The sequence below is a fragment of the Quercus lobata genome, chromosome 1, assembly GCF_001633185.2.
Source record: "Quercus lobata isolate SW786 chromosome 1, ValleyOak3.0 Primary Assembly, whole genome shotgun sequence".
Classification (NCBI taxonomy): domain Eukaryota; kingdom Viridiplantae; phylum Streptophyta; class Magnoliopsida; order Fagales; family Fagaceae; genus Quercus; species Quercus lobata.
In genome coordinates, this window is record NC_044904.1 from 9,091,529 (window position 1) to 9,161,969 (window position 70,441).

Consider the following 70,441-nt stretch of genomic DNA (forward strand, 5'->3'; position numbering starts at 1 on the left):
GTATGAATATGATTGTTTGAATGTATGATTACTGATTACTGTGTAATGGCCTTTAGTGATTACTGATTTGATTACCAAAGAAAAGAAAAAAGTAGTGGCCTTTAGCCCATGTTGTGGGATATGGTGGCCTACTAATTTAACTTTAATTTGGCTTCTGTAGGAGAAATGGAGATTCCTTACTTTGTTTTGAAGTCACGGGATGTGGGTGAAATATCTATCTAGCTCATTTCAACTTCAACAACCCTTGTTCATCTTCATTTCCTCGTTTAAATTCACAAATTACTCATCATGCTCATACTTATATAAAAATACATAAATTACTGCCCATTGATCTGCAAAATTCCTACTATCAACTGAGGTGGTACAATTTGTGGACCACCCCTTAGGTCCATATCCAAATCTCAATCACAATCAGCCCCTTCTATACCTGCATGCCATGTTCTATAGGGCTACAAACAAACTATTTGTCATGTCATCAAATTCTATTTAAATATAAAAGTTAACTTTTGTTATAATGGGACGACATTGAGATATTAATATTAACTATGGGATATAATTCAAAACATGTTATTAGTACCAAATTAAAATATAAAAGATTTAAAGCATGATTTCCGCCTACACCAAAAACTAATTAGTGTCTTGATTTAATGATAAAAAACAATTATCAAGAGATAGTCATAAGTTAAAAATATCTTTCCAAAAAAAAAATAATGAATTTTTTTTCCACTCTTGTTCGTTATGAATGGTCTTTTAGCGACGCAAATGTACAAGTTAACTTATGTTACAATTTCCCCCTAAAAAAAAAAAAACTTATGTTACAATTTAAGTCCATAATTGTCAAAAGATTATTTTGGAGGGCCACCCAATATATTTTGGAGGGGCCAACTACTGTTTTAGCCCATAGTTATTCTTCTATTGACAAAAGTTCATTACATTTTTCTTTTTCTTTTTCTTTTTAATATAAAATTGTGGATCTTTATGTTTTCATAAACCGTGTAATTAACTAATTATATTCAACTTGTTTAAGAACCATTTTATTTTTCGTTTCATAAAATAATCGGGGGACTATGTTATCACCTAGGCTATTCACCCAAAATAACCGAGTGAATTTGTTATCACCTAGGCTATTCGTCTCAACAAATGTGATATTTTCTATTTCACCAACCAAACTATTTAAAACTTCCCTAGTTCCCTAGTCGTTGGTTTGTGATCTTTTTTTATAAATAAATAATACTTCATTAATTGAAAAAGAAAGTTACACAAAAAGCAAAGCACGCAATCAGTGTTCTAAAAGTAGGTTTTGACCATGATCTAGCCTGCCATTTTTTCTTTTTCCTTTTTGTTTAATACTTCTTTGCACCTTCCTCCCTTCTTTTTCTTAGACCTTAAAATCTCAAAACAGTTTCATTTAACCCTGATATTGGGAGAGTAAATGAGTTTAAGCCCGGTTAAATTCCAAAGATTATTAATGAAAGCAAATCATGTACTACTAAAACTTATTATTAAAGTCTTTTTTTTTTTAATGTTTGGTCAACAAAGAATCAGATTCTGCCGACGAGATTGAATCTGAACAAGAGAGGGATAAACACTGAAGCGAAATGCCCATTATGTGAGAAAGCATTAGAAAGCACTAGTCATGCCCTTCTATACTGTGATAGACTTTGGGATGTTTGGTGGAATTGGCATGCTTGCCCGATAAGCCCTATTGGCAGAGAAAAAAAAACTTTGTGGATGTTGCATTGCAGATTTTGGATGCAGGCACCCATCATGATCTTGAAACACTCTTTGCCACGGCTTGGTCCATCTGGTATAACAGAAATCAAGTGATCCAAAATGACTACAAAGGAGCTATGATGGTAATCCAGCTTAGACAGCAGCCTCCTGAAGTTGGTTGGATAGCACCACCTCCAGGTTTTTACAAGATAAATGTTGATGAAGCAACCGATGGGAGTAGAAGTCTGTCCAGTGTAGGTGTGGTAATCCGTGACTGCAGAGGCATGGTAGTGGCAGCTAGGAGCAAGGTGATGAATGGAATGTATGAGGCAGAAACTACTGAAGCTATTGCAGTCGAAGAAGGTGTCCTCCTAGCCCGTGAAAGAGAACTTATTCAAGTTATCATCGAGTCGGACTCTCTCTCAGTAGTTCACGCTGTCAATACAAGCTCAAACATTGGAGAACTGGGATCAATTATTCAAGGAATCACAGGCTTGCTAAGGGCTTTTGGAAGCTGGAAAATGAAGCATCTGAAAAGGGAATACAACAGGGTTGCACATGAATTAGCACAGATAGCAAAAGCTGCTGGGGCTACTCAGACCTGGGAAGGAATAGACCCACCAATGCTGCAAATTCTCCCCCTTATTGATAGGGCTAAATGTTAATAATCTGTTATGTCTTTTATGTTCCTTCTATCCTCTGTTGTATTTCAATTTAAGTTTCAGTTAATGAAATTTGAGTTTTCCTCTCAAAAAAAAAAACAACAACAACAACAAAGGATCAGATTCATTCAAACAGCAGAACAACCCACAGAAACATAGCGTTCTTACTAACATTATCAGAAATAATTATGCGTGCGTACAGCAGAACATAATATATAACAAGTTCCTCAATAACCCATTTGATCAGGCGTTAAAACTTCATTACTACTCTTCTTTCTCATCTTCATTTTTTCCCTCCTTACCAGCAAACTTAGGATGCGCTAACACTTCATTCAAAGTGTCGTACCTGTTCTGCCAAAAATGAGAGAAATCATTCAACATCCAAGGGGGTCAACATGGGAACCAAATCGGTGCCAAATTCTGGGAACTGGTTTCCACCGAGCATACTCTCCACTTCAAGCGGTGTGGACGTGTGCTAGGTGTAGCAAATTGTGGAAGACTTGTGTCTCGTGCCAATTTTGATGGACTTGGAGCCAGGGACCATGGATAGTGTCAAGTCTGGTCCATATGGCACTATCTTCAGGCCAGACAGACAACTTGATCTTAGGCCAGTTTTCAAAAACTGCTGATGTTGCTATGTAATACCCGTGTCCGTGCCCATGTTTTCTAGCAATAGACAGAAGTTGCATCTTCATACTGCTGATACTCTGCAACCAGATCATTCATGTTGCTCTCTGCCTCAGTAGAACTCCATCTCATCCATCCCTTCCTCAGTATATACCACTGCAAAAAAAAAAAAAAAAAAAAACCTTCCTCTTAAACATGGTCGTATAGATGGAATTTACTGATCATATCCATATTTCATATTTCAAATTAAATAACGTATACCTTGTGTACTTGTAGGCATTCACAATATTCCAAAGATCAAGTTGTCTGTCTGGCCGAAGATCGTGCCATATGGACCAGACTTGACGCTATCCATAGTCCCGGGCTTCAATTCCATCAAAATTGGCAGAGGCACAAGTCTTCCACAGTTTGCTTCATCCAGTACACGTCCACACTCTCAGCTTGAAGTGGAGAGTATGCTCGGTGGAAACCCTTTTTCAGAACTTGGCACCGATTTGGTTCCCAAGTTGACCTCCTTGGATGTGAATGATTTCTCTCATATCGTTCTGCCAAAAATGAGAGAAGTCATTCAACATCCAAGGAGGCCAACTTTCAAGTCTCTACTTTCTGAGATAAAAAGAAAATGAGGGATTGAAGGGTATTTATAGTGGATGAGATCAATTCACATATTCACAGTTTCATAAAAGACAAAACATTACATTATCTATTTCTGAATGGTAGATGAACGCTATTGAGAGAGACGGGTTGTTATTGGGTGAAGTATATATGCTATGAAATGAAAGCTTAAAGCTTAAACTTAAAGAATGGTATGAAATGAAAGCTTCAAATTGAAGTAATGCTATGAAAGCTTAGTTAATTAACAGCTCGATCAACTTGAAATTCATACTGTCCCAACTTTTCTTATATTGTTAAAGAATCTATCTTTAGTTTCACACGACTGTTACAGAAGTTGTATTCATTCATCCACCGAATTAAGCTGGAATGCAAGAGCGTCTTCATCACTTGGGATGGGAGCAAGTGCTTTAGGACAGTAGGGTGGCATTTATGGTCTGTCTAATAAATAAGGCATTGTATAAGCAAGTAAGCAACCATGATTGATACTATTATGTTCTTCCAAATATAAATGGAGATTGGGGAACCATTGGACATTTTGCATCTTTTCATTGGGTTCACACAGCCTGTTATATTCTACTTTCTGAATTTTCATAAACTGGCATCATCACTGATTCACGTGGGATGTTGGCGAAAGATCTAGGTAATTTCAACTTCAAAAATCATTAAAATTCATGCCATGCCCACTACTGATCGTGGTCATACTTTGTGGTATAAAAATACATAATTGGTCATATATACTTATTGTTATTGATATAAAAATACATAAATTACTGCCCACTGATCTGCAAAATTCCTACTATCACCAGCGGTGGTAGTGTGGTACAATTTGTGGACCACCCCTTAGGTCCATATACAAATCTCAATCAGCCCCTTCTATACCTGCATGCCACACTATGTTCTATTGGCTACAAACAAACTATTTGTCATGTCATCAAATTCTATTTAAACATAAAAATTAACTTTTGTTACAATGGGGTGACATTGAGATATTAATATTCAGAACATGTCAAATATTAGTACCAAAATAATTAATAAGAAATTTGGGGGTTTGGTCCATTCAGTCCACTTTGATCTATTCGGTCCAATTTAGTCCATAGAGTCAACTTAGATCTATTTGATCTAATTTGGTCTATTTAGTTCACTTAGGTCTATGCAGTCCAATTTGGTTTATTCAGTCCACTTCAGTCTATTTGGTCCGTTTGGTCCATTTCAGTTCACTTCGGTCCAATTTGGTGTACTTACTTAAGAATGGCAAAATACAGGTTTAAGTTGAGAGTATTATTAATTATTTGAGTAATATCAATTGTAATTATATGATAAGTTTTGGTTATCATAATAATCTCCTAAAGAGAATGAGAATTTGAATAATAACTTTGAAACTTAAAAAATTTTATTGTACCAAAAGAAATTAGAAAAGTATAATGCATAAAAATAGTTAGAAGAATGTAGACCATTTCATAAAAGAATAATATCAATCAAAAACATCAAAAATGATAAAATTATATATTTGTAAACATAGAGTGATGGAAATTACTTTTTGAAATTGTTTAATTTTTAGGGAGAACAAATTATCTACAATAAAATTTTAGATAATAAATTATACATATTCAATATAAGTTTTTTATGAGTTTTGATTATCATAATAATCTCTTTTAAGAGAATGAATAATTTGAATAATTTACTTAAATAAAAATCTCACACACACACACATACACACACACACACATTTATTTATTTATTTATTTTGCTTGAAAGTATAATCAACCTCATGCAATTTATTTAAAAGTAATGATATTAAAACAAATGAGTATCTGCCCTAAAGTTTGGATTTGTATATTCATAGCCTTAGGGCCCATTTGGATTAGAAGGGAGGGAAGGGGAGTGGAGGAGAATAGAGTAGAGTTGGCTAATTTTAGGCACATTTTACTCTACCCTACTCTACTCCCCCTCCCTCCCCCTCAATCCAAACAAAGTGTTAGATTTAGAAATTCTTTCACTTAAATTTAGCAGGACCAAAGTGGATTGAAATACTACATTAATGTGGCTCAACAAAAGTGTAGCATTAATAAGTACCATATTTATGATTTTAGATATCACGATTTTGAAATTTAGTTTTATATATATATATATATATATATATATATATATAATAAATTTGAATTTAGAATAGGCATTCTCAACACAAGCATGTCTTTTCCCTATATGTAAGTGCAAAAAAATGAACTGAAGTAGATACAAATGGACCGAAGTGGACCAAATGGGTAGAATATGACCAAATGGGAACAAGGTGGACCGAATAGGACCGAAATGGACTGAATAGAACAGTGACAGAATAAGATTGAAGGGGACCGAAGTGGACCGAATAAGAACGAATTGACAGATTAGGACCAAAGTGGACATAATGGACCAAATAGAACAAATTGAACCGAATAGGACTAAATTAGACCATATTAGACTGAATAGGACTGAAGTGAACAGAATGGACAGAATAGGACCAATGTGAACCGAATAGAACTGAGGTAGATAGAATAGGACCAATGTGACCAAAGTGGACCAAATATAACCAAAGCCAACCGAAGTGGACTGAATAGAAATTTTGAATATTTATCATTTTTAGGGCTCCTATTTCTAATTTATAATGTTTATTTTTTTTAACTCAAAACTAAATTTTAGCCAAATATAATAAAATTTCATACTTTTCAACCCAAAAATTAAGAAAAAAATGAATTTTTTGAGTTAAACTTGAAAAAGCAACTCACAAAAAGAATCAATTTAAGGCCCAGTTAGTCCAAAATGGACTGAAGGGACCGAAATTGACCAAGTGGATCAAATTGGACTAAATGGGACCAAAGTGAATTGAAGTAGACCTAATTGGACCGAATAGCAATTGTTTAATTTTTAGGAAGAAAAAAATTAACTTCAACAAATTTTAGAGAACAAATTATACATTATATTATAATTATAAAATAATTATTTATTTTAATGCATCATGTGGATCTGCGACTATTTCTATTTAAATATAAAAATTAACTTTTGTTACAATGGGGTGACATAGAGATATTAATATTAACTACAGGGTATAATTCAAAACATGTGAAATATTAGTACCAAAATAATCAATAAGAAATTTGGAATTTGATCTCCGCCTATACCAAAAATCAAATTGATCTCTTGGTTTAATGATAAAAAGCAATCATCAAAAGCGAATATTATAGGTTGAAATTACCTTTGAAAAAAAAAAATTAAGGAATATGCTCTTTTTTTGAGAGAGAGTCTCAATCTATTGCGTCTGCTTCTTATGATGACTCTTTATCATCAGACCAAAACACCAATCAGTTTTTGGTGTAAGTGGGGATTGAACCCCAGATCTCTTATACAACCATCAAAGACTTTACCAATTGAGTTAACTGGAACCCACTGGTACTCTTCTTTGTTAAATGGACTATCTTTCAAAAAAATAATTGAGGAATATGCTTTTTTTTTTATTTTTTTTTGGGTACTCTTGTTTATTAAATGGATTGTCTTTTAGCTATGCAAATGTACAAGTTAGCTTTTGTAACAACTATGTAGTTAACTCAACTGGTAAAACTTTTTATTTTCGAATAAGAGATTTGTGACTCAAACTTTGACTACACCTTAAAACCGATTGCTATCATAGACTTGTAATAAATAATAATCATTATAGAATAGACATCATAAATTAAAATTTTCAAAAATGGCTATTTAGGAAAAAAAAAAATCACTAAATAGTCATCTTCCCCCACATATTTTAATCTAGATTAGATATCATTACAAGTTACATCAACCAAATTTTAATCCCAAAATCTTGGGAATTGATATTTAGAGGATAAATGTTTTGCACTCTTCCATGCTTCCAATCAGGGGCTGATCAAAACGTTAATACAAAAAAACAAATAATGTCTCCTATCATATAAAATTGGGGTAATTACACTAAACCTACCTGTGATTTGGCCCGAAATCACTTTACTTACCCGTGATTTAAAAAGTGTCAATTTACCCACCTGAGGTATGTTTTGTTTATTTTCCGTAACTCATCTCTGTTAAAATTAGGGGTAAATAGGTATTTTTACTCAAATTTTATATCTCTCTCTTCCCAAAACAAAAAAATAGCACAAAAATGCAAGAGAAACAAGATCAAAAGGGAGAGTTTTGTGAAAATTAATATTTGGACCTATATTCAAAACTCCTAATTTCACCTCTCCCTGTATTCAAAACTCTTATATTTGGGTGTTTTCACCTCTCCCTTCACAGACATGTCCCCACAAAGAACAACCTCCATCTTCTTCTTGCAGGAACAAAAGCTATTTTTAGCACCAGGTTAGCTTGTTTTGAGTAAGTGGCCTTATGGAGCACTGTGTATTTGTGTATTGTTAGTTCATGCAACGCATGGTCCTCAAGACCATTACACATATTTATCACTTCCTGCACTTCTTCGTTCAGTAGAGCTCAGCACAGCTTTCCATTTGATTTATGAATTTCATCAACATCATTTTCAGTACAAGATCTCCTTCAGCGATCTAAGTTGCACTAAACCCACAAATAAGATGAGAAAATCATGTATATATAACATATTTGATTGAGTCAGGTCATAGTGTTTTGTTTGGTTGATTGAAGGGCAACATTGTACTGTTCGGTTATTTGGGTAGGTTGATCTGGGTTTTATTTTTTTGGGTATGTTTTTCACGTTCAGGATTTATGTGAATTGAGAGAGAGACCAATACCACTTCTTGATCTTGTTTCTCTTGCATTTTTGTGCTATTTTTTGTTTTAGAAGAAAAGAGATAAAATTTGAGCAAAAATACCTATTTACTCCTGATTTTTACAAAGGTAGGTTGCAAAAAACAAACGGAACATACCTTAGGTGGATAAAGTGACACTTTTTAAAACACAAGTAGGCAAAGTGATTTCGGGTCAAACCACAGGTGAGTTTAGTATAATTACCCAATTTACCCCAATAAAATTAATAAAACTGCATTAAAAAAAAAAATGAAAAAACAAGAGTATCAGGTATGCCACTTCCTCGCTTTATTGTGGAAAACAAAAACTGAATTTGACTATATAAATATATTTACATACAACAAGTTATTGATAGCCAAAAAGACAAGGAAAGTAGAAAAAATACTGGTTGCACTCCTCTCTTTGATATCTGTATAATATTATGATCAAACAGCCTGACTCATGACGAACAAGAAAGCATGCAAACACCAGGCCTATAGGCCCAAGCAGGGGGCAAGCGAGCATATTTTTCCATTCCCGGTTGCTCGTCATATGGTCGTTCCATCAATTTAAGCAGCCTTCGGACTTCTCCAAAATCACCAGATTCAGCTACGTCGATGGCACTCTGACATAGGTAGTTCCTGAGTACATATTTAGGGTTCACTGCATCCATTGAGACCTTCCGCTCCTCATCTGAGATTCCACTAGCAGCCAGCTGCGAAAATAGAAGAGTTCAGTGAAAAAAATAACTAGTATATATAGCTCTATATATTACACTTCCCTGTCCATGCTGTTTTGACAGGACTACTATATAGGAATATGAGATAAAGATTTAAATTGCTAGAATTGATTATAAAATTATTAACGTGACTGAGGTAATGGGAAGCGCATGGCAAGCTAGTTTCCTAAAAACTACACCCTTTTTATGTAAATTATAATTCTAATTGTGTTTTCCAAGAATATGGAGGTAATGATTGAAATTGGAATGGTTATGATAGTAGCATGTTCTTTCACCTTCATGGCTAACCCTACAGTTACAAAGATCATGCTTTTGTTCATCTTGGTAAATCATTGATACTGGAGTTAACCAAACATTTCAAACCAAATACTTCAAGCACTGCTAATTATCATCTTACAGTGTGTTTTCAATGGGGCACATACTTATAAGTGATGAATGACATCACGAGCAGGTAGTGATAATGTCCACAAGAAATGAGAAATCGTAAAAAAAAAATAAAAAATAAAAAAAACAAAAAAAAAGGGAAAAGACAAGGCATGCATGCATGAGAGAGAGAGAGAGATTCAAGACTCAAAGAGGGCTTCTCGTTAAATCTCTCTTTAATCTCCCCTTCTTTTGTTAGTACTCTTTGATCATCTTTAATGCAGTTAACACCATTCAGGTCTCTTCTTTTCATTTCCATTGTCTTAGCAAATTTGTAAATATTCTCTTCTGCATCATTTGTCCCCAACTTGCTATATATTTCACCATAAGCCCTACATTGCTTATTCGACAAACTTCTTTACTTGCCTCTTCGCCACTTTATAATTTTCATATGCAGCGTTGTCTCTACATCTAGTTAGGCTTCTATAGCTCTCTCTTTAATCTAATTGTTGCTTGAACTTCCTTTATTCCACTGCCAAGTCCCCTTAGTTGGCCGCTCGCATCTCTTAGATTATCCAAGCACGTCTTTAGCCAATCTTTTAATACTGCCATTTCATTCCACATCCAATCAACATCTTCATCAAGATGCCACTTGCCTTCTTTATTCATTTAATCTTTAAACACGTTTTGTTTCTCTCCCTTCAAACCCCATCACCTAATTCTTGGGTTTGTCTATCTAATATCTCTAATTTTTCATCTTCTAATACTACTATCTAGTAGTACCAGCCTCTGTTGAGTGGTTATACTCACTCATAGTATCACCTTACAATCTTTACATCGACTAAAATCTATTTGACTAATGTTTCTTTTTGAAAAGTTTGTCCTCCATCTTCTTAAACCAAGTGTTTGTTAATATCAAATTATACATTGTTACAAAGTCTAAAATAGCATCTCCTGATTCGATCCTTACTTCCCCTGGCCTCCATGAACTTTTTAAAACCCCCACTATCTTTTTCAATATGACCATTTAGGTCTCACTTGCTAAAAATCTTTTCCCATTTGGTATCCCTTGAATCAATTCATCCAAAACTTTTTAATGATAAATTACTCATACACATGGTGAGTTTTAAACTCATGACCTAATCCTCCACCTATTCATATGAGAGAGTGAAGTTCCATTTGAGTCAAACTTCATCGGAAGAACAACCTAATTGTGTGAAAGTTCTCAATGTAGAGGAACTTAACCACTATCTCTTAGAAATTATTTATACTTTAGGAAGTCAAACACCTATTTTGGTGGTTCAGACCAGGCAGTCCAGGAAACTACGTTAATAGGGGGTATTGTATGGTGCAGCTTGTCAGGCATAAGTGTGCATGTTTGATAATGAGAATACCAGCTGCTTCATTCAAGCTCTCTTGGCAGGACAAGGACTAGATAATGGCCCTTAAGCTTTAGGTCAAAAAAACTTTATGAGGAGAACCTAAGCTCCACAATGGTCTGCCCTCCTCAACAACAACCTGTTAAGCTGATCTAGTGCTGAAATTTTAATTGCAATTAGAATTCTAGAGGTAACATTGGGAGGCATACATATTTTGAGATCTCCAACTGACTGCTGTGTCATCATGCTAAATCACAAAAGAAAATGACATATACAGTCGCAGAAATGAAAAAAAGAGCCCAAGAACAGGGCACATGTGTATGCGTGTACCACACAGAACTAAGGAAATGAATGCAATTTTATGGAAAATGGATATTCAGACCACCCAAAAAAAAAATCATCTTTTTTGAGAAGGTGGTTGATGAGTGTCAAAAAAATCATCGTACCTCCTCTATGTAGACTTTAACCCAGGTGATCCATGCCTCCTTGCGCTCCTTGCCAATATCTAACAAAACAGCCTTCAGTGGGACCAACAACTCCTCTTCGGGAATGCTGGGATCTGCTTTGATATTTGAAAGCAACCGAAAGAAATTTGTGTAATCTACTTTGTCAACAGCCAAATTATTTAGAAGTTTACTGATCAACTGTTTATTATACTTTGGAAGCCCGAGTTTCTTGGTCATTATAGCTTGATACTCATCCATAAATTTGGTTCCATATCTGTAACAAGTCAATACAAAAAATCTTCCATAAACCACCATATACATTTTAATTTCTTTTAGAAGAAGTTTAAGGGATAAAAACTACCTTTCCATGGCATAGTTTGCCTCTTTCTCATTTATCAACTCAGCAGAAGATAGAGTTGACGTGAACTGAGCAATATTCCATAAGCCAATATCAGGCTGATTTGCAAAACAGTATCTTCTCCCAGGAAGATCAGTTGTATTGGGTGTGTAACTTGGATCAAAAGCATCCAGAAATCCAAAAGGACCATAATCAATGGTGAGACCCAAAATGCTCATATTGTCGGTATTCAGCACACCGTGAGTAAACCCAACACCCTGCCAGCGTGCAACCAAGGAAGCAGTACGCTCAGCAATTTCCACTATCCAAGCTGATTAAAACCACCATTGGACACAAAAAGGGAAACAAATAGTTAGAATCATTGTCCATGATAATTTAATTTTTCTTCAACTGTGAATGTACATACCATCGACTACACAAGGAAAAGAAAAGTCAGAATAGATCAAAGGCCCCTCTGAGAGTTGCCTTCTTTGTATGGATTGCAGCTTTGGGTAAAATTTTGACAATTGACAACTTAAGGAAGAGAAAGATAAGGATTACAAATTGGTGCTATATGTGCAAATGCAATGGTGAATTTTCCAAGCACAATTTATAAAGCTACAATACCGCAATGCTATTCGTAGGGTCAACTAAGCTGGTCCAGCTGAGTACCCTGTAGCATTCTCCAACACCATCAACCAAGTATCCCAAACAAGTATCCAAATCAAAAACAAAACAACATCAATGTCGTAGCACATGGTCAAGTCAACTCATGCTTTTATAGCTGTCAGATAAGGCCACAGGAGTTCAATAAATCAGAAAATTATGATTTGCAAACCCTGCAGTTCTCATGTGTGCTAAATTTATCATCTATGCCACTTGCAACAATAACATTATTCTCAAAATGAAAATTCAGTACCTGCATATTTGTTTGAAGTTAGATCCACAACTGAATGATCTTCATTGCCTGTGTCAAAAGATAAACTCTCACTTCTGCTCATGTTCTCTATATGAGGAAAGTGGTGCCTGATGGCATAGTCTGCCAAAGCACGAACAATTCCAAAGTCCTCTTTCCCTCTAAAGGCATGTATTTGGTATGATCCAAACCGCAGGAAGGATTGGGAAACTCTACAAACAATTGCACCAGGCTCGTCCTTTGGATTGCCACTTCAAATGAAAACGTAAATTAGTATCCACGTGATTAACCATGTCTATGTAGTATAACCAAGAGTAACTAATACAAGACTAAGTGCTACCACTTTAAATCATAATCCAGGTAAATTTTATAATAAACCCTAGAATTTGCCTATCCCAGAGGATTAACTAGAACTAGTTAAATGTAGTGCGGGTCCAAACTAAAAGTACTGAAATTCTGAAAATCCAAAGAAAATAAAAGGAACAAAGGGAAAAAAAAAGAGAGCAAAATTTTTATTCTACTCAAAAACTTGAACTTACTCATTTGTTTCAGTAAATAAGTTACTCGTTTAAATTCTGAATCCTTAAGATCTCACATGGCAAAAGAATTCTATGTCCCAGTCTATCCCTAAAGAGAATTATGCATTAAAATACAAGAAACAGGAATATGGGAACAAGGTGTGAAACAGATGAAGGTATACATGAGCCAGATATTCATCATAAATAAAATTCTATGAACTTACTCATAAAACATGTCTCGAGACACATTTTTTCCTGTTGTGACAAGACAAAGTGCACGAGTTGTTGGAATTCCCAGACTATGCATTGCTTCACTGCAAAGGAACTCTCGGATGCTACTACGGAGCACAGCAAGGCCATCTGCAAACCGGCTGTAAGGAGTCTTCCCAGCACCTTTAAGCTGCAGTTCCCACCTTTCAGACTTAGAATTAATTATCTCTCCAAGAGTTATTGCCCGACCATCACCCAACTGTCCAGCCCACATCCCAAACTGATGCCCGCCATAGCACTGAGCATAGGGCAAGCTGTACAGATGAAGATCAATCAGGGTTGGATGAAAAGTTATCAAGGGCTAGATTATGATTCTTGTAACAAAAACTTAAGTGAAAACACTTACGCTCCTGCCAAAGGTTCTGCCCCAGAAAATAAAAGAGGGAAATCTGGCCTTTCAAATCTGAAATTCCAGAACAAGATTCCATTGTTAGTCCAAATGGATTATGATATAGCTACTGCAGACAGCAAAGACGTAGACCTCGGCATAATCCATGAAAATGGTGAAAAGAACTCATGAAATTGATAAATGATCAAGGATTTTTTTTTTCTTTAGTTGGTAAGTTACACACACACCCCATAAGACTTGAACCCACAACCCCACCCTCCATCCCATTACCATGGAACGAAGGAATTCCATTTGAGCTAGAACTCATTGACTTAATAAAGGATGGATTGTAGCAAACTAAAGCTCATATGGCAAGCTGCTAAAGTCCACATGGATGCATCAGACATTCTAATAGCTAACCACAAAGGCATCCACAGGCAATAATCAAAACCTAGGATAATCTGTATCGCATCACAAAGTAGAACTAACAACACCGTGTTTACCATATGACTTTAAAGTACACTTAATGGTGATAACCGATAACTTTTCCAAAAGTACCATTCTCTATATGCATGAAATGGTCATTTTAAAAATAAACATAACTCATTAACTTTGAAATGGACATATAAGCCAGTCTTCCTAAAAAATTTCTTCCAAATACATTCTTAGATTCAATTATAAATAGTCTCAAGAACACATCAACACACGCTCCGACATGCCAGGGCACAAAAGAAACAAGAAAACTCACTCTTGAGGATCCAACTCAAGCAACTCTGCAACCGATTCTGACCATGCAACAAGCTGAGGGTTCTCCACTTCAGCCGATGGCAACACTTTCGTATAACAAGCGTGCAAAACCTAAAAAACAAAAGCACACAACCATTGAATCAACAAGTTCATTGAATCACAGCCATCAGATCAATATGCACAAAACATAGCACCAATCTCTGGCCCAAGATTACAAACTCCTATTACCTGCTCTTCCCTCATTCATTCCTAAATTTAAAAATAAAATAAAACACTAGCAATTAGGTCATTTCTTAGTTCAAAATCTTAACATATTGTTCTTTATTCGATAGCACTATAATACAAAAATACTAAATCACTATAGCACAAATTCAGATTCTAAATACTCAAATCTTTTCTTAATCCAAAAATCACTATAAACCACCTCATTTCACTTCAATTTAGAAATTTACAAACCCTAAATCATTGCTCTTCATTCAGTGTTTGTATAAAAGGAAAAAGCAAGACAAAATCCAGTCTTTCTTTAATTTTTGATAATTAGATAGCTAGGGTTGGGTGGATTTGAACCCTAGATATCTCCATTGGTAACATCAGGAGGTGCCAACCAGTTGAGCTACAAGTCTCTTAGCAGCAACAACAACAAAAATACATATAAAGGAAAATATAAACAAAATTTTTGCCTTACAAGCATAATATAAAAATTCCATGATTTTCAATTACTCAATCATTCCTTCTTTCTTTCTTTTATTTTTATTATTATAATTTACTAGCAATCATTTCATTTCAAATTACATATATCCTAAATTATTATTCTACATGAGCTAGCTGCATAAAGCATAAGAAAATCCAGTTTTAAAAAAAAGCATAATAAAAAAACTTTCATGATTTTCTTCTCTTTTTCTTTTCTTTTCTCAGCAACCGAACAAAGCCTAACGCAAGATACTTTCAAAAAATAAATAGAGCTAGAGTTGACCTCTCGGGGAATAGTATCGGTTCTGCGATCACCAGGCAATGCAGTGACGAAGGAATGGTCCCAACACAGATCTTCCAGACTCTTCTTCTTCTTCTTATCGTTGCTGTTCAACAAAGTAGGTCCCGCTTCTTCTACCTTATCATCATCAAGGCTCTGATTCTTCAAATCACGAGCCACGGAGTCGACGGCGGACTCGGCGAGGTCCGGTGACGGCGGCGAGTCCATCGGAAAACCCCTAGTACTGACGTGGCATGCAAAGGAAAAGGCGGAAGTTTGTGGAGGAGGAGGATGGCAAGGTCGAGATTTTAGGGAATGAAAAGGGTAAAAACGGAAAAGGGGTTTTGAAGAAGAAGAAGAAGAAGGGACGCGAAAGGCGGTGAAGGATAGAGATGAAGAAGAGAAGAAGGGTATAGAAGAAATAGGAAAAGGAGGAGAGAGTGAAGACAGTGAAAATGGCTTAAGCTGCGAGATATGTGAAAGCAGCATTTTTTTTCTTTTTATTTTGAAATGTTGACTAAAAACTATATCATAGTTGTTGTTATGTTGAGTGTGTGTGCTTGGTCTGACTCTGAACGGGTGGAAAAATCATATGTGACTATTGAAGTTTGTAACGGCCTGTACAGTGTACACACGAATGTACATTACAAGACTAAATCACAACCACAAACCTAGAAATTAGACAAAGACCCAACTATGTGGATTCTATAATTAGCACAAGTTATGTGATGTACATCGAGTCCTGTTCAGACTGAAATTTATACAATTTTGATTCTTATATTTTTAACTTATAATTAATTTAATCTATGTTATTTTAAGACTTACCGTTAATTTAGTTCTTATTATCAACTAAATACAAACTAAGCTCGGACCTTTGGGAAAATATAACTTTAGCAAACTAAGACAACCAAAAGCCACAAACCAGAGAAACCATATATAGAATTCCTTAAAGACCACCCTGCTAATTCATGGGCAAGCCATAATCAAAAGGACAAACAGATTGAAGAGGTTTAAAAACAAAATGAACCAATCTCCAAGGGATCCTTTCCTTTGGAGCCTTCAAAGCATCAATGCATAACCAAGAGTCACTTGTAATAGTCACAATCCTTACACCAGCTCTGCTTGCCAAATTTAGTGCCAACGATATAACTTCAGCTTCTAATTGGACAGACCAAAAAGAAATTTATCAATGGCTTGTCTCATCATGAAAGATTGAAGTCCTATTTGATTTCAATAATTTCAGCTACTAAAGTCTTTTTTTTAAAAGTTAAAAAAATATATATATATTCTCTCTGTCTAATCTCCTAAAATTTTGCATGATTAGCTCTAACACCTAATATACCTCCTAGATTCACATTCTCAACATATGCATATTATATTGCTTAAAATGTTGAAGGGATTCAAAGGGACTGCAATATATTCGCCTAATACCCTGACTCAACTTTCCAGCAAGAGCCATTAGTGATTAATTTCCTACCGTTTAAAATGGACTTTAAAACCCAAGAGCCATTAGCTTTAGATGGAATGTTCTTAAAATCTTTATAACATACTTGGCTCTAAGTTGTTTGATCCATGCCTTATCATCTTTGATTAGGATGCTTCACCTTGACTTGGCCAAATAGTGCATGATTGATGTTGATGATGCACAAGATCTTCATGAGCCACTTGTCCAAGCAAAGCAATGGAAGGTCTGCAATACACAGTGAATAGGGAATACTCAATTGAAGTAGCACTAGTAATGATGAAGCTGAAAATTCGACAGTCATGCTTTCGTTGATACGGAAAGCAACCTCAAAGAAAGAACTTAAAACAAAGTAGGACACTGGTGTGGTGTCGGCCAAAAACTCTCTGATGACTAAATTACATCAAACTAGAGAGTTATTCAATTACTCAAATCGAAGAGTATTCACTTGGTAGTTGTAAAGCTAAAAATTGTGTGTACCTTTTTCTTTCTCTCTATCTTCCTTTTATAGGCTTCATCCTCCATTTTCGGGGATTAATGCGTTTTTATTGTTTTTAGTTCTATTGGCAATAAATGACAATCTTAATGATATTTGTCCGTTGGTCCATCCGTTACGCCTATGTATAGTTGGCTCGTCTTACATTACGACCTGCGAAAATCAGGCCATATGTCATTAAATGCTTCTTCATTCATCAATGCAATGGACGACCATATTTATTTATGTCCTCATCAAGGGTGGTGCCGAATAAAATCACTCCACTACTTAAGTCAGACTCACAATCCAGAATATCAAATGTTTAACAAAGTGTTTTGGAGTTTTCCTCTCATACCTGTGGCCTAGTGTTTATATAGCTGTCTGATATGGTCATCAACTCTACAATTTGCTCCATTTTACATAAGGAGGGCGTGGAGGATGTAATGGCTTCATTCATGGGCAAGAATTTCGGGATTCATGCACATGTTTGGCCATTATGGATGAACAGGGTGAGGATCTTGCTCTCATGCCTGCAAATCATGTTCTTTCCAACTTATGAGTTCTTTGTCTATTGTCCTCATCCACTTTTAGGGTGGACGACAATTTTTGGGACGTGTGAGGAGATTTAGAAGAGTGTAGGAAGACTACCATTAGTTGACTTGCTTGCATATGGTAAGTTTTTAGTTGATTGTATGTTCACTTTGATGAATGAGGAAAATTTTAGAATGATCAATTACATGGTTTTATTTTATATGATATGATCTAATAATCTAATGGAAGTTTGTTACTCTTGATTTTGATTAAAAAGTGAAGGCTTGATAAACATTAAAATGAAAAAGGGAAGTAAATGGTAAAGATCTAGATGCAGCATCCTATATTTTTCTCTTTTTCTTTTTTTTTTTCTTTAATATCTTGTGTAATAATCTAGGCAAAAATACATTTTTGGTCCCTATATTTAGGATATGTTTTCAATTTGGTCCTCAAATTTTTATAACTTCATTTTGGTCCTCAAAATTTTAAACTTCCCGTCATCTCACTTACAGAGAAAATTGGACCCTTGAAAAACAGTATTGTCTTTCTTGCAGCTCATGAAGCTTAAAATTGTTTATAAACTAAAACATTCAGAGTCAGACATTACAGCCACATTTGATATGGCAACTCAAACACATGTTTTCAGTTTTTAAACAACATTACACTTATTTTCACACATTTTTTCACTCACACGTATTTCCACACATGTTTTCAAACAACAAAACACATGTTTTTAAGTGCACGTACCAAACACCCTCTACATTTCAGAAATTGAATCAACCATCACTATGATACCAGGTCAGGTTTCTAAATGAGGGGACAAAAACAATTGCACTAAGAACGGGAATCAGAGAGTTTCAGACATTCACTCTGGCATCTCCTTAAGCAAACGTCATTCCAATTAGGCACTTGATGTTGGTTAACGCAAACAGTGCGAGCACAGGCATCAGCACATGCATCGAGCTCAGATACACCACAGACAGTAACACAGGTATCACGAATTGGGTCCTTTGAGAATGAACCAACCTTTTTCAACATTCTCTTTGATGTACATACCCTTTCGCAAACAAAAATGTCATCAGAGCTCTTCTCCCTCCCCCTGGCACTCTTTAGCCTCTGCTCTTCAGCATTCTTTTTCTTCATTCTAAAAGCTTGCCCTGCTATAACTGCTGGGATAGCAGCCCCGAATAGGGACCACCACACTTCCACCATCACCGAAGCAGAGGTCAAGCTCCTCTCTTCTTCTAATCTTCTGCACTTATTTAACAAATGAGCACAAAAGTTACAAACTTTGATGTGCACCTTAGTCTCTATTTTCAATGTCAGTGCATAGATTAATATAAGAAACTTCACAAAATGGAAATCATGAAATTCATGTCATGGCTTTAACTCTAATGAAAGCAGCAATATTGTCAAATTAACAGAATCATACTGTTTGCAGCAAATAGAAATTCTACAAGAAATGAAATCAAGAAACGATATCAACATGAAGTTCAATGTCCACACCTATCATAGAAATGGAAAATCGTTATATATACTATACTTTCATATATTAATAATAATTTTTTTTTTTAAATCTGGATTATCATATTATGATATAACATGAAAATGACTATGTTGTTCAGCTTGGTTTTGGAATCTCATCTAAGATACTAACAAGAAATCCACTAGTCAAGTTCTTAAGCTGCAAGAACAACGAAACTGTTTTTCTAGGGTCCATTTGTCTTATGATAAATAATGGTAATTTATTAATAGAATAGGTTACTTCATGTTCATGATGATAAGCACACCATAACCTAAAGGAATTAAGCACAAAGCTAAGTGATTATGTGAAATCTAGAAGGGGGTTGCTATTTGTAAGCACCCCAGGCACAAGACCAATCAAACAAGGTTCTAATCAACAATGATTCCAACCGATCGATTCTTGAATCAGTTTGTATCTTCAAAAATACAGCTATTTTGCTCCTTCCACAGTAGCCATTTGGTTCAGGCAATATGAAACATAACTTTTTCAAACAACCCATTTTCAAATAGTAAAAAATTGAACTATACCAATCAAGCACTTATTGCCAACTTTTCTTCCCTAGGTAAAATCCGAACCTGAGTCATACCTCAATCCCACCCCATCCTTAACCACCTAAGTAACACTAACATTATCAGTAACCATTCCAATGTACTACCACATAATCACTAAGAACAATACTAAAGCCAATTACTCAAAAATTTTCTATGCGCATCTATGATTCATAAAAGAGCAACTAAAGACAAACCCCAACAAGAAAGAACCATTAAAACTGTCACAAATCAAACCAAACACCAACTAATGTAAACCAATTTCAAAAATTAGTACCAGACATTAAACTGAATTAAAATTCGGAAATTGGGTTTTAACCATTTCAGGTTGCTACAAAATAAGAACAGAGAACACCCTATTTAGATCAGTAGCAACAAAAATCACACTCAAAAAAAAAATCATAGCATTTACAAGAACCCCAAAAGAATTCCACACATATTATTGAAGCAAAGAGAGATAGAGAGAGACAGAGGGTCTAACTTGGAAGAAGGAAACTGTGTAAAGAGCTGGTTTTTTTATCAGATTAAGGAGGTGAGTTTTGCTTTAGCAGCTAGAGTGAGTTCATTGAGACAGAGAGTTTGAGACTGAGAAAGAGAACGAGAATGTTTTTTTCTTTTTGTTTTTTTTTGATCGGGCGGGTCGGGTTTCTGCTCAGCCCGTGGGTCAGACCCGCTTTTTATTTCTCTGACTCTCAAATTTCAAACCCAAAAATTATTTTATATTACATTTTGGCCCCAAAAGTCTAAGAAAATTACGAAACCAAGCCACAAACCCAGTTAAACAATTCGATCGCGGTTCTATCACTCTCTGAACCACAAATTCAACTTCTTTGGAGCTTTTCTCACCGAATTACGCTTCGAAATCGGGCCGAATTTCGGCCAATCGATATCGTTTCGGTCCGTACGATCTGTATCGGCCAGTATTACCTCGTGTTCTCCAATGATTTGATCGAATTCTCAAAGGATTTCGAATTTTCGACGCAGTCTTCGTTTTGGGCGAAAATTTTGATTCGGTGGAGTCATGGATTTCGTGTTTGCAGATAGCAGTGGTGAGCTCTAGTTCAAAGATTGTGTTTTTTTTGTTCAATTTGTTTTCTTGGGTTTTAATTAGCTTGAATTTCGTGAAAATTGAAGTTTGTTGTTTGTGGATTTTGGTCGAAGTTTGACACTGTTCATGTTGCCTTTGCAGTTAGTGTTTTTGATAGGTTTGGAAATTGTAGTTTTAAAGCATAGAGAAGGAATTACTGACTTAGGGTTTTTGAACTTATGTACTTGATTTCTGGTTGAAATTTGATGCAATATGCTTGAATTATTGAAAATTTTGATTGAATTCTGGTGCTGTGGCTCGTGTTCTCGAAAAAAATTTCGGTTTTTCACACTTCTTAGTTACAAATGAGGTTAATTTTTTCATGGGGTTTCTCTGTTTGGACTTAAAAATTTAGTTGGAGTAGTGTTTTTGATGAATTGAAGTTGCTTGTTTAGTAATTTATTGGGAATATCCGTTTTCGATGTCTAAATTTAGTTTGTGGATCTTTTGGAACTATGTTTATGTTAAATTTTGAATGGTAGATTATGAACCAGTTCCTTTTTTTCAGTTGTTTGAGGTAACTGTAAATTGTGTATATGAAGAAATCAATGATAATCTGCTGTTTCTGAGTCTTTTGAAAGTGGATTTTGGGGCTTATGATATATTTAAATAAATGTGATGGATAAAAAACTTTCTAATTTTTACTTTGGGACTGCCTAAGTATAAGTTTTTGGTGGTTTTCAAGGGTTTTTACAAGTTCACTCTCAAGGTTTCAGTTAGGCTTTTTATGAGTTTGATTTAGCTTATGGTTTTCACTTTGGAGAGGTTGGTGACTAGAGATAGGATTTTTTTTTTTTTTTAACAAATTGTTGTATTCAATTTCACATGTGGCAATTCCACCAAGATCTCTTCTTTAGTTGGGGGAAGCATCTGGACAAATCAAAAATAAAAAGTACTAATTCCCATTCCCTAATGTTTTTGTAAGCAGATTTATATGAAACTAACTTTGTTTTTTTACGATGTTGGGGTTGTAGAATAAGAATCCTTTCATGTACTGAATATTACAATAGCTACTAATTTTTTTATATCATAATACTTTATTTTGCTAGGTAAATTGGGGGAGGGTTGGTAGGGTTGGAACCCTAGTACCCGGGCACCACAAGAGGTGCTAGAACCACTGGGTATCTTGAACCCTTATTATATCATAATACTCATCTTCTTCAAGATTGATGAAGTAGAGAAATACTTAAGATGCAAACCTAGTTTGCTTATCATATACTTTACTATGTACTTGTCTTTGTCATAATGTGCACATGCAACAAACATTTCCTTTGGATGGTATGATAGTTGTGGGAGAAAGTAAAATTTTCTAGTGAAGTTGGAAAGTTTTAATTTTGGAACAATGATATCTATGTGTGTCTACCTATAAAAAGAATGATAATTCTATCTTTGTGTGTGACATTAATACTGGTAAAGAATGGTAGACCCAAGTTTTATGCTATGTTTTGCGTGCATATTTTTGCCTCTTATTTCTATTTGATTATCTAGCCAACAATGTTATTCTCTGTTTCAATGAGATGATGCATCAGCAATTTTTGTTGACCCAATTGAAAAATGAATAAGAAGTTATTTTATGTTGATATATATGTTCCACACTGCTATGCCTGTTTCATGATGTACAGAAACAGTAAGTGGCCTGCTGTTAAAACGTGCATTAATTGATTATTTTGTTCTCAAGTGAATGTGATGACATCGTTGTTATTGCATCAGAAGCCAAATCATGTGCGAGTTTTTTGATTATTGGCGATATATTATAAACCCAGTGCAAGGGTTTTAATTTTATTTCTTTTGAAATTTCTGAGAATATTTGGCACCTAAATCCCAGAAACTTGCTCTTTTAATAACTCCTTTTAATCTGAAACAACTGCAGGAACAGATGATGACCTTCCTCCTTCACATCAAAATAGATTTCAAAGATCAGGCCGTGCTTCTGGAAATGGAAGATCTGCAGTTGTAGGTTCTGCTCCATTACCTAGGATGCATGGCGATATGGAAACCCAGATCCACCTCATTGAGCAAGAAGCATATAGTTCAGTTCTTCGGGCCTTCAAAGCTCAATCTGACGCAATCACCTGGGTATCTATTCATTTCTTTTGTACTCATTTGTTTAATGAACATTGTATTTATTGGGTAAGAACACCTTTGTGCTATGTGTAATTTAGGACAAGGAAAGTTTAATTACAGAACTTAGAAAAGAGTTAAGAGTTTCAGATGAGGAACATAGAGAGCTTCTATCCAGGGTTAATGCCGATGACATCATCCGGAGGATAAGGTCTGATTACGTTGGACATATTCTTCTGAGTTACTTTCATATGGTATCTACTGACTTTTAGTCAGGTTTGTATTCTAATGGGAAGTGTAATCAATTATGCTGTTAGGGAATGGAGGAAGGCAAGGGGGCTCCAACCTGGCATGCACAGTGCTTCTCAGGCTGTTCATGATCCCATACCTAGTCCTACAGTTTCAGCGTCACGCAAGAAACAGAAAACATCACAATCTGTAGCTTCCTTGTCCCTAGGAGCACCATCTCCTGCATTGCATCCATCTGTGCAACCATCTTCATCAGCCTTGAGACAAGGTCCATCTCCAGGATCAAGAAGCAAGAAGCCAAAATCGGTAAGTAATATAGTTTTGGAGAATTGAACGATGAAATCACTACTTCCATTTTGGATGTCATTGTTCTCTATTTTCTTTTAAAGGAGTACATCCCCTGCTGCATCTTTTGCAGTACCCTTCTGCAGGTCTTACAGGAAGGGCCCCAGTGTCTAATTGGGGTTCTTCAGGTCTCTTTGCGACAAAGGAACCTGCCGAGGCTGCAACCCAGGATCCACTAATTGGTAGAAAAGTATGGACAAGGTGGCCTGACGACAACCACTTCTATGCAGCAGTTATAACTGACTACAACCGTGTGGAGGTCCGTTTTAATGTTGACTACCCAATATTAAAGTAATCCATGGGCCTCCATTTATCTTACTATACTCTGTACATTTTGTAGGGCCTACATGCTCTGGTGTATGATATTAATACAACAGATGAAACTTGGGAGTGGGTCAATCTCAAAGAGGTAAACATTTTCCATGTTCATAGAGTCTCAAGGAATGATTCATTCACTTCCTAGTTCCTAAAGGCTTTTATAACCTTTCTAGGCTGATTCTTAGGTTACTATCTGTGAATAAATTTTGTTTGTGTTATTTTCAAACCAGAGACAATGACTTGATTACCAGTAGTACAGTTTCTTATGCCTTTGCTTAGTCTTTCCTTTATCCTGTTCTCTTCTTGAGCTAATACAAACATATCATTTAAACATCACTTCAGGATTAGAGGAATCTCTCATTTACTTATAACTATTTAATCTTTGAATGCTAGATATCTCCTGAAGATATCAGGTGGGATGGTGAGGATTCTGGAGTATCTCGTAAGAGTGGCCGCCCTGGACCAGGCCCAGGCCGAGGGGGTAAGAAAACCATGGCACGTGGTGGTGCAGTTATTGGTGCTGGAAGAGGTAGAGGAACACCAAAGGGTCAGTCGAAGAAAGATTTCCCATTATCACAAAATGGAATTGGGAAGAAGGCAGTAGGTGATATTGAAATAGTTCACACAGATACTCTAATCAAGGAGGTAGGAAGGCAATTAATTATCAATTTTGTTCTTTGAGCTTCGCAATTGATTATTATAATTAAATGCCAATGTAGTGACTTGCTTTTCCCTATTTAACCAGGTGGAAAAAGTTTTTGATGCTAGTCATCCTGATCCAATGGAAATAGAGAAAGCTAAAAAAGCGCTGAAAGTAAGAGCCAAGCATCTTCTTCTGCTATTTATCTTGCATGGTCTTTCATTTTTTTTTTTTTTTTTGGGTCAACCATGGATGGTCTTGCATGGTCTTTCATTGCAACACTTGTAATGTGTACTTTATGCAGGACCATGAACAAGCACTGGTTGATGCAATTGCAAGGCTGGAAGATGCATCTGACGGTGAAAGTGGTAATAAATAACTAAATAACAAATAACCATGTTATATAATATATGAAGTTAAATAAAGTAGTGCTGCCTTCTGTTGTATCTAGTTATTTTATTTTATTTTATTTTTTTTCTTTGTATATTTGAATTTGACCGGAACCAGTTGTGTATGATCTTTAAATTAATTGTCAATCTTTTTTTATCCCCCACTAATTGAGTTTGAGTCTAAAAAACTGGGACCAAACTGAGTGCCTGGTGTTGTACATAAAGAGTTCATATTTAGTTGGTTATCATCTCCTGACTTATTGGGGCCCAATATGGCACAAAATCGTGCCTCATCTATTATGACCTTATAAATCTCTAAACCGGTATGCCCTACAATTGTCAATGCCAATTATAGTGCATTTATGTTTCTGGGAAAGCAACAAAAGGTTTTAATAGTTGTGTTAATGATGAATACAATACTTTCTTTTTTCCTTTCTCCTTTGTTTCCAAGCAGATCGAGAACATCCATTTTCACAGGGGCAATTAATGGACCAGGAACAAGGATTGAGGAAACAGCAATATGATGAAATGGGTGAAGGTAGAGTAGTTGAGGGTTTAACTGGGGGTAAAATGGTCAGAGAGGCTGGAGTTGCATCCGATGATCCACCAGATGTAGGCAATGGCATATGATTTAAGTTGTGGCTTGTGCGTGTGTGCCTGTATTATTTTGTGTTCTAATTTACGACCAACTAAGTGTAAGTTAACTTGGCCTATGGTCTCTTACTTAAAAAATTAGGCTTGGTTTTATTGTAAGTTTGACTAAGCTGGGAAAATGTTGATGTAAAAAATATACTTGTCCATGTAAAAATTATTTAGATAGTGCATGCTATTCTCATGGTTCCCTCTCTCTCTCTCTTGTTTATATTATTTGATTATGGTACTTTAACAGGCCAAGTTCTTTGGACAGTAGGGGAATTTTTCACTGTGATGGCACAGAGAATCCAAAAGAATAATCTATAACCCTGCAATAAACAAAGGTGAAAAATCAGCATATACATACAATGAAGAGATAAATCCCAATCATAACTCAGCGAACTGGATAATATTACTGCAATGAAGCAATAAACTCAATGATAAGATTCACCATCTGAGCATCATAATCAGGCCCTTCCATTTGGAAATGGCCTGCCCCTTCTATCAAATGCGTCTCAACACGTCCTGCCGCAGAGCTCAACTTGTTGTTCAGCTGCTTCACACTAGTAAATCCATCCCTAGTTCCCATAACAAAGAGTTTAGGCTTAGGGAACTGTAGGATGTTTTTGTGGTGCCTCCCAAAAAGGATTGAGGCAATCATGCCAAAAGGGTACCCTAGACTCACATAGCCCACAACTTGTTCTATCTGATCAACAGCAGATCCTGCAATTGGCGCACCTGTGACAGAAAACTCATAAATTTCAATGAGGATTTCATGCACTATTACATCCTTCAATGAAGAATGATATCATAATAACAATAGAGGAATGCCTTTGGACGCCATCTATTTTTCTAATGAAACTGTGCATGCCGATATATAGGTTACGTTTTGCATTAGACAAAATTTAGTGATAATTGAACTCTATCCACATGTTGCATGGGTTTAATTTGATTTGCCAACCTGTGATTTAAAAAATTGCAATTTTCAGTCAATCCTTAAGAAATATCAACCTGAGATACATTTTAAGTAATAATCAGTCCAAAATCACTAAGGGCCTGTTTGGTAGAGGAGTTTGAGTAATGTTGTTTGTATTTTTTTGAAATACATGTGGGTGAAAAAGTATATAGAAATGTGTGTAATGTTGTTTAAAAACTGAAAATGAGTTGTTTAACAACTCTATCAAACGGAGCCTAAAAAGTCGAATGTCTAAATCGTGTTTTTGAAATGTAAGTGAAGAAAATAATTATTGAAAGAAAGAAAACCATTACAATCTAAATAAATTAAATTCATGAAACAAAGGCAAATACAATTAAACCGTAGGTTGATAAAATACAGCTTTTTAAAACCACAAGTTGACAAATTGAATTCAACTCAAAGTAGGAAAAGTGTAATTAACCTTAGAGAATCTAAATTCTATACCATGCTCTAAAACCAAGGATGATTGTGGCATGTGATCTGACTGCAGCATCAAGCATTAACCCACAAATAAAAAGGTTGAAAAGAAATTCCATAATTCACAAAGGGTCAAAGAAACATGAGAATATAGTAAACAGTGATTAATTTCGCTTATAAGAACAAGGCTGTTTTTATTATATTCAAGTTAACAGGTTACGAGTTATCCAATATGTGTAATGAGTAAAACTCTTATTTAAACAGATAAAAGCATGTCTATTAACATCCTAATGCAATTAATGCTTTCTAAACTCTAAGGCACGTAGCATATAATTTTACACTTGCACAATTTGTTCCTCATTTCAATACATCTGTCTCCCACTATACTAATATCCACAAGATCTTCTCTCAGAATGATCACAGATATGTAAATAAATATGTGCAATGGAATCATCCAAGCCACGTAATCACTCAAAGCACAATAATTTGTTCCCCCAATCAATAAATTTCTGCATGTAAGCCTCAAAACCAACCTTAATTCCGCAACTTAATCCACAAAACCTATTCACCTTTCCCTTGTGATAGATTTTACTTCACGTAGTCACCTATGTGGCTCACATTTACATTGGATTTGGATAGACTTCAAGGATTGCTGGAAAATAAAGAGTAGTTCTTCTAGAATTTGATGGAGCAATCTGATCAAAAGCAAAACTATTGTAGAAAACACACAAACACAGAGTGGTTCTTCTAAAACGAAAATCTTTAAGGTTCAAAAAGAATCCCGTGCTCCCATGCTTACTGACACAGATTTGTGATGAATAAAGCTATATGCCAGCCTCTAATCCAAAAGGTGTATTACCATAATACACAAAACCAGCCAGTAACAAATATATAACAGTTGAAAGCATTATACACCTTTAGATTTGTAATACTAACACATAGACAATTTAATATTTTTGCAAAATTCAATACCTATGACTATCAATCAACATGGAGGACAGAATCTATAAATAAGTTGCAAGAAACCTCAGATATGATAGCTCCCTTGTTTCACTTTTTAATACCATCAATTAGTATAGATCCAATACCCAACAGGTCTGATTTTCTGCTTTCTAAAACAAAGCAAATCACAGATCAAAAAAGAAAATTTATATCAATAACAAACAGAAGTTAGAGATATCCACTCCATCAAACTTGAAAATTCACTATATGACACAGCAAATTAAGTAAAATTGATCTAGCCAGTTAAATCAGACCCACTTAAACCAATCAATCTTCAATCAAATGCTGTATCTTCCCCCAGATAAAAGAAAAATATAGCTAATACAACCTAATAACCCATACTATAGATCTAAAATCCAAACAAGCAATCTAGAACAAATCAACCAGACAAGCAATCGAGACACTACCAAAGATTTTTAAAAAAAAAAAAAAAAACGAAACCTTTTTAAGATTTTTCTACCCCAAAATAGATAATTCATAACTTGATCCATGAAAATTTGTTGCAGAACAAACCAAGCGAAAAGGAAAAGAATCATACCTGCAGAAGAGCCCACCAGCAAAATCCTGTCAGAAGAGAGATTTTGACAGACCCAGTTGCAGATAGCAATAACATCCTTGATTTCTGCAAAGCCAGTGATAGAAGCCCTCCCACTTGACTTCCCAGCGCCTCTCATGTCAAAGGTGATAGCTCTGTAACCTTTGTCAGCCAACCCAGCTGCTATTCCTTTCAAAAGGCCTTGACAACCACCCAAAATTGAGTATGGGTGGACAAGAACAACCACCAGGTTGTCCTTGAGTTCTTCTTTGGGTTTGAACAGCCTTGTGTGGAGCTTCACACCATCGCTGGTTTCCACCTTGCTGGACTCTACAGTACAGTTTGACATCTTGCAGATGCAGAGACAAAAGACAGGTTAGTGGAATTAGAGGAAATGGCTTTTTTGATGTGTATGTGAGAGAGAGAGAGAGAGAGAGAGAGAGTAATTAAAACGTTGGTAATGGTTGGACAGCAACAGAAGAAGTGATAGAGACTTGGGTCGTGGAAGTTGTATTGGGCTGATTTTTCTGAATGAGAGGAATAAATGTAAAATGGTGCTTAGTTTGCCCACAGCCATGGCATGGGTAATATTTTAATGTGTTAGTTTGGCTAAGTTTTAATTATTATTTTTTTGTAATTTTTTTTTTCAAATAAATTAATTTACTTGTAATTAAATTATTTTAATACATATCATATGGAGGGAAGCCAAATCCTATCCCTTAGCACACATTCTCTCTCTTATCTCAATCTCATATTGTTGTGCATTTCCCTTGTCTCTCATCTCTCTTGCTTTCATCAACCATCATTTCATTGGATAATTGGAGATATTAAAAATGTTTTCACCTCGCTTTATTTTGCCCTACCATGTCCCACCCCAAATCGTTGCCATCCCTATCTTACGAAAATATATCTCATAAAGCAGTCTCATGAAATATCTCTCTCATAACATGTGAAACTCGCATCTATGGAACTCACACATTTTGTAGGATGGATTTCTTATAAAACAGTCTCATAAGATAATTTTTCTTCCTTATCCTTATAACTAGCATCCCTCCATATTTTTAATATGTATAACATTCAATTTTTAGGGTTTCTTTAGCTGTCGCTTACAAGAATTAAGATAATTTTACATACTTGAATAAAATTGAGTAATATAGAAAATGAAGAAATCATGGTTGAACACTACTCTATAACAGGTCAATTCCTGTTTTTATACCCAATAATAATTATTTGTAGTTTTAAACTGTTAAAACAAATCTATAAAAATATGACAATAGCCAATTTTTAAAATTATCTTGAATAAATGACAAAAAAAATTTATATATTTTTTAATTATTATGTTTGTGTGGTGAATTGTTTTACACATATGAGCCAAAAGATAACTTTTATTTTGTAGTATAAATATATGTTTGTTGAGAGGACTCTATTTTTGGTTACACTATGAATGGATGCCAATCCCAACAAGTTTAATGGACAAGACTGCACTACACGGTCCTCCAAGGTCACAAATGCCCAACTGTATATATTGGGCCCTCTTTTGATCCTTACAGAAAACAACAGGCCCATTCATGTAGCTCAAGCTCACTACAGTTAAAACTCTAGTAAGAGGGGTAGTGGTTTGGTAATTGGTAGGTAGGGATTCAAAATGCAGTGCGCATACTTTATTTCATACAGCTGTACACGCACATTTTGTATTGAAATCGTGACTTTAATGCAAAATATGTGTCAGTGTGTGTGTGTATAGGGTTGTGTGGAATAAAATGTGTGTAATATGTTTTATCCTTTGAAAAATAGCTAACGTGACACGTTCACCTTAACACATATATGCTTAGTTGTATGTTTCAAGGGAATGAGACCCACAATTTAACTAAATGTGCATGCCTCTCTTAAATCACAATACAATTTTAGCTCTCTCAAATAATTTTCAATGGTTCATTGCAGTTCAATTCATAGTCATTACCTTACTTTCTTCAGCATAAATCTTGGCTAAATTAACTACTATGTTTCCAACAGAGAAACTATACATTAATAAACAATATCTCCTGGAACGTCTTAGACCTACTAGACATCAAAATGCCCAGTAGCCTAAGCCACCCTATCCAGTATGAGCAGTTTTCCTTGAGGACAAAACCATATTTCTACGACTTTCATTGGAACTTCTTCACTCTCATTACTACCAAAATTACTTAACCACCAAAAATTTATTTTACTTTTAACAAAGAGATGAAAAGGGTATCAGCTATAAACCAATTTCCAGCTGTTACTATTGAGTTAGCGAAAGCTCTGACATTAGATTATTAAACAAATAATTGAACAAAAAACTTTTATTAAAACTTGACTCTTTGAATTACAACACTTTACAAGCACTAATGTTTTTACAAGACAAACACACCCTCTAGACACCTATGTATTGACACTACACAATAGCTCTTACTTATTTCTTTACTTCACACTCTTCACAAGTCTCTCACACATCTCACTAATCTCACTTCACTTCACACACCTCTCTCTAGTCTCACACTCTACTTCACATACCACCACATCTATTTATACTAGGTGTATGTTGGTTAGGAAACCAACTTGAAGCTTCTAGCATCTTCTTTTTGAATACTTTATTTACCAAGCTTCTAGACTATTCTATAAACATGTGGCTAAGATTTACTTCTTCATAGAAGTCTCTAGAGATATCTCATAGAGAAATCCGGAAAAAGCATCATGGAGAAATTTCCGAAATGCAAGAGAACTTTCTAGAGAATTCCTGAGAGAAGTAAATTGAGTGGAACTCTAGAAGTTTCTTGAGAAAATATAAGAACTACCTTGGAGAGAATTCTGGAAAGAGAGCAAGAGAGAAATTTCCAGAATTAGAGAGATTGTGTGAGAATGTTCTAGAAATTTCTAGAAACAATAGATTTAGTATTGATTTCTAACAGTTACTTCTCTCTTAGATATATCATTCTCATCACCATTTTCATTAACTTCATATTTGTTAACTAGCCCCTATAAAAGAACATTGCTTATTCTTCTAGCAAGACCAGTTTGGATTCCATGGTTACCACAAACATATCTAGTAGAATTCAACATACTTCCAACAAGAGAAAGGAGAGAAGTACAACTTAACTATTTTGGCAAGCACTACATGAATCAATGTTCTCCCTCTCCAAATTCACTTTTCTCTCTAACTTACTACTTGATTTTAACACATTATTTTTGTTTTAATATTGGTTATGACTATATAATCTGACTGAAGATGTTTGTATCACTTTGTTGAACTCTCAAATTTAGAATTGCTAGACGGAGTTGTAGCTTAAAAAAAGTATAGAATCCTGGACTGCCAGCTGCAATCTACTGCCTAATGTCAAATTACAATGTTACGAGTAATAACTCTTTTAAGACCCATCTGACATCTCTCTTCAGATCTGACATTTGTAGCTCAAACTCTAAATAAGCATAAACTTTTCTAACCATAAAAATGTATAGACTGTCAAGAGGCATGTGATCAATAGATTAATTGGCTATATAGATGTGGATAAAAGATCTCGCCATTTATCAAGAAATATGAAAAACATAAGGAAAGATACCGAACAAAATCTTTCGGTGAAGCTTGGTTTCCCCTGCTGAAAAGAAAATGAAGAGGAAAACTGTGTTTCACTAAAAGCAAATCCGCCTTATTATTTGGTAAAGGAAGAATCAACTTTATGAAGGAAGTTCATGGAATCAGATCACTAACAAGATTAATCAAATTAATTGGAAGATCTGTAAAGAATTTTCTTTTTTCTTTGTCTTGTATAGTGCTCAATGGTCAAACAAAATGTTGGTCAGTTATTTGGAACAATCTAGCATTCACCAGTGTTTACCACAATTTCCTCGGAAGATCACTATTGTTGATTCACAAATGTTCACTTTTGGATCAAGCTGTACATTCTTTGACTAAGATGCAGTATATCCACTTCTCCTGTGCGGCATCATTTCGTCACCCTCCTGAACACTGTCAATCATCAACTGCAGATGCCAAGAGTCACATGAAAAATTCAAAACTAGCCAAGTAAGCCTTTAGAATTTCTATGTCATGAAATCCTCAAAGAAAATTAATGGTTATAAATGAAGAGGTTATTTACATCAACTCAAGAAGAGTTTACAACTTTACATTACTTACCTGCCAGTCCTTATAGTCGAACCTGAGAACAAAGTGATGATAAGAGACCTCCCCATTTGCAATGGCCAAAGCTTTAGGACCATTCCTTGGGGCTGATTTTAAGCAAAAGAAAGCACCAGGCAGTTTTATAATTGCAACACTAATAATAATTAGAAAAAAGTTCCAAGAACATACATTGCAAATGAATAGGAGAAAAATAGCTTTTCCTTCTTTAAATGAGCTCACCAACGAGATGGGTCCCTTCATCGTCGACTGTAATTTCAGATCTTCCATCTTTGACAAGAAATGAAAGAGCAAAAATGTTTTCCACAGTCTGAGAGAATGATGATCTGTTTAGCACCAACTTCTCCAATGGGATGCACTTCTGCTTTTTCAAAGTTCCAAACATTGTGATAACATTCTTCTCAGTTTCAGTTTTGCTATCAGCAGCTGGCTCTTCCACCTACAACACAAGTCACAATGTGGAAGCAATTCCATGTCATAAAAGTGGCATGAGATGTTATGTTTTCCAGGATATAACAATTTTCCAAGCACAAAGAAGAGTGACATATAATGCAACCTCATCAGGACAAACAACCTTCACCGCTCTCTGACGTTTCCTTTGAATCGCAGACATTTTCTTGGTTGGTTTAGTGTCCATTGGTCCAAGCCTATAATAGACTAGGATCATGAGTAGGAGGAACCGTATATAATAACCTGTCAATAACCAGAAAGTACAACAACAAAAAATGTTTACATAGTTGCCAATCCTGGTGCCTTTCCAAATATATGAGATGTATCCAGGCCCAATTTCCTCCAGGAAATAGAATTGCAAGTTCTCTCTGGCAAACTTTTCTGTGCATATTGCTGCATCAAACCTTCAATGAACTTTGAGATACTATTGGGGTTCTGAGAGGATTTGAGAGATGAAAATAAGGTCCTTGTAAGGTCCAGAAGAATTTCTGCATCAGAAACTTGTTCTCGAGGTTTCTGAACTGTGAATAATGGAAAATGAGTGAATTTGAGCACTATTAGTAAAAGCATTACAAATATGATTTATAGCAGGGGAGTGAGGGAAATTAGATTACCTTGCTGATGCAATTTCTCTACATTGCTAATAACAGACAAAAAATCATCAAATTCGTCCCTTTCTGCTTTATTTTTTCCTGCACCATACACCAAAATATTTAAATTGCCCAAGAGTATAATCAGAACAAATAGTTTATCTGATGTAGAAGATAGCAAGCATGAATATGAATACCTATTACTGAATCCTTGAAAGCAAGGTAGTGCAACCTCAGACTACGAAAATCCGTCTCTCTTTGGTTACATACAGCAGATCTGATACCAACTTCTACCTCAGGTGAACTACATGCAATACCTTGTGCTGTTGCTGTCCTCATATTCAGAACTTCTCAGCTGATTATCTTATTCTTGACAACTCATATAGCTGTAAAATACAGCAAATTGTTAAAAGTAAATATAGCAATCCAAAAGAAGAGGAATCTGTGAATGTCAAAAGTACCTGAGTTTGGTAATTTAAAAATCCTCATAATGCATTTTTTTAGTCACATAAAGATGTTCAATCATGATCATGCATAAAGTATATCATATTTGATTACACAATATTAACAAATATCAATTTACAAACACTGGCATAAAGTCATCTTTCCCGCAACTTCCAGTTGTACTAATGATCTGGTCCTCCCTGCTGATATCAGAGTCGCCCAACATGAATAATTGCGACTGATCATGTAATCAATAAGAGCAACGTCACATTTACCACTCTACCTATCTAATCTTCACTTGTTAGATGAAAATTTGCTATCCTAAAATATTTTAGAGTGCTATTAGGGATATTACAAATTGATGTGTGGACTTCTAATTTCTAAATACCAAAACAAAAAAGTAATTAAGAAATTTAGTTTATTAAGTTGTTGATGTGACACTAATCACATTCATGGTCATGTCAATTTATAAACCGTTTTGTGGTACAATTGATAGTAGTTTTAATATTTGCAGTAAATAAAATATTTCCAATATTTTAAAGTGGCATAAATGTGGATGAATTTATTCCAACTCTTCCAAGTACTAAAGATTTACCATGCTAAAACCTTTCATATTCAATAGCTTCTTCCTTTTTTTCCCCCTTACTGCCTAACATTTGTATCGCATGAAAGCCGGCAACAGTTTCAAATTACTCGAAATTTACAAGCTCGTGATCCAATATTCACATGAACATGAATAAAAAATTCAGAATTATATAAAGCAATATCCAGTAATAAGTTAAGAGAAAGAGGTACTACAATTATGCACAATTTTTGGAAAAAAAAAAATTTGAGATACATATCAGATTTGTCTAAAAAAGCAAGTTTCATTATCTTCAAGTATCTAAAAATCAATTTCCATAAATTCAACACATAGACTATAGATTGATATTAAAAATTGAAGTATCAAATTCCATACGCATCAATCAGTAGAGTAGAGTAGAAAGAGAATTTTAAGTCTCATTTTCATGTGCTCCTAATAAATTCGGAAGCCAAAGCTATTCAAATATTCAATGCAATACAGTTACAGTTACAGTCTCTCTCATCCCCAAACTGCCATAGAAGAATTCAATCAAAACCTATACACACATATATATATACAAAAACAGAGAGGGAGAGAGAGAGAAGGTACATGTTGAAGAAGCACTATCAAGTTGAAGCTGCGATCACAGAGAAAGAGAGGATCCGAACTCCGAAGAGAGAGAGAGAGAGAGTCTGAATGAAACAGAAATTTGAAAAGGAAAAAGTGGCGCGACCGACCTTTGTTTAATTTAAGCCCACGTCTTTACATATAACAAGCCCATATAGCCCACGTAAAAGCCCAGTCCTCCAACAATTATCTCGAGCATTTCAACTACAATTAGCCCATATATAAGCCCAGCCCATTTATTATAAAGAACAGCACATACATATATTTGATACATTAGATTAGATAAGTGATGCATATATTTGTACCAGTGTACTATAATTTTATTTTGAAATATTTTGTAATAATTTTTCTTTATAATATATATGTATAATACGCATTATACATGTGTTGTATGCATGCTAAAAATGACTCTCTCTCTTTTTTTCCCATAAAAAAATGATACAAAAGAAAGAAAAAAAAAAAACGAAGTGATGTTTGTAATATATAGAAAACTATTTAAGATGATAATTATCAAGATAAGAAGAAGAGAAAATTAAACCATCCATGAAAAACCATTTGTAATCTCCGATACACATTAAATGGAGGTAATGTTCAAATTTTAAGGAAATTTAATTTTTCTCCTTTTTAAAAAAAAATGGTAAAAAGAAAGCTTTACCTTACTAATAAAAGAGTAACAATATATAATGCGAATTACAAGCTAATCAATGTTACGGTCAACTAAAAAATGTTATGTTCGACTAAAACAGATAAGAGAAATTGTATCCCAAAGCCCAAAATTGAAATCCTTAATGATGAAGCCAAAAATGGTCGTCAATCAATAGCCTCATCAGAACTTATGATGAGGTAAATTTCCTTGCAAAGATAAAAGAGAAAGACACCAGAGTGGCATTAGCCCATGGTTCTCCGATGATGAAGTCAATAGAGTTCTCAATATTTCTCAGAAAATAAGAATGTAATTCTGTAGGTTTGAATTTGTATACCTTTCTCCTGGTGCTTAGTGGCTTATTTATAGCCTTAATATAACTGTTGGGAGGCTCATTATGAGTGTAACTAATGGCAGCCTCTTAATGGCTTTCTTGGCTATCTTTTGTAACGTATGTCTGAGCTTAAATAAGGCTTAATTGACTCATGGTTGGCCTTTTTGACCATTGGAGCTCGTCAGTTACGAAATCATTAATGACTGCGCCATAAATATTGTATGGCCATCATCTCATTGACGACCCTGTGGATTATATGCTCGTCATCTGTATGGACAAGCCTATAAAGTGAATTTTCGTCAGCTTGTATGACAAGCATGGGAGGACGACCCTATGGTTTGTATGCTCGTCATCTGTATGGACGAGCTTATTATTTGGATACTCATCAGCTATATGACAAGCCTATGATTTTAGTACTTGTCACTTGAAATTTTGGACCATTAAATGTTCATTTTTGTTTTGTGTTTGCTATGAGAAAATAGGATTAATCCATGATATCACCCTTCCTCATAAGTTTAATTATTTTTAGAATACCAACTTGAGTGTGATTTATCTTTTCTTGTAAAACAACTGTTTTGGTGTATACTATTTTCCGTTCTTTTAAGATTTTCCTTTTAACCCTCTTTAATCTTTCCAATGGTAAAAAATTGTTGTTATCTGAACTATTTTGAAGGAAAGGCCTAAACTATCATTATTAGTTTTTTATTTTTAATGCAATTAGTAGTTATATATTAAAACAATGGTTTTGAAATCTCCTGGAGTCCTGGTACTATTTCCCAACCATTTGAGAGAAGGTTTGAATTGGACTATGTGAATGTGAAGGGTAGCTTTGTTCTTTTGAATGTAAACAACATTCATATAAGTTGATTTAAAATGTTAAAGTAAACAATGTTATTCATGGGCCCAGAAGGCTTGAATACATTGAAGAAACAAAGCTATAATCAATGTGTGCTTCTAATCTGTACCTAACAAAACTACGTGTGCAAGTTCCTTTGCATTAGAAGCATAATCAATGAAATCATTCCATCAAAAAAATAATAATAATAATAATCAATGAAATCATTGAAATGTTGACAAAAAGTTAAGGTTAGCATCTTATGTTAAGCATTATCAAGACAAATTAATTAGTGAAAATAAATAAGGAGCTGAAAAACCCCGATCCCCGACATCAGAGTTCGTCGTATTATCTTCCAGTATTTTTCCTCGATTCACAGTCACTTTCAAAAAGAGGACTTTTAACCTTTTTTTTTTTTAATAAACTAGAGGACTTTAACCTCATCAAATGGCTCAAGCCTCAAAGCAAAATTGGTAAAGACTGAAGACCAAAGAGGTCTTCTCACGTACCTAATGATGACCATTTAAAAAGCCAGATTCTTCTCAAGATCCAAAGTTATCATCAAAGGGCAAAACAGTAGCCAATTTAGATTCTGTTCATGCAAATGGTGGATATTCCTTGGTTCTCTCTCGTTTACAAACTTCCCAAGATTTCATCAATTTTCTCCAAAGATCCTTAGCAAACTTTTCCTAATGCGTTAACATCTAATTTTGGTTTTAGCCTTTAGGTCTCATTTTGAACTTATGTCTTGGCTTTAAATAAGTATGCAAAACATAACCTAGAAAAGCTTATCTTTGATTTACCTAGATTGATTCAAATTCAAGAAGCAAACAAACAAAACAATAAATCTAGTGGCAATTTAAAAAAAAAAAATTTATTTTGCGTGATCTGTTATGATTGATGCATAATAAAAATTGTATAAATGGTGAATCTATGTAAAAATTATGTTGCTCAAATAACAACTTACCACCTCAAACAAGTTGTGAAAAATTGTGTATACACACTCTTAAGTTATATGTTTAGTAATGTTTCTTTTAATTATATGTGTTTACTGTTTAGTTCTAGAAGTTAATAACTGTACGAACCGAGTATGTCAGCCTAGCTTCGAGCTGTAGGCCCATCCATCAAATGTTCTCAACCCAAGTGGCCGAGCTTATATAGACATGGCCGAACATTCAAGGTGGGCTTGGCTGAACATTCAAGTTGGGCACTCCTAGAGATGCCGTGAATAAAAGATAATGCCTTGGGGGAATTCGTCTGCTGAGCAATAACCAATGTCAGACGCAAGTTACAAGAAAGTTATGTCAGCAGTAGGAGGTAAGTCCCTTCTAGTCAATGATGTGATACGGAGGGACCCACTGACATAGGGAAAATCCCCTTATCATGACAACTCCACTAAGGGAAGAATATAAATAAGGGAGAAGGAGGAGGATAAAGGGACTAGAAAATTTTGGGAAGTGAAATACGAGAGTAGTAAGGAAAAATATCACTTAGGGATTAAGGTATCCTGTTTGGATTTTAGGGCAAGGGCCCAACTATATAATCATCCTCTCGGCTGAGCTAGGATCAAGGGAATTTAGGAACAAGAACAACAATTTAACTCCCTCAGTAATCTTTAAAGCCATTTCTTGGGCTTTTTATTGTAGGATGAGCCCAACTCAGAGTACAAGTAAATTGGGGGTATGGACTCAAGAGTTTAAGGTTGTTGGGAAAGGACCTCTACAATAACAAGCTAAAAACTAAGCCTTTCTAAATCAATTGAGAGGGGGATGGTGGAGGAAGTATGCAAAGATCATTTGCTCTTAATTTTCACTCTGCCTTGATTCCTTGAAAAGAATATCCAGCCCAATTTCTGAATACCATTCATCAAAACAATAATCTACAAGATTCCAGGCAAAAGTATTGTAATGGAACTCGTCCCCAAAAGTCAACCTTGTGAAAATTCATCACCGGCCTTCAACTTTGTATTACTATTTTCTAATTAGCCTATCATAATTCATGCCACACATGGTCTTATGTTCTATCTGTAGTTTTTTTTTTTTTACTTGTCTTTATTTATTTGTTTTAAAATGCTTATTAGTGAATATAGAACGTGAAAAAATAATTAGGATTCTTCTGAAGAAATATTTAAACCTTCAATTATGTGATAAAGAAATAAGTAAATGAACCCCACAACGTTGTGGATCCTCTTATTTTGCTGAAACTAAAATTTTTTTTGCTGAAAGTACCGTAGATAAAACTAAAAGTTAGCTGAAATAGTACAGTAGGACTCATGAATAGTACCAAAAAGTATAGTAGAACCCATGAATAGTAGTAAAAATAAGCTAAATAGTAAAATAAGTTGACAAAAATAATTTTTGCCAAGCAGACACTTAATATATATTATTAATTCCACAAAGAGAGAGAGAGAGAGAGAGAGAGAGAGAGAGAAGCATAATAATATGCTAGTTGGGCATAATGGCATGATTATATATATTTGTAGTCAACTTCTCGAAAGTGAGAGTAAATAGTTGCAATTCAAGTATGCTCAAAGAGAAATTTGAATGATGAATTTCATCTTTCTCTTGCATCTTCTAGGATTTTGCATTTTATTTCTTTGATCCAAAAGAAGGTATGGTACATAACCCTGCTTCTTGGTTCTTTTTGTCTCACCTAATCAGACATGTACAAATTATGATCCCTCATGACTTACCTTCACCTTGTTTCTTCTTGCCTTTTTCTTTGCTGCAAATCATGCATGCAACCAAATAGACCAAAACTCTCTCGTGTCCTTACCCATATTTTCCTGCTTTAAATTGGTCTTCCATTGATTGTTGCAACTATCTTGGTGGAAATATATCGTTGCTATTATCTTCTAATTAATGGCTGGCCTACCTCCATTCAAATAGTTGTCATATCTAGCAATGACTTCAATGGGATGGCACTTCATTCTTTCAACTAGCACGGGGTTTGACAAAGCTCAATATGTCAGCAACAATAGTTTCACAGGCCCTATTCCTTCTTTTCTTTCTTTGCATCAATTCTCCCTTTGTCAGACTCCTTGACTTTTCTTCTAATAATCATAGTAGTCAAATTCCTAGTGGACTAAGAGGATGTTCCAAACTAGAGGTTTTCCAGGATTGTTCTAACTTGGTAACTCTAGCTCTATCAGGATTGCTTCCATTTGATATGTATAGTGCAGCAGGATTAAGATTTAAGAGAACTCTCATGTCCTTCCAATCATCTTTCAGGTCCTATTGTCAATGACATTGTGAACCTTACCAAACTTACCAACCTTGAGTTGCATTACAATGAAAAAACGATGTTAGTTTACCATCTATACTTGAGATCCAAGGTGCTTGAGAGTTCGAAACCTCGAAGACTGTTTTTCCAATGCCTTGGAGTGTGCTAGAGATTCCAAAGGCAGTAATTGTTAACCGTCACGTGTTCTATCCACTCAATATGGTTGCAATCTCAGTGTGTGCCATTCAAAATGTTCATTTTTTTTAAGTTCTAAGCTTGGAATATAAGCTATTTAATATAAAAATATGATAGATTCAAAAAGTAATATAAAAAAGTTGCTATTTTCATCTAATGGCTGGCCTAACTCCAGTCAAATAGTTGACATATCTAGCAATGACTCCAATGGGATGATACAAGCTACATTCTTTCAACTAGCACGGAATTTGACAAAGCTCAATGTCAGCAACAATAGTTTCACAGGCCCTATTCCTTCTCTTCCTTGCATCAATTCTCCTTTTGTCATGCTTCTTGACTTTTCTTATAATAATCATAGTGGTCAAATTCAGTGGACTAAGAGGATGTTCCAAACTACAGGTTTTCCGCGCATGTTCTAACTCGGTAACTCTCTATCAGGATTGCTTCCACTTGAAATGTATAGTGCAGCAGGAGTGAGAGAACTCTCTTGTCCTTTCAATCATCTTTCAGGTCCTATTAGCAATGACCATGTGAACCTTACCAACCTTGAGTTTTGCATTACATTGAAAAAACTATGTTAGTTTACCATCTATACTTGTGATCCAAAGTGCTTGAGAGTTTGAAACCTCGAAGACTATTTTTCCAATGAGTTAACTCTAGCCCCCCCCCCACCCCACCCAAAAAAAAAAAAGATAAAAAAAAAAACAAACAAACAAAAAACCGCTAGAGAAATCTTGAGGTGCCTTGGAGTGTGCTAGAGATTCCAATTGCAGAAATTGTTAACAATCATGTGTTATACCCTCTCAATATGGTGGCAATCTCATTGTGTGCTACTCAAAATTGTTCATTCTTTTTAAGTTCAAAGCTTGGAATAGATTGATGTGGTATATTAAACCAATAAACATAAGTTATTTAATATAGAAATATGACATAGATTCAAAAAATAATATCGAAAGGTTAATTCTTTATTAGGTGACTTGTATTTATTAGTGTAGAGTATCGCATCAACTATATTCAAGAAGTAACTAATAATTATTATATCTTTTTTAACAAGCAATATAGCAATACGTCAAACTTAAGGAATATAGAAAATATAGTAATACATCATCATAGGGAATATCACAAAAAACCTAAAAAAAAACAAATATAAAAGCCTCATTTTTGTCACAAACCTTAATGTGTAATTTTTTTTTAGAGAACTTCACAACTCACCATTTTCATCCTTCCTATTTTACCTAATCAATTACCAAATATCTCCCAAAAAAAAAAAAAACAATTACCAAATATCAAAATAGGAACACATTTCATCTAACCAATTACCAAATATTAAAATAGGAAAAAAGTGTCAAAGTGTCGTGTTTGTGAGCTTGTTAATTAAAATTGTGAATTTATTTTAAATGTAATACGATATTGGTAGATTTTTTTTGTTTTATTTTTCTATTTATTTATTTTTTGAGAGAGGGTTGGCTTATATTTGAAAGGATAGTAAGCGTGCTTATATTAGTCAGATTGGCAAATGTTACTATTTCTTCTCATCTTTTCTAAACAATTACCAGGTCCTAATTTATTTTAGACTGAAACACTGAACCAAATTAGAAAAGACGCATGATTGCTACCACCTCTACGTGCCTGTGTATATGCAATGGCTGCCACAAACATTCTACAAGTTCACAATCTCTCTCTCTCTCTCTCTCCCTATCTCTCTGTTGACTCTTTCCCTTTCTTTCGGGTATGCTATAAAAACACAACTTTGGCAACAAAACAAAAGGCCAATTAACACACATGCACTATGTAATGTACATTATACAACAACCACCATCATCTTCTTGGACGTTTCCTGGACCTGCTGCTTGCACTTCCCACCACCTCCGACTCACTATTATCTCTCCCCCTCTTCCCCGAAGCTGCCGCCACGGTCACTGTCTCTGGCCTCTTTGGCGGCCTCCCAACCCCTCTTTTCGCCTTTGCATTTTCCTCTTTCGTTCCTCTCCCACCTGTAGAACTCCGCGTAACCCTCTCCCCCCTCCCTTCATTCTTCCTACCCCTCCTCTTCTTCTCCTCCTCCTCCTCCTCCTCCTCACCTTTACTCTCAATGCTATCATCTTCGGAAACATCATCAGTATCCTCCGTCACTTGATCACTTGGCGAATTCTGCTTCATTCTTTTCAAGAAGCTCGCCGCGCCTTGCTTCTTCTTCTTCACCGCGTTTTGCTTCTTCTTCTCTAACTTAATCAACTCCAAAGCGTCATGAGAGCTGAGCACATTCCCACCGAATTCATGTTTTATTTCACCACCACCTTTATTATTGTTTGTTCTCCTGCTTCTCCGACCCTGTCTTTCTCTAGTCCTTTTCCTCCTTATACCCTGCTTCTCCTCCCCACTAACCTTAATAAAAGTACCTTCATTCTTCTTCTGATTAATAACATTTGGTTTCTCCCCAACTGCCACTCTCTCTCTTTTATCTTCTTTTCTATTAGCACCTTCGGTTAGTACTTTCATAGAACTGCGTTTCCCGCATGCCACCAAGGTAGCAGTAGAGGGCTTATTATTGGGTTTCGAAAGCGAGTCCGGTTCATGTTTGGGTTCAAGTTTCACTGTCTTCCGGGGTTGGGGTTGGGGTTTTCGGAGCTTATTTCTCAGCTCCCTGCGTACTAGAGCTCGAAGATCTTGGGCTGCAACGTGCTCGGGCGAACTTTTACGGAAAAACATGACACCATTGTTGAATATGAGCAGGAGATCACGGAAGAATTTGTGTATGTTATCCGCGTACACACCTCTGTCAAGCCTGGATTGAACCGTTCGGAGATCCATGTGTTGCCGAATCAAGTTTTTGTACCTTTCGGATTCCTGAAACAACAGTATATTGGTTCCTGTTAAACAAAGAATATTGGAATAGAATATGGATGCTAATGCTATTCCACATCTTTGCCTTGAGATCAGAAAGTACAACAATTGTTGATTCCCATTAGACTTTTCTTCATTTTAATTTTCTGCGATTCCTTTCTGTACGTGCATGATCATCACTTTTGTTAATTCCTTTTTAATCTTTTTTTACAATTTTTTTTTTGGTGGGGGCAGAATGGTCATTCCAAATAAAGTCATACGTTAGTTGCATCGGTCCTTAACTTAGCTGACGCAACAATAATATAATAGAGCGCCGTAGGGACACGGAAAGTATTTTACCACTAGGACCCTATAATTTTAAATTTAATGGGGATTAATTGTAAAGTTGTGATTTTTAAAACTACAACAAATCTTAAGAACAAAAGATTTTCATAATTTTTGTGACTCCTAAGAGGGTATGTTATGAATATTATGATTGATCTTAATAAATTGGAATCATCGATCAATAATACAGCTGTTGAAAATAATATTATTTTAAATCATAACTTTTGACATTTGAAAAAAAAAATTAAGTGGAAAAGAAAAGATCAAAATTAAAACTATAGAAAAATACAGCCCAATTAATAAATTTACACACTTGATCAAAATGTTAGCGTATGAAAGAGGGAAGGCGTAAGTGCGGGTCAATAAAGAAGCCCTTTCAGTATAAAAAGGAAAGTTTTAGCTGTAAAAGGAAAAAAAAAAATGCACGCAAACAATGATGTCATAAAGAGTGAAAAAAAAAGTTTGAACATTGTGCCGCATTAGTAATAGATTTTAGGGTAAACTAGGTTTTGCTCCATATCATTTACATTATATTTTAATTTGGTCAATAATCTTTCAATTATGTCAAATTGGTCCTTAATTTTTTAAGGTCGTGTCAATTTAGTCATGCCCTTATATCTTAGATAGAAATTGCTGACATTGCAAACAATCAAAATAAAAAATTAGTTTATTGTCACATTAACAAAAACTAATTTTTTATTTTTGGTCATTTGCCACGTCGGCAATTTCCATCGAAAATATAACAACATGAACGAAATTGACACAATCTTGAAAGGTTAAAGACTACATTGACACAATTAAAAAATTAGAGACCTAATTGAAATATGATGTAAATGATAGAGACTAAATTTGTAGTTTATCTAGATTTTAACACTTATATATGGAAACCACCACTAGTACATGTGAAAAGTAATCAAATTAATGTTTAACATGTGTATTGGTTATGGCTAAGTGTGTGTAGAGACTTTTTGTTATCTATTGGTGGGTTATGCAAGCAAGCAACTCCCCGTCTTTAAAATTTTAAGTTTAAATTTAAAAATAAAAAGCAAAAAATTATGGTCCCAAACTGGCCAAAGAGAGTCAGCTAAGTGGGCTAGATTGCAGCACGACCTGGATCAAGGGATAAAAAAACAAACGGGTGATCGACAATCAACACGTGGCTTGTATAACGAGTATGCGTTACATGCAACATAGAAACCAATCGCTCCCAAGGATTCAAACGACGTAGCATAAAGAATTAGATCCACATGTTTTAGCTAAATAGTTAGAACTCAGGGCTTCTAAGACTTTCACCCGGCTTTCTCTTAGTGTTAAAAATACTTTAGTATCTTTAAAAATAAAATTTAAAATTTAAAAATTTAAAAAAATTATAAATAAATAAATAAATAAAAAAAGCCTTCTCAGGCTAAAATACGGGAAAAACTTTGTCGGACTTAAAGAATAACAAAACGAATTGTAGCTTTCACTCGGTCTCTTGAACCCCCAGACGAAGAAGAAATACTTTTCACTTGAATCAGAATGGGAGGCCGGTAAGAATTGTGAGGAGGGGTTTGAATTGACACGTTGCAGCAACATGAAAAGGACAACGTTTTTTTTCCTGAGACAGCCCAAACAAATGGACCGTCGTTTACTCCTTTTATCTTCTATTACGAATCGACCAGGGCCACATAAGGGCATGACTCGAGGACTACTACATATATCCGTATAGGCTCGCCACCTTAACAACTCCAAGCGACACATGCCAGAAATAAGGCATAAATAGGTACCCCGCCTATTATGGGTAGGGTAGCCCAATTTTTATTGGCCACATTTGTGACCGTCTTACCATGCAACCACCATAGGAGATTTTTCCCTGTTACTTCATCACATGAGGGAGAAATTATTAAGTCCACCAGAAGGACTGATGATGTGACCCTCCTCCTATCGATTGAGACAAAGTCATCTATGCAAATGTGTAAGTAAGCTTCTTAATCAGCACAAAGAATAGAAAATAAAAATTACCAGTTGATGTCACATTTGCTTAAATAACAACATTTTATTAGTTGGAAGGTCAGGGAAGACCACGTTAGTAGTCATCCTGGTGGACCTAATAATTTCTCCCCATGAGAGTGTAGAACGTGATATATTGCAGTGTACCTATCTAAAGAAATTCTCGTTTGGTACGTGTGGTTAAACAACAGTTTTCAATTTTTTTGAAAATACGTGTAAGTGAAAAAAATGTGAAAATACGTGTAATATTGTTTAAAAATTGAAAACATAGGTTTGAACTAACATACCAATCCCTCTATTTCAAGTGTTTGTGTGGGACCCACCTACTGTGATGGTGTATACACCCAATACAAAATATAATTTTTCCTACCTACTAAAGGACCAAACTCCAGCCAAAATTTGAACTAGCAAAAAAAAATTTAAAAAGTTAAAAACTAGTATCTATCTAGTATCTATCTATGATGATGATGATAGATACAGACAAAATAAAAACAGTAGCCTCATAATAGAGCGTTTTATGTTTTAATTGGATTAAAATTAAAAGGCCTTTTGGTTCTAAATTTTCGTCCCAAAAATAAAAACCTTTTTGGTTTTACCGGACCCATATTGCTACCCATTTAGGAAATGGGAACTATCCTATCAAATTCAAATGCCATGACAAAGGTGACAGTCCCTTTTACTAGGATGCATGTGTATACAGTATATGTTGTAAATCTTAGTTGTCTGGCTAAACATGGTATCATGATATACTGATAGATAAAAGATAAAATTAAATTAAATCCATTTTAACTGATCAACAGAAGACAAAAGACCGAACATATAAATTCTATTTGGGAAAAGAATAAAAAATTTTAAAAAAAAAAACATTTTGTTTCTTTTAAGAAAAAAGAAGAAGTGTTTAAGAAGAACTAAAAATGTACGATTGTCGATTGAAATCTTATTTTAAAATTACTAAAAGAAGTAACAAGTAATAAAACCCACTCAAACGGCAAAGACTATTCGTACGCTGTAATCTATTTAATGTTTTGAACTTTTTTGCCTTCGTGTCCTTCGCATTTTACGCTGATTATTTATTATCTAAAATATTAAAATCTGAGCACGCTACGAGCCAAGTCGGCAAGGCCCAGGTCAGGAGTGTGTAACTTAAAAAGAGTCTTATCTTTCATTATGCACTATACGACGTAGTTTCAAATGTATATAACTGGACCCCACCTAAAAAATATAACATGCACCCACACCTTCATAAGCATCATTGTAGTTCCCGTTTATTTTTATTTTTATTTTTTTTTGTCTTTTAAGTTTTAACCCAATGCTCACGTGTCCCATCACAGTTTTCTGTACAGTATAATTACCAAAACGCCCCTAACAATGCCTATACGCTATGTATGGCACTATCCGATTGGTCCACAACAGATCAACCTGACATTTGAGAAAGCATCACGTCCGTTCATTTTATGACTTACGATGTAATATTGATCCTCTCTCTGTTTTTTTTTTTTTTTTTTTTTTTTGAAAAAAAATATAAAGAAGAATATATGTTTTGTTAAGAGTATAAAGGATACCTGGCTCCGAAGCCGGCGCTCGAAAACTGAGCCGAGCCGATGCGACCGAATGATTCCAAGGAGCTTGATCAAGGGCTCAGATTTGACGGCTGAGACACGTTTTGTGGCGGGAGACACCTCATCAACCTCGGGCTCCTCGCCGCTGCTACTTCCACCACCACTTGAACTGACCTTACGACGCCGTTTCTTTCTTGACAAGCTCGCTGAGCTTTGTACGTCACTGCTTTGCTTAGAAGCCGTTTCCTTTTCCCGCTTCGACTCACCGACCGATTCCAATCCCTCGTTCGACTCGCTGAGTCGACCCGCCCGACTCGGCTTAACCATAATCCCTCCTACAAGTTTTCTCTTCTCACCTGCGTCGTCATCGTCGTCTTGTATTTCATTTTCATTTGCGTCCACCTTACCGTTCAAGACCGGGCTCGACTCGGTTCGACCCGGATCCGGTTCGTTTCTCTCCGGTTCGGGTCTAATTTGGACTTTTACGGCGTCGTTTCGGGCTTGACCCTCGCCTTTTTGAGTCGTCGAATTTGACTCGTTGAACGAGCGATTCTCTTTATCGTCGGAGATATCGCCGGACACGGCGAGATTCTCTGGCAACGGAGTCGTTTCTCCGGCGTCACCTTCGAGATCTTTCTTCAGATCGACGTTCTCCGCCTCCTCTTTCAAACTCCGGTCTCTCTCCTCCTTCAACCTCTTAAGCTTCAACTCCAACGACCTGTAGACATAACAACAACAACAACAAACTCAGATCTTAAACCAACAGATCTCCAACGAGAAATGAACACAGACAATCCGATCAGCCGAATTACACGATCGAGTCGTCGCGTCGTCGGACCTCGCGCTTAAGCTCCTCGACCCGAATCCGACGCAGCTCCTCCGCGATGCGACCCGATTCGTCGTCGTTTCGAGCCATGAACCGTCGTTTAAGGTCGTCGAACTTGTCCCTACAGTACAGAGGAGTGATACCGAGCATGGCGGTGGCGGTGGCGGCTGTAGCGGCGGAGGAGGAGGAGGAGGAGCTCCGGTTCTGAAGTTCCATGGCGATGGAGTCCCAGCTGGCTGTGCCGTGACGGATAACGGCGCACGCTAACAGGAGGTCCTCTAACGTGCCCCAAGGTTGAACGCTCGTTCCGTGCTCCCTACCCATGCTCCTCTCATTTCCTCATATTCAAATTGTTTTAGGGTTTTTGCGTTTCGATGGGGAGGGAGGGAGGGAGAAGAGGAGGGGTTGGGTTTGTACGTTTTTTTTTGTTTTGTTATGTGATATATGGAAATGGAGTATATTATCTATCTCTCTGTCTATTACTACAACTATTAGTATTGTGTTTTTTTTTTATATGTTCGTTTTCGTCTGCGGCCTTTTAGATTTGTATTTATATGTGTGAGTGTGTGTGTGTGTGTTGTGTTGTGTTGTGGTTCTGCTTTTCGATTTTTTGCTTTCTTCGCGGTTCGGAAGAAATGGGTATAAACAAAAGAGTGTTTTGGGCTTTGATTTCCAGCTCGCACCACCTTGGCAAAAGTTATGAAGTTTCTTTCTCTTCTCTTCTATTTGTGACTTGTAATTTTACGAAAATGTCCCCTTTCGAAATTATACCCTCTCCGTCACAGACTGAGTGTTCTTCTCCACATATCGTGGCTCGACATGGGTCCCACCGCACCTGTTATCAAGGGTTAGCAACTATCACGGCCGTCACAGCCACTCTAGGGAGTGTTTCTGATTAGCAAAGTTTGATAAATCATGTTTTAGAGCCCATCTAGTAACATTGTTCTAGTAACATTATTTGTATTTTTTAAAAATACGTATAAATGTAAAAGTGTGTGAAAATATGTGTAATATTATTTAAAAACTGAAAATTGTTACTCAAAATCACATACCAAAAAGCCCCTTAGTTTTTTTTTTTTTTTTTTTTAAACAAAATGTTTGAAATGTTGTAGAAATAGTACTAGTAGGTTTTGAATTCTAACTTAACTGACACCTCCCCTGTTTTAACTCATCGAACTTATTGCCACTTTATTTTTACAGTTGAATCAATGGTGATAAACTATCACAATCGTCACAGTGATATCGTAATTATTTTTAGTGAATGAGTTGTAAAATAATAGTAGATATATAGCTCTAACTCAAATGTTAAGTTATCTTTATGCAAACGTAAAATATAAAGTAGGATTAAAAGAACCACTATTGTCCCTGCTTTTTATTAAATAAGAGTGATGAGCTATCGAGGCCGGCACAAACACTTCAAGTACCTATTTTCTGTTTTGATTATCAAATTTATCATCGTTAAACTCATTTTATGGGAAAAAAGGTGCAAAAATAGTAGTAGGTTTAGAAATTTAATTCAAACTTCACATTCTCTTTTTATGAATATGCAGTCACTCTGGCTGATACAACCACTTTATAGTATTTTTATTTTTACTTACAAAAATTATCATTGTTTTACTTTTTTGGCAACAAATCGATCTTTGTGTTCTAACTTTCAAAGGTAATCCTAAGTTAAAAATCAAAGATTTTCCCTTATTATTGATGGATTCCCTCTCTATCTATTCATACTCTTTCAGAGTGAGGCTTCAACAAGCAATAAGCACTTGATGATCCCACAAAATGTGCTCACTTGGAGAATTCTTACTCCAACTGTTCCAATGTTGTATAGTTAGTAGTAGGTTTGAAACCCCAACTCAATTGCAATAAAGCCAAAGACACAACAAAAATTCACACCAATTAAACAACATTCCAAAATTTGCTTATCACCCCACACATGGACCTATCACTATTTACAATTTAAATTTTGTTAATGACCTACATATGAGGTGATAGGCTATTTGTGAATTATATATATATATATATATATATGTGTGTGTGTGTGTATTTATTTAGGAAGGACTCAATAATAATTAGTGCATGATTTATGTGAGATATCTAAACAAGTACCTTTTTAAGTTTATAATTAAATTTATTCACTTCTTCCAACTCACTCTCATATAGATATGAGTTTGGATTCAAATTATACATTATGTAAATTTATAAATAAAAAATTAGTTCACATAAGAAACCTTTTATTTGAAGGTTATTTATTTAATTATTTATTTACAAAATTGCGTTATATTACATGCAAACTATGAAAAAATATATATCTTGATGGATTATGCCATCGTCAATGTCGTCATAAATCTCCACCCTACACTCATCCACTCACATGGACAAGACATTTAGGCCAGTAAAAGAACGCATGAGCATCAGGAGTGCATTAAATATGCTAGTATGTTTACGACTGTTACCCAACAGTCAAATACCCTAATGATTACGCGGCCGCTACAATCAACATATTAACCACATTCCTGTTATGGAATGGGTAGTTATGAAGCCAATGGTCACTCACATCGCATAACTAAGGGTAGCATGACTCCATTCGCATAGGTACAATAAGCATTTTGACTAGCTTACCCACATCAGTGTCTTCTAATAAAATTTCCTTCATATGAGTCTTTTAATCTTTCTATGCACTATGCAGTGTGTTTGGACGAGTAAAGGTCTATTTGGATATCGCTTATTTGTTGAAACTGAAAACTTATTACAGAAAGTACTGTAGATAAAGGTAAAAGTTAGCTGAAATAGTATAGTGGAGCCCATGAATAATACAAAAAGTGCAGTGGGGTTCATGAATAGTAGCAAAAATAAACTAAATAATGAAATAATTTATAATTTTTATTACTTCTCAAACGCACACTAACTCACAGAAGATTTTTTGCATTATCGAGTTGAATAATAAATAATAGATTGTTGGCAAGAAATGTGTATTGGTTTTAAGAACCAAAAACAATTGTGTAATCTAGTTGTGAAAATTTGAAAAATACTAATAAAATAAAGAAGCAGTGCAAGTGCAACATTATTATTATTTTAAAAAGATAGACCGGGATATAACTTTTTGTGAGTGAATACGAGATATTAGTTGAAGTGTTTTATGAACTGTTTGATTATTTGACCATCTCATACTATTTTTATTAATTGTACGGTTGATATTGAGGTGCTGCAGCATCAATAGTCTCTCATAATTCATAAACAATGAGAATATGATTCGACTGTTTAGATCTGGTAAAGTCGTCGAATGATCATATTTCGTTTTCTAGTGGCCTTTTTGGCTGTGGTTCTTTTTTTTTTTTTAATTGTTGGTTCCTACTTCCTAGTCGTGGTTCATTTCTTTTACGCCAAATATACAACAATTATTGAATTAGTAGCATATCCTTTTAGGCTTATCTCCAAAAATAGTTATAATGATTCTTTAGAAATGCTTCTGACTGATTTATCACATTGAAAATAGGTTGAAACTCTACATCTCAAAAAAAAATTATTGAAAAAAAATTATTTTTTTAAAAGGTATAGTAACAATAAAAATAATGATGATAATAATACGAGTGTGTTATAATATATTCAATTGATAAAGTCTATTATTGTTAAATAAAAAATATATGATCAAATATAATCTATACTAAAAAGAAGTCTATTTTTGTCTTGACATTATAATAAAGAATAATAATCCGAGCGGACATCATGAATTCAAAACTTATCATATATAAAATAATAATAATATAAGAAGATGCTTGGCTGTCAACTTGTTCCAAGTTTCAAAACTTTGACAAAACTCACTAATAAGCATAAATTATAAGTTTGTAGCATGCCTTTTATGTTCTAACTCATTTACCCCTTGTTTGTGTATGTAAGTGTTTGTTTCTTTAAAAAAAAAAAAAAAAAAAACACGCACTAAATTGTGGGCCTTGCGAAATGTGCTCTTTTTAGCTTTAGATTACGGTGCTATAAACCACGTTGAGCAAGATGTAAAGATCATGGTTAATCTCTTAGTGGAGACTTTTGTTATAATATGCTGATGGAGCTTATTATTATTATTTTTTTGTTAATAGCTTATTATTATTTAATTTTAATATTTTAGGAACCTGTTGTTTCATTAGCTAATATGGATGCACAACAAATTTATAATTTTCTTTTGTATTTTTAACCACCACTTGTGGTTAGGGCAGTAAATGAGTTGAATCAAGTAGAGTACTCAATATTTAGACTTGCTTATTTAATTTTATTTCAAACACAAGTTGAATTCGAGCTTATAACCAAACATGATTACATATTCAAACTTGGTTAATATTTTTTGTCGAACAAGCTTGAGTTTATTTTTGAGTTACTTGATTAGCTTATTATTTTCCTATATATAGTAAAATCCTGACTAAATTTGTTTACCTTTTCACAAATTCATGAAATTTAACTATGATTAGACTATTTACATTATCAATAAATTACAAATAATAATTTAGTATTATATGGACATATTTATAGAACCCATTCTCAAGTATATATAAGTATATTTTTAGGTAAATATACAAATAATAATTGGGAATGACATCGAACCAATTGATAACTTGTGTACTTTTTTTTCTCAAATTGGTTATGTAAGGACGCGATTCGTGACGGACCGTAACAGTGTCGGGTTCGCACGTAAAAAGACCCCTAACAATATCACTTGTAGAGCGTGGGTTTGGAAGGCTAGGCCTTGGTTGACGGGCGGTGGGTTTTTCGCGGTGTTCGTACGAGTTTAAGTTTTCCTTCACCCCTGGAGTCTTTCTCCTGGAGGTGGGCTGGGAGGCTCTGGTTTTTGGCCATTTTTCCCAACCACCCCTATAGATTACTTACTCTTCCTTTTATACTAGCTCGCGTCTACTGTCCTTCGTCCACGCGTAGGGTTAAACTTTCCAAGGTTGATACTTGTCCCATCAGTCCATACTCAAAGTCGTTAGGGATGGTTGTAAAAGCCAAAGAATACGGCTCTGTCAGGTTCAGAACATTAAATGGCAGTAACAGCAGCTTTCCCTTGATATTTTAGATCTTTCTTCTAAGTTTCAGTCTTATACCGTCTTTACCCTTATTTCTTCTTTGGGGGGACTTTGGGTCTGCCGAGGATTGAGCTATCCTCGGCGGTATCCAAAGGCTATTTTGTCGAGCTTGAGCCATAGCCCTCCTCGGCTTGGGCCTCTGGATTCTCCCTGGGTAGATGGGCCTGACCCATAGATCATTTGGGCCCCACAATAGCCCCTCAAAACCCGGCTGTCCAACTTCTTGGTTGGAAAGGGGGGTTTTGGTGATGTCCAACCTCGTCCTACGGCCCAATCAATTTGGCCTATTAATAATGCTGGCGGCTCTTCATCTGTCCAAGAAATGCACCGGCCTATGAGACGGTTTTTTGATTTCGGGCTTGACGCGTTCTTATCGTTTGGGTATTCCAAAACGTGCTTTTAATGACCACTATCTACGAAACTACTTTAGTTTGGCGGTTTGTTTTGATGGGGTGGAGAAGCGGAACCGGCATGTTTGTGTTGGCAGATTCCTTTGGAGATCTGAACCTATTAAATGTCTCCCACCCCACCCTCTGTATAAGAAGGAAAGGAGGAGGTTATTGTTTTTGTAAAGAATCCCTTTTCATCCTTCTGAGATTTGAAATACTTGGCCTCCCCTAGGGTTCATTTTACCCACTGGTTTATACACTAAATCGTGATACACTTTACCGTAACAACAAGAGATGCAAAAGCCCCACCCCTCCCAAAAACGCCATGTTCCGATAAAGCTCATCATAGCTCGATCGGGACAAGGATGGCGAAGACTCAAAATCAACCTCATCCTTCTTTCAGTCAAAATCCGAAGCAGGGACTCGTCACGTCAAACTTTCGACGTGATTGAGTCGAGAACTCCCAAGATCATTACCATCCGGCTCCTCACGAGCGTACCTATTATGGCACCGCCGTGTTAGGAGTCAGGGCTGAGGCAGGGGCTAAGTGCTTCTGTTTCTCCCTCTTTTGCTCCCTGGTGCCCTCCCCCGCCCTCTCCTTATAGTTTTCCCAGCACCAGTTCCGACCTGGTGCTTTCTCTTCTCCCTCTTTTGCTCCTTTTCTTTCTTTTCATTTCTTCTCTCCTCTTCTCCTCCTTCTTTACTCATGTCTTCCATCTTCTTTATTCATCCCCTCCATCTTCGTCATTGATTTCTTCCTTGCTATTTCCTTCTTCTTCATTCACTCTCTTTTTTAAGGTGAGTCCCTCTCTTAGTATGAGCAGCAATGAGGCGGAGATTGGAGAAACTTTGAAGACGAGTTTAAAAGACGCTTGACAGTTTACTTTTCTGTACTACAGATGTAATGGTTGCTTAGGCAGTTCACATTTTGTATAGGCTCGTTTGAGCCCCTCCTTGTGCATTGTAATAATTTTTCGTATTAATAAAAATCATTGTTATTTTATTTCGCATGTTTTGTCTCTATGCCTTCTTCTTCTTCTTTTTTGGATCTACAAACGCTGCTCGGCACAATAATATAGCATCTAGATCAATGACAACTAAGACCAAAAGATTTGATAATAAAAAGACGTCGCCATAACTTTAATAGAAATGTTTGGCCCAATAAGGCCGATCAATGAAGAGTAATACTTACCCCATGCCAGCCGAGGTGAAAAACGAAGGCTTGATGTCATGTAAGGAATAACCATTTGAAGATATAGCACCCACCAAATGAGCGGCCTTCTTATATGACTAAGCGCTGGGGCGTTCCACCCCCTTCCTTACACCTTTATTGGCCTTAACCTTTTATGGTGTTTAAGCCGTGGATGAAGTGACCTGACATTTTTATCAAGTAACCCATCTTACGAGATTCAAACCTTTTCTTATCCAAGTATTTGGTTTTCCCATTGGCTTGGGTCCGAGGACCGTACAAGGCCTTGGTTCTGTCCAAAAACTTGTAATTTTTATAATTTTTCGTACTTGGTTTCCCCATAGGCTTGAGTCCGAGGACCATACAAGGCCTTGGTTCTGTCCAAAAACTTGTAAGTTTTATAATTTTTTGGTACTTGGTTTCCCCATAGGCTTGAGTCCGAAGACCATACAAGGCCTTGGTTCTGTCCCTGGGCCCATATGCTGAACGGGCCTGGGCCGCGAATTTACTGGGCCCACCAATTAAGAGGTGTTTCCATAACCTTTGATCACGCAGTACCTTTTGGCGTCCTAGTGTTCGAGGTGCACCTTCTCGAGACTCCTTTAACCTCAGGGTTGCAGACGATGTTGGAAGTCGAGCCAGAGACGTTTTGTCTGTAGCGTTCCTTGGGACGCTGCGCGAATTAAATGCCACCACCTTATCTTTTAACATAAATAGGAGAGAAAGTTGCTCTATCCACACACAAATCCTTCAGATTCCTCCCTTAGTTCATCATGCTTGAGGCAGGGCTTGGGAAAAAGGAGCTCCCTCTGCCACAAAGGCGTCATGTCCCCCCGAGACTCAGAGTAGGGAGGTACGGGCCAAGGAGGTGCAAGTTCAAGGGAGCATTCCATTTCGTCATAGGGGAGAGGGTCTTTTTCCCTCTTTTAGTCAAAATCCAAAGCAGGTTCTGGTCATGCCAGTTTTTCGGTATGTCCAAAGAAGGAATTTCCACCATCAGCACTGTCTGCCTTGTAGCAGGCAAATTTTTGTGGGGGCTTCCCAACCTCAAGCTCCTAGCACCTTTTCTGTAGATGGTGTTAGCCTGAGGTCAGGTTCTTTGGCTGCCTGAGTTATGGGCATGCAGAAGTGTCGGGGAATAGTTTCCTTAGACAATAACTTGGCGCAGTAGCCAACCTCTCCTCTGAGCTGTCCCCACGGCCTTATCTCCACTCGCTTGTATTTTCCTTTACTTATGTAGTCAACTTTAGTGTAAGCTTGTTTCAGTTTTTCATTGTACACTGTACTGTTCCTTTGTCTTAATAAAATATGTGTCTATTTCTCCATACATATCTTTCTTCTTCGTAACAACTACTTTATGCATGAATATTAAATGCAAGCTTGCCCTTAAGGATATTCCAGGCAGAAAAAATGCTTTAACACAGGTTCCTACTAATTTGAACTCACAAATATTATCAAGTATAACAATGGTAACTTTCAATAAACTAAATTCTTGGAACTAACCGGGATAAGCGCTGAGTACTACGCGATGCATGCTAGACCAATGTCCGAGAACGATAATCTCTAAATAATTCGTCTGAAAGGGTAGCTAAGTAGTGAGGGACTTTGGTTGTGCTTTTGGGGTAATATGTTGCGCCGTATCGCATCAACCCCTTTGATACTGGGGATCCGAGGGTAGACCGAGGAATCCGCGCAATCAAGGTATTAACCCGTCTGCCAACGCGGAGTTCTCTTCGGAGGGATTTCGAGGTTTACGGGCCATAGTTTTTTCTTTAAATAGTTGGTTCCTCATCCAAGTAGTTGGTTTCCCCATGGGCTTGAGTCCGGTGGACCATACAATGCCCTGGTTCTGTCCAAAACCTAGTTTTCCATCATCCAGGAAGTTGGTTTCCCCATAGGCTTGAGTCCGAGGACTTTGCAATGCCTTGGTTCTTTCCAAAACCTAGTTTTCATTACATCCAGGTAGTTGGTTTCCCCTGAGGCTTGGGTCCGAGGACCATGCAATGCCTTGGTTCTGTCCAAAACCTAGTTTTCCCCATCCAGGTAGTTGGTTTCCCCTGAGGCTTGGGTCTGTGGACCATGCAATGCCTTGGTTCTGTCCAAAACCTAGTTTTTCCCCATCCAGGTAGTTGGTTTCCCCTGAGGCTTGGGTCCGTGGACCATGCAATGCCTTGGTTCTGTCCAAAACCTAGTTTTCCACATCCAGGTAGTTGGTTTCCCCTGAGGCTTGAGTCCGAGGACTTTGCAATGCCTTGGTTCTGTCCAAAACCTAGTTTTCATTACATCCAGGTAGTTGGTTTCCCCTGAGGCTTGGGTCCGAGGACCATGCAATGCCTTGATTTTGTCCAAAACCTAGTTTTCATTACATCCAGGTAGTTGGTTTCCCCTGAGACTTGGGTCCGAGGACCATGCAATGCCTTGGTTCTGTCCAAAACCTAGTTTTCCCCATCCAGGTAGTTGGTTTCCCCTGAGGCTTGGGTCCGTGGACCATGCAATGCCTTGGTTCTGTCCAAAACCTAGTTTTTCCCCATCCAGGTAGTTGGTTTCCCCTGAGGCTTGGGTCCGTGGACCATGCAATGCCTTGGTTCTGTCCAAAACCTAGTTTTCCACATCCAGGTAGTTGGTTTTCCCTGAGGCTTGAGTCCGAGGACTTTGCAATGCCTTGGTTCTGTCCAAAACCTAGTTTTCATTACATCCAGGTAGTTGGTTTCCCCTGAGGCTTGGGTCCGAGGACCATGCAATGCCTTGGTTTTGTCCAAAACCTAGTTTTCATTACATCCAGGTAGTTGGTATCCCCTGAGACTTGGGTCCGAGGACCATGCAATGCCTTGGTTCTGTCCAAAACCTAGTTTTCCCCATCCAGGTAGTTGGTTTCCCCTGAGGCTTGGGTCCGTGGACCATGCAATGCCTTGGTTCTGTCCAAAACCTAGTTTTCATTACATCCAGGTAGTTGGTTTCCCCTGAGGCTTGGGTCCGAGGACCATGCAATGCCTTGGTTCTGTCCAAAACCTAGTTTTCCCCATCCAGGTAGTTGGTTTCCCCTGAGGCTTGGGTCCGTGGACCATGCAATGCCTTGGTTCTGTCCAAAACCTAGTTTTCCACATCCAGGTAGTTGGTTTCCCCTAAGGCTTGGGTCCGTGGACCATGCAATGCCTTGGTTCTGTCCAAAACCTAGTTTTCTCTTTATGTGGGATCTTGGCTTTAGGGGAGTTAGCTCCTCAGCCAAGCCCCTAGAGTTTATCCATACGGTTAACGCTACCAAGTGCCTAGTTTGCTCTTTACAGGGGACCTTGGCTTTAAGGGAGTTAGCTCCTCAACCCAGCCCCTAGTCAAGAAACGTAGTCCCTAACAGAATTTTATACTAGAACTCTATAACCAACGGTTAGATATATCGAAGAAACTCTATCGACCCACTTCCTACACCAACACACAAGCCTTTCCCACAGACGGCGCCAATTGTAAGGACGCGATTCGTGACGGACCGTAACAGTGTCGGGTTCGCACGTAAAAAGGCCCCTAACAATATCACTTGTAGAGCGTGGATTTGGAAGGCTAGGCCTTGGTTGACGGGCGGTGGGTTTTTCGCGATGTTCGTACGAGTTTAAGTTTTCCTTCACCCCTGGAGTCTTTCTCCTGGAGGTGGGCTGGGAGGCTCTGGTTTTTGGCCATTTTTCCCAACCACCCCTATAGATTACTTACTCTTCCTTTTATACTAGCTCGCGTCCACTGTCCTTCGTCCACGCGTAGGGTTAAACTTTCCAAGGTTGATACTTGTCCCATCAGTCCATACTCAAAGTCGTTAGGGATGGTTGTAAAAGCCAAAGAATACGGCTCTGTCAGGTTCAGAGCATTAAATGGCAGTAACAGCAGCTTTCCCTTTATATTTTAGATCTTTCTTTCAAGTTTCAGTCTTATATACCGTCTTTACCCTTATTTCTTCTTTGGGGGGACTTTGGGTCTGCCGAGGATTGAGCTGTCCTCGGCGGTATCCAAAGGCTATTTTGTCGAGCTTGGGCCATAGCCCTCCTCGGCTTGGGCCTCTGGATTCTCCCTGGGTAGATGGGCCTGGCCCATAGATCATTTGGGCCCCACAGGTTATATTTATTTTGGCTATTATGTTTAAACTTTTTATTTAAATATTTTGGTTTTGATTTGTGTTAGCATATATAAATGGAAATTTGTAATATCCCCTCAAGAATTACAAGTGAAATTGTGTAAGTTTTACTAGTACATAGTCTACTTCAATTATACGTGGCTTTCTCTAGTAGTCATTCCACACCCACTTTTGGATAAGTGCAACAACCCAAATTAAGAAAAAGATGGGCTGCAGGCTCCTACCACTTTTGGATTTCAGATCACAATCGACCAATTTGGATTTCTGGTTTTCAGCTACATGAACCTTTAGTATATATGACTGAACAGGCTTATAGATAATGCTCTCGAATAGACCCTGGACATGGCTCTCTCTCTCTCTCTCTCTCTTCACTTTTTTTGTTGGGCTCAGTTTTTTCTTTTCATAATTAACTTTTAAGTAAACAATGTTACACCAATTTTGACCACATCATTTTATTTATTACCTTTTGAAAGGTCAAGATTAGTTTTGCTATTTTAAAAACTATAGGGTTTAGTTTGGATTATTCATAAATTATAGAGTTTAATACTTTAAAGTGAAAATTCCCTTATTGTTATTTATTGACAGGCATGTGATGTGACATCTTTTAGGAGGAAAAATTAAGAATATATTATAAAGCATTTGCATCAATTTTTAATGCATAAAGCATTCCCTTAATACATAAAGCATTCTCATTTTTTAAATACATATTTTTTAAAACAGCCTGCGACAAATTATCTATTTTATACTATAAGATAAAAAATCATAATTTCCAATTGATGTCTGCAAATCTGGATCCCACAGTTCTCATCCAACAGACACCATAACCGCCTCGTCGCCGTCGGTAACCCCCCGAGCCGCCAGCACCGCATCCAAGATCTAAAATTAGCAAGCAAGCCATGCCTCTCTTCTCAGATCTGTGCCTCGCGGAAGTATTATCTTTTGACTTAGAGAGTTGCTATTACCTCACCATTACTATATCTGATCACCATTGAATTCGCTTTTTACAATGCTGCAAGCTTGAGGTGGATTCCAACAAGTAACCTATTGTGGTATTGTGGTCTTAGGTTTGGCTTTATGCATTATAGGAATTCATTCAACCACTCTCTCGAGCTTCTGTCATCAGTTGCGCGCTCACGCCCACCCAGGACTGGTTTTCTCTCAATTTGTTTCTTAGCTTTCATATTATATATCCATGTAAACAGAGCCACTTCCATGTGTTTTAGTTCTCAATAATACAAGATTTATCAAGTAAGCCATGTAACATATTTGCTCCTCTAACGCATCTGAACTCCAAGAAGACCATAGTTTTGTCCCATACTAACTGTATATGATTACAATTCCACAACGCGTGAAGGCTATCTTTGACATTGTCACTGCACATTTCACACTGGATGATTGAATCCGTAGTTACCTGCCTCTTCACTGTCTTCAGTAGGTTAAGATATTAGGTAATGTCTCATTACAATTTATAAGCCCCCCCGAAAGAATTGTTTCACCTGATTGACAAATGCTAGTATTGTAGCTCAACTGTCACTTTTTTGTGTTTTCAACAAAAACGTTTAAAATTTAAATCTCTCAATTGTAACTGTAAAAAAAAAAAAAAAAAAAAAAAAAAGTGTTTCAATTGATTCGATACGTAAGAGGCTGTTTGGATTGAGTTTTTTGATAACTCAATTCTCTGTTTCCATAACTCATAACTCAAAAATGGTGGGACCCATAGTAAAAAGGTTGTTTGGCCAAACGATAACTCTGTTTCCACAACTCTGTTTCCATCACTCAATTCTCTGATTTTTGAGTTATGAGTTATGGAAACTGAAAACAACAAAAGGCTGTTTTCAGTTTCCATAACTCATAACACAATGGCATTTCCGTAAATAAACACGCATGAGGGACCCACAGCCGCAACTTTTGACCACCTTTTGACTGTTCAGCTTTTTTTTTTTTCTTTTTCTGGGTTGGCGTTGTTCTTTTTTTTTTATATATATATATATATATATTAGCTTCGGTGAGTTGGGTACTAAAAAAAAAAAAAAAAAACTGTACTGGCTGACAGGTGTGGGACCCATGAATAGTGTGAAAAAATTGAGTGATGAAAATAAAAGTGATGTTGCCAAATGAGTGTGAAAAAATGAGTGATGAGTGATGAGTGATGGAAATTGAGTGACGGAAATTGAGTGATGAAAAATCCTTACCCAAACAGGCTCTAAATCTCTTAGTCCTAAATCCCTTTCCATAATTTTTGAATTCTATAATATTAATGTGGGATGCAAAAGAAGCGTCAAGAAGCAGAATACAATAAACAAAACATGTTTACTTCTAAAAATAATCTCAAATCCACGAGAGTTCCTTGAATCCACAAGCAGAGCCATAAATTTATCTTTGGAAGGGGCACACACACACACATATATATTTGTATGAAATGTAAAATAGTAATGTACAATACTTCATAACTCATATTTAAATGAATTTCTTCAAGTTCCACTTCCACCACTGATGGCCTAGAAGGATTTTTTTTGAGATCAATCATCAGAGATTTGGAAGGACGTTCATTGGAAGTTGACACTTCAACATTAGAACCCAAAAGTGTACTATTTTCTGAATTACTATTTTCATTTTTTTTTTTTTTGAAGAATGAGTCGATAGTCCTAAACTTACCCATGAATCTATATTTATCAAATTATATTATCACTCACTAAAAAAAATGATTGTGAGATTTAAAAAATATATTCTAAAAAAATCATTCAAATGTCAACGCATAAAAAAAATAATAATAAACAACAACTAAATACATGTTAATATAGTAGCATATACTGTATATTTTAATCAACGAATCAAGTACATTTATAATTTATAAGTACTGTAAGGACACGAAAATCAGGCAACCCAAACCCACTTAGAATAGTGAAATTGGTACTACCCGGTCAAGCCCAAATCAATAGATATTTGTAAAGAGAGTGGGATAAATCAAGTTGGGCATAGCTCGAGGATTCAGACAGAGAAGGAATAAGCGAAAGTCAAAAATTAAGTATATAGAAGGTTCTTTACAAGCTCGCCTGAGGACGATATTCTTATCCAAGGATATACACTGTTCTCTCTCTTTTTCTCTATCATTGTTCTTGTTCTAATCTCTTCTTTCTTTTATTTTTTCTCCCCCTTTTCATCTGGAAGTCCTCTTTCTTTATATACTCCTAAACTTATTGCATCATAACCCTCCATCTACAAACCTCTAGACTCTCCTTAGGACACTTGTCCCTTTAAATTTCTGTTGAAGGTGGTAGAAGGAGCTGCTTAGCTATGAATTATACTGTTCAGGTCACTCCTTCATCAATGCAGTTGATAAAACTGTTGCCAATCATTTAATGTGAAGGCAGTAGGTAAGCTTTCACTGGAAACTTCCTTCACCTACCTTGACTCTCTCTTTGAACACCATCCTCTCCATTCAGATTTCCAAGAAGTATTTTGTCCTTTCTCCTTCTATCCTCGAGCTTAGAATGCTTTTATTATGATAGTTACAGCTTGTTGTATCCTTCCTCAATCCTTAGGTCCCCACAAGTACATTTATAATTTATAATGCCATTCGGTACATAATATATTGATTATTATAATAATAAATAATATATTATAAGGAATATAAAAAATAAATCCAATAAAAAGTAAAGTAAAAAATCAAAAGAAAGCAAATGCAAAGTACCTGGGAAAGAGTTAAAAACAAGGGGTCAGCCAGTCATATAAGGGCACAGAGCACTACACAATCAGGAGATGAGGGGGCCTACGAAAGTCGCCAATGGATACAAGGATAACAAGAGAGAGAGAGATAGAGTGACTTGTGTAAGGCAAAATGTTTCTGCGACTGTCTGGGGGACTTGGTGGTGCGGCACATCAACAAAACTTCTGACTTTTTCAATTTTTCTAGTGCTGTGGTATTGTACAAGTATGCCCTAGATGTGTTGGGATGAAAATTAGAATTTTTTTCCCTTTTATTTGTTGAGGTGATTGTTAAAATACCTATATATTCATTTGAAAGATGCTAAATGTTTAATTATTGTAATTTGTTGACATATGAATTTATGGATTGTATTTTATTTAAATTATAATTATGTTTATTTTTAAACTTTCTTAAATATATATATATATATATATTATCAAGTATGGGGGGCCAAAATGATAAGGTTATTTAAAAAAAATTCAAATTATTTAGGATATTTCAAAAAATTTTTTTTTAATTTTTTTAAAAAATTTTAGGGAGGCCATGGCCCCCCTCAGTCCTCAAGTGGCTCCGCCACTAGGTCCTTGAATTCACAAAGAGAAAAGGGTATAGAACCCACCAGAAAAACAATAAACAAAAGTCTGAATTTTTATTAATATCAATAATACTGGAAAAATGTTTACAAATTTGGAGGTCTATTTAAGGGCTCCATAAAACTTAACAAAGAATAAAATATATTTTAAAATAATTCATAATTAATACCTAACTATATTAGGAACCAAATTTGACCTAAAAATCATTAAAAACAGCTAAAAACAAGGAAATAAATGTCCTAAACCTAAAATAACAAAAAATACAAAAAATAATAAATTACTATAATAAAATAGTAAATTGCGCCCTACATCAAATATGTTGAACAAGTGGGAACATTTGTTGTGGATTGTAATTCATCCATTAGCACATGATATACACTTTGAATGAAATAGATGCCATTTAGGTTTTGAGGACACATAAGAACATCATTAGCCACATTTGCACTAAGAGAAATTCAATTAACGTACTTAGCTTCATGAGGGAGGTTGATTCTCACCCAAAAAAAAAAAAGCTTCATGAGGGAGGTTCATCCAACATGTCATCTCCCAACATCGTTTCTCTACACTTATAAATTCATTCATTGTGGATATTGTGATTAACTCATCGCTATTAAAATTATCCAGTAACCACCTATGGGACCTATGTCCCATATATGTATTGATTTAAAATCCCCTACTCTTCAGACAACTCTTGTACAAAACAATGTCTTATGCCTTTAAAAATACTCTATTGTTTGTATTTATCGCATAATCATTTTGCTTCAACTCTTTTGTAGATTAGATGCAGTAACAACTTACTTCTTAGGTTTTATTGTGAAAATGTTGTATACACATCATTAATTTTTCTTCAACTCTCTAAATAAATGGTTTTAAAACCAAATTGGACCAAAAACCGGTGGTTTAACTAGAAAAGACCAAATACTGGACCCAATTTCAATTCTTCGACCGTTCCAATTTTTAACACCGTATTCTAAATTCCATCCCACCTTGCAATTGAAACCCCTCAAAGAATGAGTTGGTATATATGTTGTTAGGCTGTTTCTCAAGAAAAAAAAAAATATATATATATATATATATATGTTGTTAGGCCCAGCCGAGGCTTGTCCTCAACGTTCAAAATTGGTCCAGCCCATTCTACAAATATTTGATAATTCTTACCCAGGCGTTCAGGCCAAGCCACACCGCCACAGCCAAAACTTTCAAAACACGCTAAATTTTCACATCAGCGGGAAATACGACCTCCCTTTAAAAAAAACCGAATTTCAAATCCCAAATCTTTTAAAAAACCACACGAACTGTGTCAGTCACAGAAGTAGTACGAAAAAAAAAAAAAAAAAACACAACCTAATAAGGCCTTGCCATAAAAACCCCACTGTTTTAAGCAAGATTTTAAAATTCCACTTCCTCTCCTCAGTCCTCACTCATTTTTTATTCTCTTTCAAATTCAAAACCCTAATTACCAATTGCAATTTAATTTCTCTCTCTCTCTTTAAAAGTTTGAGACTATGCGGAAGACAAGAAGCAGAGTTGTTGACAACGAAGAAGCGTTAAGGGCCGTGAAGCGCGAGAAGGCGAGTGGCGGCGGCGGCGAAGACCGAGTTGACGCGGCGGGTGACGATGAGTCGACCCGGGAGAGTCGCTTGGATCGGCGGGTTCTCCGGTCTAAGTACCTCGCCGTCATGAATATGATTAAAGGTACGGAGTAAATGATTTTTTCCCTTTTATTTTTTTTATTAAATAAAAAAGAATTTTATTTGATTTATGTAATTTGGTTGTTGCAGATGAAAGAGACGATTTAACGAAGGCAGAATCGGAAAAGTTCAGCGTTATCATTGGTGAAGTGGAGAGATTGCATGAATTGGGTATTTTTTTTTCATCTTAAATTTTGTTTGGTTGCTGAGAAAATTGAAAAAGTAAGGAAAATGAGTTTTCATAATTTAAAAAAAAAAAATTTGAGTAACCTTCTGATAAATGCAGTGGAAAGAATTATGTAATCAATATTTTTATAGCTCCGTATAAAATTAGATAAAAATTCGTCTATGGGCATTTCAGTAACAAATAAATAGGAATTAAAAGTTGTATTGGGATTGCTTAGGTACAATTTTTTTTGTATTTAGGTTCGTGATGAGTGTTAGAATAATGGTTAAATGATTAAATTCGCAATTTTTTTAATTGCTTGATCTTTTGGGATAAGTGGTAGTTTATCCTAAAGGAGTTTGTATAATTTGAAAAAGCTAGGGTTTGCTACATGTCCTTATTTGAATTTTCCTGATTTGCTTTTATGAAAGTGGGTATCTGAATTTTGTGTTTACCTAAATTGGGTTTCCAGTTCAGAAGCCAAGGGAGCAAGTTGCTGATGCAGAGGCCCTCTTGGACATTGCTAATACCTTGGCGAGCTCCGTGAAATCCCATTCCAATGAGGGTATCACGCCTGCAGAATTCGTTAGCTGTTTGCTTAAACAATATGGGGGACCCAGTAGGGGGGTTGCCACCCAAGGGGATGCTCGGATTATGGTCTGTTGGAAAGATATTGGTCTTGCTGTTGCACCAATTTTCAGTAAGGCTCATGGATGTTGCACCATGTGAGTTTATTTTTTACCTTTTATCTTAATGTGCTTGCTGCTCAAAACCGTATGCATTTCTTGTTGTCTTAACGTGTGCTGACTAATGGTTTTGTCACCCATTTTACTTTTGTCAATTTCTTCAGGCTTGGACCTATGAATACCGAGTTGAAGCCTCGAAAGACTGTGGTTCAGAGAAGACGCACAAAGCCAACTGAAAGTGCTCATCCCGAAGAGGTGACATTGCTTTCTGTCCCAGCTTTGCTGTTTATGTAATTGGGACTAACTTTGCTATGTGCTTTGCGTGTAAGGATAGAGGATATGGGTAGTTAGGATTGTAGATAAGAGGTTTTATAAACAGCAGGTTGATCAAATGCTGCTTTGTTAACAAGTATAAAAGTTATATTGATTGTGGCTTTAAGGTTGTTATGCTTGAATTCATGTTGTTAAAAGGTGCTTTCCCTGCTAGATCTGGAAAAAATAAAGGTTTTAAATCCATATATATATTTTTTCCTATTTTAGAAGAAAGGTTAAAACTAGAAGTATGTTGTTGAATGATTTGATTTTAGATTTTATGTTTCTTAGCTTTCTTGTTACTGCAAATTCTTTTGATGGGATTTTCTTAAAGCTTGTTCACACTTCACACAAGCCACTTTTTTGGTCCTATTTTTAAAATGTTCTCTGTTGTGTATCTGTGGTCTGGTCTTTCATGATAATGCCAAGGTTTATGATCCAAGAGCAACTTTGATGTAATTTTTCTTTTCTTTTCTTGAATTATTAAATTGATACTTCTACCTTGCTTTAGCAATGTGAGCATTAACCTGGATCTATCATGTGTGTCACAGCTAGATGGTGCTGGGGAAGAAGAAAAAACAGATACTGACAAGAATATGGCAACAATGTTTGGGATATTAAGGAGGATGAAGCGTGTTAGACTTGAGAGTTTGATATTGAATAGAAAGTCCTTTGCACAGACCGTGGAGAATTTATTTGCTCTGTCATTCCTAGTTAAGGACGGGCGAGCTGAAATAAATGTTGATGAAAATGGCTCTCATCATGTTTGTAAGTGCATTTGGTCAAAAAATATAAACAGAATTTCTGCTTCCACTGACATGTCTTAAGCCTTCTGGCTTCTGTTCTGTTGGCTTATTTGTTACTTGTTCCTTCTCAGCACCAAGGAATGCTCCTGCTGCCAACTCTGTTATGTCAGGCGAGGTTGCTTATGGTCACTTTGTGTTCAGATTCGATTTCAAGGATTGGAAGGTATATTTGTGTGCCTCAAGTGCTTAAGTTATCTCTTCTGCTTTCATGAATGACATTTTTGTGTGTGCCTTGTATTTGAGTCACTCATGAAGCCTGAGTTCACTTATCCTCTTCATGGGCACATGGTATCTGTCTAGTGGCAATAGGTTGCTAAAACTATGTAATGATCAGTTGCATTGAATCTGTATTGTATAATTTTTGTTTGTTTGTTTAACCGAACTTTCAGAATTAGTGTGAAGTTAAGCTACAAGGAACAGTAAATTTACTTTTACCCTGCAATTTGGAACTTAAAAAAAAGTAGTTCTTTTTGCCTGCAAAGCCAGAAGTATGGTTTTTGTGAGGTTCTGTTAGTGCATGTCTCTCTAGATAGCATAAATGGTTTTATGTCAGGTATCTTTTTAATTTGTTTGATTTTTTTACCTTGATAAACAACTTCTGATTGCATTTTTGCAGTTAATGATGGATGTTATGCCAAATGAAGAGGAGCTGATGCCACACAGGAACGGCTCAAACTCATTAGCTGCTACCCAGGCAGAGCCAGCAGTGAATAGTTCCCAAGCAACATTGCCCACAACACCAATTAGGAAACTGTCCAGGAACCGTGGCCTGGTTGTGCAGGAACAATCCATTCAACAAGAATCATCTGATAGTGATAATGATAGTGATCCCACAAGGGCCAATGCAAGTCGTAGGTGTAAACGTAAGCTTAATTGAAGGCATTAGTAGAAATTTGTGGATTTATCCCCAAAAACAATAGCAACATGCAGAGGTTTCCCTCTTTTTGTCCAGTTGCTTGCTGCATATTTATTGTGTCCTACAGTGTATATTATAGGTATGTTCATTAGCTTTTCTTGTTGCGTAGCTAGATTCCAACTATTTCGCTAGGTACCTTCAACATTGCGGTACCTTTTCTCTCTCTTGGTAGTTAGATTCCATGTATTTCGCTAGGTACCTTCAACATTGTGGTACCTTTTTTGTCTCTTTTGGGTTGGTTCAACTATGCCACTGTTTTTGGGGGGATATATTCAGTGTAAGTTAGGCTAAAATTATGTAAATTTACATAGTTTTTATGATAACCGTGTATATATACATGGTTACTGTAGTTTTGTATCTAATATTTTATTAATTTTCTCGTCTCTCTTCCTGTCATCTCTCTCTTCTTTCTCTATCACTCTTTCTTTTTTTTGTCCAAACAATAGAGAACTTTTCTACAAATCCACCCACACTGCCCAACCACCATCACAACCCATTATATTACATGATAATCAAATCACAAAATCAACCCAAAATCAAAGGAAAACCAAATCCAAAATCAATGGAAAATTAAATTAAAAATCAACACAAACCTATCAATGGAAAACCCAAAATCAAACCTTCAATGAAAACTCAAACCCAAATCATCACCGTTGCCAAGTATGCTATTGCCATTGTTGTTGCCTTGAATGTTAGTTTCAAAGAGGAATTGGTGATCTGGTGAGGAATAGAGATGTGGAGGTTGTGGTTCTATGTGAGAGAGAGCTCAAAGGAGAGAGAGAATATGAGGGAAATTCTTAAGAGAAAGAGAGAAGGTGATTTTGTGTGAATGGATGAAATGAGAAAGAGATGAGAGGAAAACTATGTGAGTGATTGTGTTAGGATGAGAGAGAACTAAGAGGAGGTATTTCATATTTGAGAGTTGAGAGGAGATCGGAGAGAGTAAGAGGCAGAGGCATACTAGTGACAAACTTTACTTGTTGAGGTGATTTGATGTGATTGGTGTATAATAATTTTTAGATGGTCTCGTAGTTGATACTATTTTTATTGTACATTTTAAAAGCATTCACATTCGAAAATTGCATCTTATCCTATTTTACCATCTCAAAAAGCTATTTTATCAATTATACAATACCATTTTACAATACACTCAACATTCCAAAACTCTATTTTTTTTCTATTTCATTTAAATATTCTTTTTTATTCCTTTTTTTCCTATTTCTCCCTCAACCTCTAGCACCGGCCACAATAGATAAAACCAAAATAGTTCAACATACAGTCACCCCTAACGCCACCACCAACACAGTTACTCTCATATATCCTAGCACCACCCACCGAACCATCAAACCAAAACCAAAACCACATTAAAAAAAAAAAAAAAAACCCTATCAAAGCATTAGTTCAAACCAAGCCAAAACCCCACCATCAGGGCTACCACCAAACCAAGCCAAAAAAAATCACTACGATCTCTGATCTCCACTGATCCACGTTGATCCCAAATCCAAAATCCAAAACCCAGCTCCGATCCAAACCCACGCCACCACCTGACCCATGATACACTGATCCACCTCTCCAAACCCATCACCTGACCCACAACTCCAAACCCATCACCTGACCCACCTATCCAAACCCATCATCGATGGAACTTCGTTTTGAGATTTTCCAAACAAAATCTTAACCCGAACCCAAAAACCCTTGAGAATCTTGGTTTGAAGAGAATGATAGAGTGAAGAGTTAAATGAGTAGAGCTATCTAGAGTGTTGGGTTTATGAGATGAGTAAATCGGCTTGGTGAAGCTTAGCGATGGTGAGAGAGAGATGAGAGATCGTGTGAATTTGAGAGAGAAGAGAGAGGCTTGGTGAAGCTTAGTAATGGAGAGAGAGATGAGAGACTGCATCTAGGGATGGCAATTTTTGCCCGACCCGCGGGTATCCGGCCCGGCCCGACCCTAATGGGCCGGATTTTACCCGGTCCGATTAGGAATAGGGTCGGGTATGGGTTTTTAAAAAAAAAAACCCGAAGCGGGTCCGGGTTGGGTTCGGGTTTTATAAAAAAATCCGAGACCCGACCCGAAACCCGGCCCGGTTAAAAACCCGGCACCTAAAATTACAAAAATACCCTGTATATATATATTCCTATATTCTAACCCTAATCCCTCATTTCTTCACTCTTCAGCAGCCGACACTCATGCTCCATCAGTCCTCACTCCTCACCTCAGTCCGGCAGTCCCTCTCCCTCAGCTCACGCAGTTAGCCAGTCCGACACTCCCTCACTCCCTCAGTCACGCCTCCCTCGCCTCCTCACCCTCACTCCGAATAGAGAAAGAGACACCCTCCACCGTGACGCCTCATTCCGCCACATCGGCAGCCACCACACCTATAAGTTTTACTTCTTCTTTTTATTTTTGTTTGTTTCTAAATTTTGGATTTGATTGGTTAGAAAAATGTAATCAAAAACGAAAATGAATTCTCAACTTCTGATTCCAGTTTTACTCCTAAGTTTCTTTCTTTGTATGCTTTTCTCTTTTTTTGTTTCTAATTTTTTTTTTTTTTTTTGGGTAGAAATAGAATTGTTTGATTCCTTAAGTTCTGTTTGGTTCTCTCAATAAAAAGTTCTGTTTTTGGTTTGCTAAAAGTTGTTT

The 70,441-nt window shown here is 36.1% G+C and overlaps 7 protein-coding genes across 9 annotated transcripts; 2 read left to right on the forward strand and 5 right to left on the reverse strand.

Moving 5' to 3' along the window:
* Positions 1 to 8,625: 8,625 nt before the first annotated feature.
* On the reverse strand, positions 8,626 to 15,944 carry LOC115977536 (protein adenylyltransferase SelO). The gene is made up of 8 exons (XM_031099433.1): positions 15,371 to 15,944; positions 14,399 to 14,508; positions 13,669 to 13,725; positions 13,277 to 13,576; positions 12,538 to 12,785; positions 11,643 to 11,949; positions 11,282 to 11,555; positions 8,626 to 9,069 (listed from the first exon to the last, which is right to left on the reverse strand). Exons 1-8 carry the CDS (start codon positions 15,854 to 15,856, stop codon positions 8,815 to 8,817), a joined length of 2,037 nt encoding a protein of 678 aa, XP_030955293.1. The 5' UTR covers positions 15,857 to 15,944; the 3' UTR covers positions 8,626 to 8,814.
* A 2,430-nt stretch (positions 15,945 to 18,374) lies between these two features.
* Positions 18,375 to 20,511, reverse strand: LOC115977555 (uncharacterized protein At5g64816-like). 2 transcript variants are annotated; one of them, XM_031099472.1, is made up of 2 exons: positions 20,390 to 20,511; positions 18,375 to 19,087 (listed from the first exon to the last, which is right to left on the reverse strand). In XM_031099472.1, exon 2 carries the CDS (start codon positions 19,045 to 19,047, stop codon positions 18,670 to 18,672), a length of 378 nt encoding a protein of 125 aa, XP_030955332.1. In that variant the 5' UTR covers positions 19,048 to 19,087; positions 20,390 to 20,511; the 3' UTR covers positions 18,375 to 18,669. The 2 variants fall into 2 exon arrangements, with proteins under 2 accessions (XP_030955332.1, XP_030955340.1); XM_031099480.1 differs by having other exon boundaries at positions 20,378 to 20,511.
* A 123-nt stretch (positions 20,512 to 20,634) lies between these two features.
* Positions 20,635 to 25,838, forward strand: LOC115977542 (protein EMSY-LIKE 3). The gene is made up of 10 exons (XM_031099445.1): positions 20,635 to 20,957; positions 22,866 to 23,071; positions 23,158 to 23,267; positions 23,374 to 23,611; positions 23,724 to 23,909; positions 23,991 to 24,059; positions 24,362 to 24,613; positions 24,714 to 24,782; positions 24,913 to 24,976; positions 25,452 to 25,838. Exons 1-10 carry the CDS (start codon positions 20,930 to 20,932, stop codon positions 25,625 to 25,627), a joined length of 1,398 nt encoding a protein of 465 aa, XP_030955305.1. The 5' UTR covers positions 20,635 to 20,929; the 3' UTR covers positions 25,628 to 25,838.
* A 94-nt stretch (positions 25,839 to 25,932) lies between these two features.
* On the reverse strand, positions 25,933 to 29,082 carry LOC115977548. The gene is made up of 2 exons (XM_031099458.1): positions 28,564 to 29,082; positions 25,933 to 26,368 (listed from the first exon to the last, which is right to left on the reverse strand). Exons 1-2 carry the CDS (start codon positions 28,907 to 28,909, stop codon positions 26,043 to 26,045), a joined length of 672 nt encoding a protein of 223 aa, XP_030955318.1. The 5' UTR covers positions 28,910 to 29,082; the 3' UTR covers positions 25,933 to 26,042.
* Positions 29,083 to 32,281: 3,199 nt separating this feature from the next.
* On the reverse strand, positions 32,282 to 35,453 carry LOC115977567 (non-structural maintenance of chromosomes element 4 homolog A-like). Of its 2 annotated transcripts, none has more exons than XM_031099500.1 (8): positions 35,372 to 35,453; positions 33,954 to 34,142; positions 33,781 to 33,858; positions 33,450 to 33,687; positions 33,291 to 33,363; positions 32,939 to 33,155; positions 32,714 to 32,805; positions 32,282 to 32,559 (listed from the first exon to the last, which is right to left on the reverse strand). In XM_031099500.1, the coding sequence occupies exons 2-8, from the start codon at positions 34,093 to 34,095 to the stop codon at positions 32,488 to 32,490; spliced, it is 912 nt and encodes a 303-aa protein (XP_030955360.1). In that variant the 5' UTR covers positions 34,096 to 34,142; positions 35,372 to 35,453; the 3' UTR covers positions 32,282 to 32,487. The 2 variants fall into 2 exon arrangements, with proteins under 2 accessions (XP_030955360.1, XP_030955353.1); XM_031099493.1 differs by having other exon boundaries at positions 33,273 to 33,363.
* A 6,702-nt stretch (positions 35,454 to 42,155) lies between these two features.
* LOC115977577 lies at positions 42,156 to 48,829 on the reverse strand. The gene is made up of 3 exons (XM_031099512.1): positions 48,147 to 48,829; positions 47,338 to 48,052; positions 42,156 to 43,465 (listed from the first exon to the last, which is right to left on the reverse strand). Exons 1-3 carry the CDS (start codon positions 48,482 to 48,484, stop codon positions 42,437 to 42,439), a joined length of 2,082 nt encoding a protein of 693 aa, XP_030955372.1. The 5' UTR covers positions 48,485 to 48,829; the 3' UTR covers positions 42,156 to 42,436.
* A 15,593-nt stretch (positions 48,830 to 64,422) lies between these two features.
* Positions 64,423 to 68,196, forward strand: LOC115977586 (non-structural maintenance of chromosomes element 4 homolog A). Its single transcript, XM_031099518.1, has 7 exons — positions 64,423 to 64,918; positions 65,005 to 65,085; positions 65,553 to 65,805; positions 65,931 to 66,021; positions 66,630 to 66,846; positions 66,956 to 67,047; positions 67,501 to 68,196. Exons 1-7 carry the CDS (start codon positions 64,729 to 64,731, stop codon positions 67,759 to 67,761), a joined length of 1,185 nt encoding a protein of 394 aa, XP_030955378.1. The 5' UTR covers positions 64,423 to 64,728; the 3' UTR covers positions 67,762 to 68,196.
* The last annotated feature ends 2,245 nt before the right edge of the window (positions 68,197 to 70,441 follow it).

Excerpts from the sequence above, each read along its gene's own strand:
- LOC115977567 (XM_031099493.1), bottom strand. The coding sequence starts at position 34,095 with ATGAGGACAGCAACAGCACAAGGTATTGCATGTAGTTCACCTGAGGTA. Across the intron at positions 33,859-33,953 it reads TTTCAAGGATTCAGTAATAG|GAAAAAATAAAGCAGAAAGG; the intron begins GTATTCATATTC and ends TGTATGGTGCAG. Across the intron at positions 32,806-32,938 it reads TGAAGGGACCCATCTCGTTG|CCCCAAGGAATGGTCCTAAA; the intron begins GTGAGCTCATTT and ends GCTTAAAATCAG.
- LOC115977577 (XM_031099512.1), bottom strand. The coding sequence starts at position 48,484 with ATGGGTAGGGAGCACGGAACGAGCGTTCAACCTTGGGGCACGTTAGAG. Across the intron at positions 48,053-48,146 it reads CGACGCGACGACTCGATCGT|GTCGTTGGAGTTGAAGCTTA; the intron begins GTAATTCGGCTG and ends TTATGTCTACAG. Across the intron at positions 43,466-47,337 it reads AGCGCCGGCTTCGGAGCCAG|GAATCCGAAAGGTACAAAAA; the intron begins GTATCCTTTATA and ends CTGTTGTTTCAG.
- LOC115977555 (XM_031099472.1), bottom strand. The coding sequence starts at position 19,047 with ATGGTGGAAGTGTGGTGGTCCCTATTCGGGGCTGCTATCCCAGCAGTT.
- LOC115977548 (XM_031099458.1), bottom strand. The coding sequence starts at position 28,909 with ATGTCAAACTGTACTGTAGAGTCCAGCAAGGTGGAAACCAGCGATGGT. Across the intron at positions 26,369-28,563 it reads GCTGGTGGGCTCTTCTGCAG|GTGCGCCAATTGCAGGATCT; the intron begins GTATGATTCTTT and ends TTTCTGTCACAG.
- LOC115977586 (XM_031099518.1), top strand. The coding sequence starts at position 64,729 with ATGCGGAAGACAAGAAGCAGAGTTGTTGACAACGAAGAAGCGTTAAGG. Across the intron at positions 65,806-65,930 it reads GCTCATGGATGTTGCACCAT|GCTTGGACCTATGAATACCG; the intron begins GTGAGTTTATTT and ends CAATTTCTTCAG. Across the intron at positions 66,022-66,629 it reads AAAGTGCTCATCCCGAAGAG|CTAGATGGTGCTGGGGAAGA; the intron begins GTGACATTGCTT and ends TGTGTGTCACAG.
- LOC115977542 (XM_031099445.1), top strand. The coding sequence starts at position 20,930 with ATGGATTTCGTGTTTGCAGATAGCAGTG. Across the intron at positions 20,958-22,865 it reads CGTGTTTGCAGATAGCAGTG|GAACAGATGATGACCTTCCT; the intron begins GTGAGCTCTAGT and ends AAACAACTGCAG. Across the intron at positions 23,612-23,723 it reads GAAGCAAGAAGCCAAAATCG|TACCCTTCTGCAGGTCTTAC; the intron begins GTAAGTAATATA and ends CATCTTTTGCAG.
- LOC115977536 (XM_031099433.1), bottom strand. The coding sequence starts at position 15,856 with ATGCTGCTTTCACATATCTCGCAGCTTAAGCCATTTTCACTGTCTTCA. Across the intron at positions 12,786-13,276 it reads TCTCGAGACATGTTTTATGA|TGGCAATCCAAAGGACGAGC; the intron begins GTAAGTTCATAG and ends TTTCATTTGAAG. Across the intron at positions 11,950-12,537 it reads AACTTCAAACAAATATGCAG|CTTGGATAGTGGAAATTGCT; the intron begins GTACTGAATTTT and ends GGTTTTAATCAG.